Source organism: Pristiophorus japonicus, chromosome 6 (genome assembly GCF_044704955.1).
Source record: "Pristiophorus japonicus isolate sPriJap1 chromosome 6, sPriJap1.hap1, whole genome shotgun sequence".
NCBI classification, from domain to species: domain Eukaryota; kingdom Metazoa; phylum Chordata; class Chondrichthyes; family Pristiophoridae; genus Pristiophorus; species Pristiophorus japonicus.
This window is the reverse complement of record NC_091982.1, coordinates 229910124-229982212: the sequence shown is the minus strand read 5'-3', so window position 1 is coordinate 229982212 and position 72089 is coordinate 229910124. Positions and strand designations below refer to the sequence as shown.

Below are 72089 nucleotides of genomic sequence, written 5' to 3'. Positions count from 1 at the left end.
TAATGTTGGACCAGACAAAATTATAACATTATTTGTAACATAATGTGCTCTCTTATAAAAACTTGCAAACACTTCCAGATTGTTTGGAAGACATTTACAATTTCAAGGTAATCTAAAATATGTTAAAATCCAATTATTTTATTTTACTTTTACTATAATATGTGTTATCTTTTAAAAAGGTCAGTTATTTTGAAACGTCTTATCTTTGAAATTGAATCACAAGCAATTGCTTCTTCAATATTTGCCAGACAGCCAACATTTTTAAGTTAAATGTCGCTGGAACAGCACAGCATATAATTGTGAATCTTGCAATAGGCTGCTGGAGTCACAGGTTTAGGAACATCATCATCTTCAAAATTCTTGGTCTCCTTACTAGTTCCAGCTCAAGTTGGATCAAAGCTTTGATGGAGGCTTTGGTGCTCAAAGTGATAAAGTCAGACTGAGGAACATCAGCAGGGATCAGTCCAGCTTGCTCCACCTTTTCTTTGCTGACCATACACACAGTTTGCAATGTTGTGCTGAGTCACAAGATCCCAACACCTAGCAACTAAATTAGGGGCATCCAGCAGAATGATTGAGAATTCAGACTTGGCTTTGTAAGCAGCTAGTCTTTTTCTTGCCAGCAGCTTCCAATAGTGGCCATTGATATCTCCTGCCGTTCATCGGAGGATACTTAGAAGTGGTATTCTTTGAAAGACGGACAAGTTCCATATTCGACTGGCCAGAAATTTCAGGATGTGTAGGACAGTTATCCATAATGATTAACAAGTTTCTTAGCTGAAATTTTCTGTCCAAGGATTGAAGATTCTTTTCAAAAATCATAGAAGATCGTCGATTCAAATGATCAATAATGCCTCCAGGAAGTACCGGGCACTTTAACTCCTCAGATCTGTCCATATTGGCACCCAGAAGAAATCACATGCTCCTCGCTACATTTCCCACAGCACACTTCCTGTCACAAAAAGTGCAAGTTAAACATGGCAAAAGCTTTGAGAAAACTTTTACTTTATCGAGGTTGGATAAATCACATGGTCAGCCTATTTGAAGTATTGCAGGCAGAGCTAATGAAAGCCATTCTTTTGTCATTTCAGGGGTTATTTCATTGGCTTGTCTGACCATTTTCTTGTGCATTATATCATGAACGTTTTTCCATCTCGTGATCCATCCCATTGACTTTAGAGAGATCGCTATACCCGATTTCTTCTGCAATTTTGATGGATTTCGCCAATAAAATTTGTTCTGAAATTCTGGGGTAATTTCTATTGCACGCTGCCTTAAACCATTCAAGAAGTTCTGCACTAACATCATTGTCTTTAGAAGTTTCATGTCACTTCTGAAATTTCTGTTTCTGACCCATTTAAAGACAGAATCTCATTGTTCTTTGCAGTTTTTGCTGATGTCTGCCTGAGTGGCACCATGGGGGCGAAATTGGGTTCCTTTGTACCTCCTGTTAGCGCCTCTGGCAGGTGATAATGGAGCGCAAATGGTTTTGTGACCTGGCGCGGCAAGATCAGTGACACCCGCCATATTCGGCGAGAGTTTTGCAGCGGCACTACGGCGTTGTGCCCCAATCTCCTTTGCCCGGAGATCATGACATCATCACCATGCGCACCGCCCCGTTAGTGCTCCGGACCCGAAATTACGTTGTGCCCCCTGCAGCAGCACCGGGCGAAAACATCGACAGCTGCAGGAGGCATGCATCGGATGGGTAGCCGCTTCAGTAGTGATGATTAAAGTGAGGTGGCCGAGGTAAGTAAAAAAAATCTTACCTACTCTCTTCCAGCTTTTTTCGTGGGTTCTTGCCTGCGATCAATTAGCCCGGCACTCTGCTTGATTGCCGGGCTGATCATGTGGGATCGCAGCTGCCATCATGGAGAAGGTAAGCTGTTTTTCCTTTGCAGAGCCTGAAGCGATGGCCCTTCTCTTTAAGGGAGGGAAGGAGCCTTTCAACGCAGCAGCGCTGCATTGCCCAATGTGCAACACTGCTGAACTCACTGCCCCGCCTACTGCCGCTTGATTTAGCGCTCCACTTCCTTCTTGGAGCGCAAATAGTTTAAAGTTTGAAATAATTGGCGCCTGCCGCTAATTTTTCAAACTTTTAAAAGTTAACGCCCCAAACGGGGCGATATCCAATTTCACTCCCATATTCGTTTGATAATTCAGTCTGTAACGATGACATTTTCTCCAGAGGAGCGTTAACTTTGTACTTGTAGCTCAAATTCAGATCTGTGCTCTTTCATTTTTAGTTGATTCCATTTTAACTAAAATAACAACCAATAAAATACCATAGTGGAACAGCATCTCCTAATAGGAGATACCATAGGCAGTCCCTCGAACGAGGATGACTTGCTTCCACATGAGTTCACAGATGTTTCAATGAAGGAACCAATGTTCCAGTCCTGAAAAACAGTTGAGGGGGTGGGTGGAAGATGCCTGTGCGTGGATTTTTTTAACGTGTGGTGGTCGTTGCATACCAGCCACCACACAGGTTGACAGAGCTAGGTCTTTATCCAGTGGCAAGGATTAACCAGGACGACTGGAGACCAGCTCTGCTGCACGGACCTAGTGCGCACACATATTGCAGGTAGGTCCGTGCTGCCCCTGGGCCCTTGGCTCTTCTGGGCCCCATACCCTCATTCGCCGCACCTTCACCCACGATGTTACAGGACCCGGAGCTCCAGCTCTATTTATAGCCCCGACCTGTGGTAGTGTTCTCACACAGGTCGGGGCAGCCCACGATGTTCTGCTGTGTAGCGGGACAATGGAACGCATTGTGGCGTCGAGGAAGCCCCGCCCCTGTTGCTCCTTGCTCTCCGCGGTGGGTGGACCTGTGCTGCCCGAAGATGGCAGCCGAACTCCCCGCAATCCCCGACAGTAACGAAGGCCCTTCCACGCCCAAAGGTGCCCCCCAGCCGCCGCCGGCTTGGCAGCCAAATTTCGCCATCCGCAAGTGTCCGTGAGTAAGTGAGTCCACAGGGAGGCTAGGCGCGCTGCCCGGGCCGCTCCTCCCTCCTCCGCAGCGGCTCTAAAACGTCATCCATTCGCCGGTAATCTCCAAATAGGCTGGCCCCGCACTTGCGCACAACTCCGCACAACTCCATCGAGCTCAAAGGCCGCGAGCAGAGCCGGCCAACAAACCGCCAACTGCCTGCCTGCACGCCGCCACTCAGCCCGCAGCCAATGGCGAGGCGGTGCCGGGCACCAGCATAGGAAACCCAACCATTGAAAAATTGTAAATATGATAATAATCTAATCATATCAATCTATGGTCATTAAAATTTGCAAACTCAATGAAAATTTTGGAGGGTCACACATTAGAAGCATAGAAATCTTTAGCGCAGAAGGAGACCATTTTGACGCATCATGTCCGCGCCGACCGACAAAGAGCCACACGGCCCTCAGTCAGCAACCCTGAAGGTTATATGTAAACCTATGAACAATGAACAATTGCGGAAAGGTAAAGAGCATCCGGCCCAACCAGTCCGCGCCACACAACTGCGAAACCCCATGCATCACAACATTTTATACTCCACCCCAACCGGAGCCATGTGATATCCTGGGAGAGGCAAAAAAAAAGATAAACACCCAGGCCAATTGGGGGGAAAAAATCTGGGAAAATTCCTCCCCAACCATCCAGGTGATCAAAACTAGTCCAGGAGATCACCCTGGCAATATTTGATTCCCTGCTGTACTTACCATTGTATCTGTGCCAGCCAACAAGAGGTTATCCAGTCTAATCCCACTTACCAGCTCTCGGTCCGTAACCTTGCAGGTTACGGCACAAGTGCCCATACAAGCACCTTTTAAATATGGTGAGTGTTTCTGCCTCTACCACCCTTCCGGGCAGCGAGTTCCAAACCCCCACAACCCTTTGTGTGAAGAAGCTTCCCCTCAAATCCCCTCAAACCTTCCATCAACCACCTTAAAACTATGCCCCCTTGTAAATGACCCTTCCACCAAGGGAAATAGGCCCTTACTATTCACTACATCCAGGCCCCTCAAAATGTTATACACCTCAATGAGGTCTCCTATCAGCCTCCTCTGTTCCAAAGAGAATAAACCCAACCTATCCAATCTGTCCCCATAGTTAAGATTCTCCATTCCAGGCACCATCCTCGTAAATCTCCTCTGCACCCTCTCCAGTGCAATCACGTTCTTTCTATAATACGGCGACCAGAACTGCACGCAGTATTCCAGCTGTGGCCTAACCAGAGTATTATACCTTTTAAGCATAACCTCCCTTCTCTTGTATTCTATGCCTCAGCCAATGAAGACAAGCATTCAGTATGCCTTCTTAACCACTTTATCCACCTGGTCTTCTACTTTCAGCAATCTGTGGACAAGCCCCCCCAAAGGTCCCTTTGTTCATCTACACTACTAAGTGGCCTACCATTTAATGTGTATACCCTTTCCTTATTAGCCCAGCCCAAGTGCATTACCTCACACTTCTCCGAATTAAATTCCATTTGCCACTGCTCTACCCTTCTGGCCAGTAAATTGACATCCTCCTGCAGTCCATGATCTTATTAAATGGCGGAGCAGGCTCAAGGGGCCGTATGGCCTACTCCTGCTCCTATTTCTTATGTTCTTATGTTCTTATGACTTTCCTCTTCATTAGCAACAACACAGCCAATTTTAGTGTCATCTGCAAACTTCTTAATCATACCTCCTATATTCAAATCTAGATCTATGCTACAAAAATCAGGGGAACCAATACTGAGCCCTGCAGATCCCCACTGGAAACATCTTTCCAGTCACAAAAACATCCATCAACCATTACTCTTTGCTTCCTACTTCTAAGCCAATTTTGAATCCAACTTGCCACTTTGCCCTGGATCCCATGGGCTTTTACCTTCGTGACCAGTCTGCCATGTGGGTCCTTATCAAAAGCTTTGCTAAAGTCCTTATACACTACATCGTACATACTACCCTCATCAACCCTCCTGGTTACCTCCTCAAAAAATTCAATTAGGTTAGTCAAACACGATCTTCCCTTAACAAATCCATGCTGACTGCCCCTAATTAATCCTTGCCTTTCTAAATATAGATGTATCCTGTCCTTCAGGATTTTTTCTAATAATTTTCCCACCACTGAGGTTAGACTGACAGGCCTGTAATTACTCAGCCAATCCGTTTCTCCCTTCTTAAACAAGGGTACCACATTAGCAGTCCTCCAGTTGTCCGGCACCATGCCCAAATCCAAAGAGGACTGCAAAATGATGGCCAACGCCTCTGCTATTTCCTCCTTTACTTTGCTCAACAGCCTGGGATGCATTTCACCTGGGCCTGGGGACTTATCTACTTTCAAAGCTGCTAAACCCCTTAATGCATTGACACAGAGAGAGAACTATACACCAACTGAGAGATAAAGATAAACACCAAAGCGCCTTTACCAAATAAAGCTTCAGGAAATCAGAACAGACTGAACGCCCCGCAGCCAACAATTAATTGAAATCACTGAAATGATTTAACATCCCCTTATACACTGGAATATCATTGTTAAAAAACCCTGAAAAAGTGAAGCCTTGTTGAATGATGTGTCAACAAGAGCAGGCATCGACGACGAGATCCACCGCCTCCAGTGCACCAGTACAGCCTTTGGCAGCTTGAGTAAAAGAGTGTTTGAAGACCAAGCTCATGGTCTACAAGGCTGTAGTAATACCCGCCCTCCTGTATGGCTCAGAGACATGGACCATGTACATGGACCGTGTACACATCAAGTTGCCGCAAAAATATCACCAACGATGTCTCCGCAAGATCCTACAAATCCCCTGGGAGAACAGACGCACCAACATTAGCATCCTCGTCCAGGCTAACATCCCCAACATTGAAGCACTGACCACACTCGATCAGCTCCGCTGGGCAGGCCACATAGTTCGCATGCTAGACACGAGACTCCCAAAGCAAGTGCTCTACTCGGAGCTCCTTCAGGCAAATGAGCCAAAGGTGGGCATTGGAAACATTTCAAGGATACCCTCAAAGCCTCCCTGATAATGTGCAACATCCCCACCGACACTTGGGAGTACCTGGCCAAAGATCGCCCTCAGTGGAGGAAGTGAATTCGGGAGGGCACTGAGCACCTCAAGTCTCAACGCCGGGAGCATGTAGAAATCAAGTGCCGGCAGCGGAAAGAGCGTTCGGCAAACCAGTCCCACCCACCCCTTCCCTCAACGACTATCTGTCCCACCTGTGACAGGGACTGTGGTTCTCGTATTGGACTGTTCAGCCACCTAAGAACTCACTTCAGGAGTGGAAGCAAATCTTCCTCAATTCCGAGGGACTGCTTATGATGATGATGATGATGATGATACTGGGTTTCTAACAGCGTACTGAGTCAGAATTACTGCTGAACAATCATTCTAGCCTGAAATCTAATATTATATTTGTGGAATGTCAGATGTTTCTATTATGATAAAAATTCTGTGGTTTCCAATATATGTATGTATATATTTTTTATATTTGTTTATGATATTTCAGCTTCTACCTTAATCGCTTGTGTATGTCACAATCTTTATTTCACTCCCTGTAAAATGATTAAAAAGTGAAGGAAAATCATTGCATTTTACTTCCTGGTTGGCTGTCTGAGAATTCTTCAATGTGATTGGCTGCTTAGTCAGAATCAAATTAACATCAGGAGTGGTGAAACCCAAGCCACAGAGATCGCTACATCTTCGTAGGCAGCTTTCTTCGCTGCTGACCACAAAATCCAGGCCAATATTATAAGACTATAACAATATGCAAACTAAAATGTGTACAAAACATATGAAGCAGAGCCAGAAAAGGCTGATAGCATAACATTATGCGGATTATAAAATTAAGTGACTTAATATTATGCAAACTTGACTGTAGTTTATCATCCAACTATTTATTAATGAATTGCTGGAAGAATGATGCTCCCAAAAGAGAATGTGCCTACATAGATGATAATTATGATGAGTTTTTTTCCCAGTAGTGATTATCCAGTTCACACGACCACCAGTATTGAGCAGAAATGGCTTGATTATAATGGCCCTAAAATTGTGGTCTCCCTAATGGCGTACTCTCAGAGTATGCCATTGTAATCCATTTGAAAGGCCCTGCAACTTCCCGGTTTCCGCACGCACATCACAAAATCCGGAACTTGCGATCTGACAGATCATCCGAACCACATGGAAAATCAGTATTGCTGGTGCAAAGTTGGGTTATTTGTCCAACAACTGTCCAGCAATTGCCCACAAAACTCTTACAGCTGGTAAAAACAGGCCTAGGGCCTACTTTCATCAGTACAAGGGTTCATGTAAGCCTTAAATTAAACAATTAAAAATCCAAAGTAATGCACATACATGTTGAATTAATATATGCAAATATTGGTCCAGATTAAGATGTTAAAAATTATTTATCAAAAAAAATATTTTTTATTGTGGTTGGGGCAATGAAGGAACTTTTGAATAAAATTGTAATTCAGTACATTAATATTTATTAGAATTGTGTAAATTGTGTAATTATTTTGGGATTCCATTGCATATCATTGGGGAAATTCTCTTCATAAATGATTGCAATGGAATCCTCTTTTGTGATTGGAGGTCCAAACCCACATGATCCCAGGGACACTTCTGAACCGCCTGCATCCCTGGGATTTGTGAGCCTTTGCACTGATGTCCGCCTGGAGACCCGAGACTGGAACTCTCCGCAGCTTGGACACCTGGCGGTAGGTTTGGATTTTTTCGCAGTTCAGAGGCATACTCCGGAGGTATGCCTCCAACTGCAATTTCGACTCATTTATCATGTCATTATAGGCAGTCCCTCGAACGAGGGTGACTTGCTTCCACACCAAAAGGGATGAGTTCACTGATGTTTCAATGGAGGACGCAATATTCCAGTCCTAAACTCCAGGAGTGGAAGATATCTGTGCATGGATTTTTTTAACGTGTGGTGACCGTTGCACATCAGCCACCACATGGGCTTGACAGAGCTAGTCCTTTAGCCAGTGGCAAGGGTAAACCAGGACGACTGGAGACCTGCTCTGCTGCACGGATCTAGTGCGCACACATATCGCAGTGTGGGCAGGCCCATGCTGCCCCTGGGCCCTCGGCTCTTTTGGGCCCCACACCCTCATGTGCCGCACCTCCGCCACGAGTTGCTGTACATTCTATGCAACACCATGAACAGTCAAATCAAGGGAATCAACAGTCTTAAAGACTGAACAACAGGACAACAATTTATCCGGTCCATATTATCAGCAAGGTCCTGTGCAACACAACAGTGTGAACTCGCTGGTGTTCCTGCAGGTTATAGGACTTTTTAAAGCTCTTTCCACGGGCAGAACATTCAAACAGTCTCTTGTCGGTGTAGGCGCGCTGGTTTGTCCGCTGGACGGACGATTCACTGAATTGCTTGCCACACTCGGAGCAGGTGAATGATCTCTCACCGGTGTGAACTCGCTGGTGCCTCAGCAGGGTGGAGAACAGAACAAATCCCTTCCCGCACATGGGGCAGAGAAAAGGCCGAACTGCAGTGTGATAGCGCAGGTTGTCTGCGCTTTTAAAGCTCCTGCCACAGGAAGAACACCCAAACTGCCTGTCACCACAAGCAATAAACACCAAGCTGTGGTGCATTAAGTGGTTCCGGAAGATTGCACTTCTTTTAGTATTCAACATATTCATTCAATTGACTTCAGAAAGTCTCTACCAAATTTTAAATGGTCGTCTACTCCAATGGAAATTTGTTATCTCATATGAGCATGTCGTAGGCACATGCAAGTTGATATAAAAACCTTGGCTGTTACTTGTGGTTATTGTCACATATAACAGCCCTGCAAAATGGTCTGTCTCTTAATAAATAATTGTTGATGATGTCAACATTTATGGGAGTAGTGGTCCAGAATTAACATTGTTACCACCAGAATCACTCACACTGCACTTGCACCACTATATATCTGCCAATTAAAAATGTATAATTAAACAAAGGTGTGTGTATATATAAAAACCTAATTATTTGGCATTATAGACTGCAGATTTCCATAGTTTAAAACTAAACTCCATTCCGACTTTATTTATATTTTCTGAAAATTTTATTAGCTTTACTTACTTGTATTTTTTGATGCAGAACAAACTCTTTGTGACACCCTAAACTCCACCAATCCCACACACCACTCCCATCCCTATAGCTTCATAATGTCAGCCATTGTAGCTGATAAATACCTACCTAAAAATTGCATTTGTCAAATATTTGAGCTTGTTTAGATTCATCAATAAGTTATAAATGGGACATGCAATGACCATTATATTCTTCTTTAAAAATTCAGCTTTCCTTGATATAACCAGATACTGATATTTTAATCATTCTGTTGCTAAGTTTTGATTATTGTAAAATTATTCATATTGTAATACAATAATTATACATTTGCCATTATCAAATTGTGAAACAAACATACCACCTCAAGATAACTTAAGAGACATATACTTGACTTAACTTTGTCAACATCAATCAAGAGTAAGTTATCATTCAATTCCGGTATCACTTCCCCATCTTTTTTTTCCTCAAAACATAATGGAGCTGAAATTGTCCCTCTCCTTAAGGCCTGTTACCACCGCAAAGCGGAGGCTGCGCTACGGAGTGGACTGGCCGCAGACTTTTTGTGGAATGGCCGCTAATAGCCCAATTGCTCTTCCGAGTTTTCCCGGCAGTGCCCTGATCCCACCTCCCCTCCCCACCCCCACCCCCACCCCATCGCTCTGCTGTTGTCAATCCGTCTTAAGTGTGTCATCACCGTGTGCACCACCGATCTACCCCCCACCCCCCCGACGGCGACATTCCCCTCTGAAAATCTTCAATGGTGCCAAAACCTGTTTTTTTTCCCGGTGGTCTAGTGAGGCTGTGCCCTTCTGCAACAGCGGTGTGGCTTCCCTTAAAGGGGAATATGCACGACCGCTGCTGCCATTTTTTTTTTGTCCGGCTTAAATGTCGGCCCAACAATTATGCCCCCAGGCCTCCAGCAGATAGCCTGGCAGCCTCCCCCGCCCCGCCCCCCACCTCTTGGGTGTCAGGCTGCTGGCCTGGCCAAAACCCTCCCTGATGGCCCAGTGGACTGAAATTTTCAAATCGCAAAGGCTCTCCCCTTTAAGTGAAGGGGAGAGCCACGGTGACATGACGTCGTGATTACATCATCGCGGCGGTCACACCGCACCACCACCAATTTCCACCCCTCAGGTATTGCAACCGCCAAGTATCCGCCCCTCTCATGTAGTCACCACCCCCATTAAGAGCGACTTCCAGATCCGAATAAAAAAAACAAAGAGCAGAATTTCGCTCAAGAGGCAACTTGAACCACAGCTGCGGTAAAAACCATTGAAACGAGGTGCATGCGGCACGTTTTGGGTGGGGGGCAATTTCTACCCCAAAGTGTTCTAAATCTTTTCAATATGGTGCATACATTATGAAGCAGAAGTATAAACTGCTTTAAATTTGTTGTAGTGCTTATCTGAAGCTCCTTCATTTTCTCATTAACCTTGTTTTTAAATATACAATATTTTAAGGATGAATTATTTTGCTCATCAATTTGAAGAAATCAGGTGAATCAGGGAAATGCAGTAGGCATTATCTATTTGCATTTCAAGAAAGCTTTTGATGACGTGCCCCATGAGAGTCAGTGTGCTAAAATTAAGTCCCATGGTATGAAGTGTGATATGGAAAAGAAAATTGTTTTACACGTCGGCAGCAAGTTGAAAACCTGCACCATAGAGTATAACATGAGTTAAAGGTGACAGGAAGGGAGAACTAATTGACCGCTCTCTAAAGGTTTAATTGCCCAATTTCAGGAGGCTGCAGCCAAAGTAAACAGGATTTCGAGCTATACTGCCGGTACTATTCAATACTATTCATACAAGAGCCATGATAATACGGTTGTACAGGCTTTGATGAGGCCTGATTTGGAGTACTGTGTACAATTTTCGCTCCCCATCCCTCAGCCCCATCCCCCCACTTCATAAAGGATGTTGTGACTCTATAGAATGTACAGAAATGGGCAACAAGGATAATCCCCACCCTAAATGCATTTAGCTATGAAGATACACTTCATGCCTTGGGTTTGGATTTGCTGGAGCAGTGTATACTTCAAGGGGATCTGATTCAAACATTTAAAATGATTAAAGTGCCTTGATAACATGCAAGTAGTTACAGTATAGTGTTTGAGATAATGAAGCCTGGTCAAATTATTAACCATCCATTTAAGATAGGAAAGCAGGGAGTGAGGTTCAGTGTTTGGAAGTTTTATTTTTCTAAGAGTGATACGGGATTCTGGTGATGGTAGTTGTCATGTATGTAACCTTCATGTAACTGCAACCTTCGTAACAACATTGCATACTGTATACACCTAAGAAATGCACACCTTGACCACAGAGGATGAACTTGTGGGAGACACTCCTCACCTGGTCATCCAGGTATATAAAGGGAGGTCCCATGCAGGGTCATCACTTCTTGGTCCTGTGAATAAAGGTTCAGGTCACAGAGTGACCTTGTCTGCAGAATATGCCTCGTGTGAATTTATAGTAGTGTGTAAGGAAACTACATTTGGCGACGAGAAACGGGAATCAACAACTTACAAGAATAGCCACCAGTAGCACAGAGGAACGGTACTGTGTTGGTGAGGACTGGGACGATTTCGTTGAGAGGCTCCAGAAGAGCTTTGTCACGAAGGATTGGCTGGGAGCGGCAGCGGCTGACAAGCGAAGGGCGCATCTACTGACCAGCTGTGGACCTAAGACATACGCGCTGATGAAAGACCTGCTCGCACCCGAGAAGCCGGCGGACAAGACCTTTGAAGAGCTCAGCAAACTGATCGGTGAGCACCTCAAACCGGCGAGCAGTATATACATGGCCCAACACCAATTCTATACACACCGACGTCGAGAAGGACAGAGCATACCGGACTTCGTTGCAGACCTTCGGCACTTGGCCAGCCTCTGTAAGTTCACAGACTGCAGGGGGGAGATGTTAAGGGATTTCTTTATTGAGGGCATTAGTCATACTGGGATTTTCAGAAAGCTAATTGAGACCAAGGACTTGACCTTGGAAGCGGTGGCATTGATGGCTCAGACCTTCATGGCGGAGGAGGAGGAAACCAAGATAATATACGCGCGCAACTCTGCTTCCAACGTGGCGATGGATCAGGGAGTTAACATTGTAAACGCGACTCAGAATCCTGCAGGCAGGCAAGGGCAATTCGACACCACCCAGGCAGCAACAGACTCTAGAGTGGGTCCTCAACAGAGACAATGGCAGGTTGAACGGACATTTACACCTTCACGGTGGACAATGCGTCCCGGGATGGGGCCATTGACACCCATTAACAGAGTGCTCAAGAGTAATCAAAGAGACAATCAGAGAGGAATGCCTGGTAATAGCCCTTTTGTTCACAACGATCTCAGCTCATGCTGGAGGTGTGGGGGCAGACTTGCTGCAAAAACCTGTAGGTTTCAACAATTTATCTGTAGAAATTGTAACTTCAGTGGACATTTAGCCAGAATGTGCAGGAAGCCCGCAGCGAGGCTAATTTACGAGGCAGATGAACCAGAAGAGGGGTCTGCAAGGCAGGTTGATGCTTGGGACAAAGCAATAGACGTTAAAGTTCAGCGGGTTCATGTGGCAAACATCCACAGCTCATATACCAAAACGCCACCTATGATGATGAAAGTCCTATTAAACGGCATCCCGGTATGCATGGAGCTGGACACAGGGGCCATCCAGTCACTTATGAGTGTCCAACAATTCGAGAAACTATGGCCACTCAGAGCTAGCAGACCCAAACTAGAATGCATTGACACGCAACTACCGACTCACACCAAAGAGATCAGCCCAGTGCTAGGCAGTGCAATGTTGGTGGTCACACATAATGGATCAGAGAACCGGCTGCCACTCTAGATTGTCCCGGGAAATGGTTCCGCGCTTTTAGGGAGGAGCTGGCTTGCCGAGATGAACTGGAAATGGGGGGATGTGCACGCCATTTCATCTGTGGAGCGAAGTTCATGCTCACAGGTCCTACAAAAGTTTGAGTCACTATTTCAACTTGGTGTCGGGACTTTCAAAGGTACCAAAGTAGTGATACGCATCACCCCGGACACCAGACCAGTGCACCACAAAGCCAGAGCTGTGCCGATTGTGATGCGGGAGAAAATTGAGAGTGATTTGGACAGGTTGCTAAAAGAGGGCATAATTTCGCCCGTTGAATTCAGCGACTGGGCAAGCCCCATCATCCCTGTCCTAAAAATGGATGGCTCGGTCAGGATCTGTGGCGACTACAAGGCCACTATCAACCAAGTGTCACTACAAGACTAATAACTGCTTCCGAGAGCGGAGGATCTTTTTACCACGCTGGCAGGCGGCAAGCTGTTCATAAAGTTGGACCTCACTTCAGCCTACGTGACCCAGGAACTGGTTGAAGAATCCAAGCCACTGACCACCATCACCACGCACAAGGGGCTGTTTGTCTACAACAGGTGTCCATTTGGCATTCGATCAGCGCCGCTATCTTTCAAAGGAACATGGAAAGTCTGCTCAAATCCATCCCTGGAACAATTGTATTTCAGGACGACATCCTTATCACGGGTCAAGACACCGAGGTACACCTCCACAACCTGGAGGAGGTGCTACGCCGACTGGACCGGGTACGCCTGCAACTAAAGAAGTCCAAGTGTGTGTTTTTGGCCCCAGAGGTTGAGTTTTTGGGCAGGAGGGTTGCCACAGACAGGACCCGGCCTATCGAATCCAAAACGGAGGCGATTCATCGTGCGCCCAGGCCCGGCAACACATCGGAGTTGCGTTAATTTCTGGGACTCTTGAACTATTTCGGGAACTTTCTGCCGAACTTAAGCACATTGTGGAGCCACTACATGTGCTCCTGCGTAAGAGTTGCGATTGGTTTTGGGGGAGGGCTGTCAGGAATGGCTTTCAATTGGGCGCAGAACCTGCTTTGTTCTAATAAGCTGTTGACTCTGTACAACCCCTGTAAGAAATTGGTTTTGACATGTGATGCATCATCCTATGGGGTTGGGTGCGTGTTGCAGCAGAGTAATGATGAGGGCCAACTCCAACCTGTGGATATGCCTCCAGGTCACTCTCCCAAGCAGAACGGAGATATGGGATGTTTGAAAAGGAGGCACTTGCATGTGTCTACGGGGTGAAAAAGATGCACCAGTACCTTTTTGGCAGAAGGTTCGAGTTAGAAACGGACCACAAGCCGTTAACATCCCTGTTGTCCGACAGCAAAGCTGTCAATGCCAATGCGTCAGCTTGCATACAGCGATGGGCTCTCACGCTGGCTGCATATGACTACATCATACGGCACCGGCCAGGCACTGAAAATTGTGCAGATGCGCTCAGCAGGCTTCCACTGGCCACCACTGACGGGACAGCGGAGCAAAGCGCTGACATGGTCATGGCCCTTGAAGCTTTTGACAGCACAGGCTCCTCCATCACAGCCTGCCAGATCAAAATCGGGACCAACAGAGATCCCCTCCTATCCTTGATTAAGAAATGTGTCCTGACTAGGGATTGGGCGCCCGCACACGGAGCATGCCCCGAGGACGTCAGACCGTTTCACAGATGGATGGATGAGCTCTCCATCCAAGCTGACTGCCTACTATGGGGCAGCCGGGTAGTCATGCCTCAGAAGGGAAGGGAAGCATTCATCAGGGAACTCCACAGCGAGCACCCAGGCATCGTGCTAATGAAGGCAATTGTCCGGTCACATGTATGGTGGCCGGGAATTGACTCAGACCTGGAACACTGTGTTCGCAGGTGCACGACGTGTGCCCAGCTGGGCAACGCCCCCAGGGAGGCCCCACTTAGCCCGTGGCCCTGGCCCACCAGGCCATGGTCACGTATTCACGTAGACTACGCGGGCCCGTTCATGGGAAAAATGTTCCTCATTGTTGTTGATGCGTACTTGAAATGGATCGAGTGCATCATTTTGAATTCATGCACGACATCCACCACTGTGGAGAGTCTGCGTGCGGTCTTTGCGACCCACGGCTGCCGGACATCCTGGTTAGTGACAACGGCCCGTGTTTCACTAGCTATGAATTCCAGGAGTTCATTTCGGGTAATGGCATCAAACATGTCAGGACGGCACTGTTCAAGCCGGCCTCCAATGGCCAGGCGGAACATGCGGTCCAAATCATAAAACAGGGCATGCTCCGGATTCAAGGACCCTCCTTTCAATGCTGCCTATCGTGATAGGTCCCGACCGCATTCGCTCATGGGAGTGCCGCCCGCGGAACTACTCATGAAACGTGCACATAAAACTCAGCTGTCACTCATTCATCCTGTCCTGTCAGACATTGTTGAGGGCAAGTGCCAGTCCCAAAATGAGTGCCATGACCATAACTCAAAGGGGAGATGTATAGAAATCGATGACGCTGCATTTGTTCGTAATAACGCTTTGGGGCCCAAGTGGCTTGAGGGTACTGTAATTGGCAAAGAGGGGAATAGGGTCATAGTGGTCAGACTTAACAATGGACAGATATGCCGCCAGTATCTGGAACAAGTAAAAAAAAGGTTCAGCATGGACACTGAGGAACCTGAGGAAGATCATGAGATGTTGTCCACACCACCGCCAGTGAACGAGTGACAAGAACATTCAGCAGCATGCACAGTCACTGCGGCCAGCCCGGACAAGCTGGAATCACCACAGGTGACAGAGATGCATGCCAAAGCTCAACAACCAGAGCCCCAACGGTGGCGCTCCACGAGAGAGCGTCGATCTCCTGAAAGACTTAATCTTTGACCCCATAAGACGTTGGGGGGGGGGGGGGGGAAGGGAGGTGATGTCATGTATGTAACCTTCATAACAACACTGCATACTGTATACACCTAAGAAATGCACACCTTGACCACAGGGAGCGAACTTGTGGGAGACACTCCTCACCTGGTCATCCAGGTATATAAAGGGAGGTCCCACGCAGGGTCATCAATTCTTGGTCCTGTGAATAAAGGTTCAGGTCACAGAGTGACCTTGTCTGCAGAATGTTCCTCGTGTGAATTTATCATAGTGTGTAAGGACACTACAGTAGTGAAGCATGATTCCATTCAGTCCTTCAAGAAGGCATTAGACATGTTTTTGACAAGATCATGGCAGAAGGAAGATAAGTCTAATTATTCTGGGAAATACCTAACATGTCTGTTTTTTTGCCCCTTCCAAGCAGTAGAAGAGTGTAAAGATAGGTCATGGGTGTTGTAAAGCATGCACTCCCATGTTCCTCCACGACGGAGCTCATCCCCTGAAGTCCCAAGGGATCCCAGCATCCCTTGGGAGCACTGTATATAAGCCGGCCCCTAAGGCCTGTTCCTCACTCAGGAGTGTCTTATTAAAGACTGACGTCACTGTTACTTTAACCTCGCTGTGTGCAGCCTCATCTGTGTTCGGAACACAATAACTGGCGATGAGAATATGAATCCAATGCAAAGATGCAGCAAACTGTGGACATCCTGTAGAAGTTCTCGGAGGGTGAGGACTGGGAAGCCTATGTTGAACGGCTAGACCAGTACTTTGTAGCTAACGAGCTGGATGGAAAAGGAAGCACTACAAAAAGGAGAGCGGTTCTCCTCACAGTCTGCAGGGCACTGACCTACAGCCTCATGAAGAATCTTCTGGCTCCGGTGAAACCCACAGATAAGTCGTATGAGGAGCTGTGTACACTGGTTTGGGAGCATCTTAACCCGAGGGAGATTGTGCTGATGGCGAGGTATCGGTTCTACACTTGCCAGCGATCTGAAGGTCAGGAAGTGACGAGCTACGTCGCCGAGCTAAGGCAACTTGCAGGACAATGTGAGTTTGATGGCTACCTGCAGCAAATGCTCAGAGACTTTTTTGTACTGGGCACTGGCCACAAGACCATCCTACGAAAACGTTTGACTGTAGAGACACCGACCCTCAGTAAGGCCATTGCAATAGCACAGGTGTTTATGTCCACCAGTGATAATACCAAACAAATCTCTCAGCACACAAGTGCTACCAATGTTCATAAATTAACGGGAACTGTGTTTGCGAATAGAAATGTATAGGGCAGAAAGCATGAGTCTAGAACTGCCAGCAGGCCTCAGGTGACCCAGATGACTCAGAGTCTGCAACAAAGGATGAATGCGAGGCAATTCACACCTTGTTGGCATTGTGGAGGCTTCCATGCCGCTTCAAAGGGTATGTTTGCAAGAGCTGTGGGACAATGGGGCACCTCCAAAGAGCTTGCAAACGAGCTGCAAGCTCTGCAAAACCTGATAACCACCACGTGGCAGAGGAAGATCGGATCAAAGCAATTTCGAGCCTCAGAGAGAGGAAGTAGACACTGAAGTATACAGGATGCACACATTATTGATGAAATGTCCACCTATAATGCTAAATGTAAAATTGAATGGCTTCCCGTAGCCATGGAACTGGACACTGATGCTAACCAATCCATCATGAGTAAAAATATGTTTGAGAGACTGTGATGCAACAAGGCATTCAGACCAGCCCTGAGCCCCATCCACAGGAAACTGAGAACGTACACCAAAGAGCTTATCACTGTCCTGGGCAGCGCCATGGTCAAGGTCACCTACGAGGGCATGGTGCATGAACTGCCACTCTGGATTGTCCCGGGCGATGGAAGGAGCTGGCTGGGCAAAATCCGCTGGGATGACATCCGAGTGCTATCACATGTCGATGAGGCCTCATGTACCCAGGTTCTGAACAAATTTCCTTCCCTTTTTGAGCCAGGCACTGGAAACTTTTCTGGGGCGAAGGTGCAGATCCACTTGGTCCCAGAGGCATGACCCATTCACCACAAGGCACGAGCGGTACCTCACATGATGAGGGAGAGAGTGGAAATCGAGCTGGACAGTGTGCAATGCGAGGGCATCATCTCCCCAGTGGAATTCAGCAAGTGGGCCAGTACTCAAAAGTGATAGCACAGTCAGGATTTGTGGCGATTATAATGTAACTATTAATCATTTCTCGCTACAGGGCCAATACCCGCTACCTAAGGCAGACAACCTATTTGCGACGCTGGCAGGAGGCAAGACGTTCACCAAGCTCGACCTGACTTCAGCCTACATGATGCAGGAGCTGGAGGAGTCTTCAAAGGGCCTCACCTGCATCAACACGCACAAGGGACTGTTCATCTACAACAGATGCCCGTTTGGAATTCGGTCGGCTGCAGCGATCTTCCAGAGAAACATGCAGAGCCTACTCAAGTCGGTACCACACACGGTGGTCTTTCAGGATGAAATATTGGTCACGGGTTGGGACACCGCCGAGCATCTACAAAACCTGGAGGAGGTCCTCCAGTGACTGGATCGCGTAGGGCTGTGGCTGAAGAGGTCGAAATGCATCTTCATGGCAACAGAAGTGGAGTTTTTGGTGAGAAAGATCACGGCAGACGGCATTCGGCCCACAGACACCAGGACAGAGGCTATCAGGAACGCGCCTAGGCCACAGAACGTCAAGGAGCTGCGGTCGTTCCTGGGACTCCTCAACTATTTTGGAAACTTCCTACCGGGGTTAAGCACCCTCTTAGAGCCCCTACATGTGTTATTGCGTAAAGGTGAGAAAGGTATGGGGAAAAAAATGAAGTAATTGCTTTTGAGAAAGCCAGAAACATTTTATGCTCCAACCATCTGCTTGTATTGTATAACCTATGTAAAAGACTTGTGTTAGCATGTAACGCATCGTCGTACGGAGTCGGGTGTGTATTACAACAAGCTAACATTGCAGGGAAGTTGCAACCTGTCGCCTATGCTTCCAGGAGCTTGTCTAAGGCCGAGAGGGCCGACAGCATGATTGAGAAAGAGGCATTAGCGTGTGTGTTCGGGGTGAAGAAAATGTATCAGTACCTGTTTGGCCTCAAATTTGAGCTGGAAACCGATCACAAGCCCCTCACATCCCTGTTCGCTGAAAACAAGGGGATAAATAGTAATGCCTCAGCCCACATACAAAGATGGGCACTCGCACTATCAGCATATAACTATACCATCCACCACAGGCCAGGCACCAAGAACTGTGCGGATGTTCTCAGTCGGCTACCATTGCCCACCACGGGGGTGGAAATGGCGCAGCCTGCAAACTTGTTGATGGTGGCGCAGCCCGCAGACTTGTTGATGGTCATGGAAGCGTTTGAAAATGATAAATCACCTGTCACGGCCCACCAGATTAGGACTTGGACCAGCCAAGATCCTCTGCTGTCCCTAGTAAAAAAAACTGTGTACTGCATGGCAGCTGGGCCAGCATCCTCTTTGAAAGGCAAGAGCCAATCAAGCCGTTCCAGCGGTGAAAGGACGAGCTGTCCATTCAGGCAGACTGCCTGTTGTGGGGTAACCACGTAGTGCTACCAATAAAGGGCAGGGAGACGTTCATCTCAGATCTCCATAGCACACATCCGGGTATAGTAATGATGAAAGCGATAGCCAGATCCCACGTGTGGTGGCCCGGTATCGACTCTGACTTAGAGTCCTGTGTACGGCAATGCAGCGAACGTGCTCAATTGAGCAATGCGCCCAGAAAGGCACCACTAAGTTTGTGGTCCTGGCCCTCCAGATCATGGTCGAGGATCCATGTCAACTATGCGGGCCCGTTTCTCGGTAAGATGTTCCTGGTGCTGGTGGATGCTTTTTCAAAATGGATTGAATGTGAAATAATGTCGGGAAGCACCGCCACTGCCACCATTTAAAGCCTGAGGGCCATGTTTGCCACCCACGGCCTGCCAGACATACTAGTCAGTGACAATGGGCCATGTTTCACCAGTGCCAAATTTAAAGAGTTCATGACCTGCAATGGGATCAAACATGTCACCTCGGCCCTGTTTAAACCAGCCTCCAATGGGCAGGCAGAGTGGGCAGTACAAACCATCAAACAGAGCCTTAAACAAGTTACAGAAGGCTCACTCCAAAAACGCCTGTCCCGAGTACTGCTCAGCTACCGCACAACACCCCACTTGCTCACAGGGGTGCCCCCAGCTGAGCCACTCATGAAAAGGACACTTAAAACCAAACTCTCGCATGTTCACCCCAACCTGCAGGTAGAGAGCAGGCGGCAGCAACAAATTGTAAACGATGGTCGCGCCACTGCGTCACGGGAAATTGATCTGAATGACCCTGTGTATGTGCTAAACTATGGACATGGTCCCAAGTGGATTGCTGGTGAGGTGATAGCTCAAGAAGGGAATAGGCTCAAAACATTTTTGCCCACAAAGTTTTTGAAAGTGCAAGCTGATAATGGCACAACGAGGGAAACAGGGCATCTGGGACCAGAGCGAACAGGGCAACCAGCGATGTATCGCTTAACCAATCAGATCTGACACATTCTTTATAACTATAGCCCAGATCTTGCAGTAGAATTCATAGTTCAAGATCCCAGAGTGAGAACTGTCTTTTTCTTATTCTGCATTCATCCTGCTGAATTCAGTATCAAAACATATTAAACCAGACCCATTCTTTGAATGTAATGAGAATTATAATTAATATATTACAAGTAACGTTCACGCCACACAAGTGCAAGGCAATAATGACCATCTCCAAAAAGAGAAAGTCTAACCACCTCCCCTTGACATTCAATGGCATTACCTTCATTGAACTCCCCCACCATCAACATCCTGGGGGTCAACATTAATCAAAAACTTAACTGGACTAGCCACATAGACACTGTGGCTACAAGAGCAGATCAGAGGTTGGGTATTCTGCAGCGAGTGACCAATTTTCTCCTAATTTTTTTTGCCGGGGGGTGCGCAGTCCATTCAAAATTCCGCACATGCATGGTTTTTCTATTCAAAGCCAGCTCACCGGCTGTACAGGATCTGCAGAGAGCTGCATGGCATGGGAACATTGCTGCTGACTCCCCAAAGTGTTTCCACCATCTACGAGGCACAAGTCAGGATTGTGATGCAATACTCTCCACTTGCCTGGATGAGCTCAGCACCAACAACACTCAAGAAGCTCAATACCATCCAGGAAAAAGCAGCCCGCTTGACTGGCATCCCATCCACCACCTTAAACATTCACTCCCTCCACCACCGGCGCACCATGGCTGCAGTGTGTACCATCTATAAGATGCACTGCAGAAACTCGCTAAAGCTTCGGCAGCACCTCCCAAACCCACAATCTCTACCAGCTGGAAGGACAAGGGCAGCAGACGCATGGGAACACCACCAACTCCAAGTTCCCCTCCAAGTCACACACCATCCTGATTTGGAAATATATCGCCGTTCCTTCATCATCGCTGGGTCAAATTCATGAAACTCGCTCCCTAACAGCTCACCACCACCTTCTCAAGGGCAATTAGGGATGGGCAATAAATGTTGGCCTTGCCAGTGATGCCCACATCCTGTGAATGAATGTTAAAACATTTATTACACATTTTAATTTTTCACTCCACTTCTATTTTCTCCTTATTCTTCTTGCTTTATTTTAGGATCACCTTTTTATCTCCAACCCTATGATGTTTGCTGGATGAGAAGATGGGCAAGCAAGTTGCTGCCACTAACGCAAACAGTTACATATTTTATTAAATACGACACAACCCGTTGGAAATCAAACACAAGATCATGTAATCAAAATAAAATGAATGCCATGCTTTGGTGATTTTAATGGCATACCAAACATTAATCTGAATTAGATGTTTTGACTGTGTGTCTATTGTACCATAATGAATCACTGGTGACCATCAGATCTGCCTTAACGTGCTGTGGCTGTCATGGCAAAACAACTTTCACAAGATAAACACACAAAATAAATCACTTACAGGTGAGTGCAGCAATCAAAATAATTATAATAAATGTATTTCTGATTATACTTCTGTAGTTCTTTAAAGCAGTGGTTCTCAAACTTTTTTGGTTGAAGGACCCTTTCCAAATGGATTAGTAATCACGGACACCCTATCTAAATTATACTATATAGCACTCATAATATGAAAGTGCTGCAGGAAAAGAGTGTTGCAATAATGCTTTTAAGAAAACAGGTATTTACTTACAGGTATCAGTGACAATGGTGCGCCTGTTTCTCACTGCAAAGTATGTCTATCTTTGGTGTGATGTTTGACAGTAACACTATTATTGACGGTTGCTTTATCCAATCAACACTCTCCAATGATTGGTCTCTCACCAATCAGAAAAAAGGGCATGGTCATTTTATGGATTATTTAAAAACCTATATTAATGATTTATATATATGTGTGTGTGTGTCTGAGTTTGTATATTACAATAATTTAAAATTAATTATAGATAGATGCACTCCATAATTGATTCCATTGGTTAAAAGCCAAGCCTAGTTTTTAAAGTATGATTCTATCTATTCCTCACCACAAACCAGATGTTAGCGTGTCGTATAATTGACGCATCAAAGAACCAATAAATGGTGACTCTCTGTTCCTATCTGGAGCTTTCCAACCAATCAGTTCACAAAGAGGTGATGCTTAGCGAATTTGATGGGTAGAGGAAAGTTATTATTAGTGTTAATAACGTTTAATTTATCGTTAATAAAGTGGTCTCTGGTTAGAAACCTTTTTATTTCAATATGCTTCATATGAAACTTATGAAGGAGGCGGTTTAGTTCACATATTCTTTGGAAAGTCTCTAAAGACCTCCAGGGGTCTGCGAACCTCAGTTTAAGAACCACTGCTTTAAAGCACAGCATTTTTTATAGAGCAGACACAAGGCTGCCAGCTGTGAAATAAAATATTATACCATAACTAAACCTGACCACAAGCTGTAAGGCTCTATGTTCTGTTTACACTAAGGCTCTGTCTTTCAATGTTTTTGTGGGTCAAAAAATTCATCCATGGTATTTGATTTCCATGTCTCCACAAACCAAAACTATGTTTTAAGATAGCAATAAACTTATCAATCCCCAAGTATCCTTTGCAAAAAATAATTTCTCTCCAATATTAAACACGTCTTGTGCATATGCTTTTCTCAGTGCACAAAAGCTATTTATTTCCATATATGTTCCGTGACTCTTATATTGGAAGAGTTTTCAGAAACTTAGAAGCAATATAGGATACACATCAGAGATGAGTGTTAACATAAAACAGACCTAGTAGCTTTGACCATATAATTCACAAGTACTGCAGACACAAGTGATTTATTTTCTACCAACCACAACTACTAACCTGCACTGTATACAATACATTTTATATTTTAAAAGCATTCTTTTACAGAGATTTGTTGAATTCATTTTGTTGGTTGATATTGCAGTATAAGGATGCAGTGTGGCACACCTGATGACATTTTGTTATGTGATTTAAAATCTGGGAAAAAAAGTTTAAAAGGCAAAAAAATTAAAAAGATAAAATATAAATTCTGTAAAAAAAACTAATAAAAAGCCTTTGAAATGAACATGCAATCAAAATGGGAGATTTCTCAACAATTTAACAAAACTGTTCATGCATTGATTTTATAGAAGCATATACAACTATGTGTGAGCAGTTGGTATCTCTCAAACACATATTGTATAAATCTCTGTAAACTGTGCATGTTAGAAGATGTAGATTAAGTTATTTACAATGCTATACCTCAGGCATTAAACGTTTATGGCTAGTTGCGTGTGTGTCATCACAGCTCCACTAATTTTCACTATCATTGACAACTTGACCTTTGTAGCTATTCATTGTAAATGTTTTGTGAATTTTTTTTTTGTTTCTCCGCAGCGGTATCGGCCTCGTACTAAAGTTAGCGAGGATCGCGGTTTTCACTGTGAATTCTCGTGCAATGCCGATTTTTACCGCTGCGCAAATTAAGGCCTGAATATTGGGGCTGATAACGATAGCAAAACGATAACGGTAATTTTGGCAAAAAAATACCGTTTTCGCTGAGAACTGAATTTCTAGCCCTGAAGGTTTTTGAGAGTTAATAATAAGAAACTGTTCCCATTGGCAGGAGGGTCGCTCACCAGAGGACACGGATTTAAGGTAATTCACAAAATAACCAGAGGGAGATGAGGAAATTGTTTTTATGCAGTGAGTTTTTATGATCTGAAATATACTACCTTAAAGGGTGGTGGAAGCAGATTCAATAGTACCTTTCAAAAATGAATTGGATATATACTTGAAAAGGAAAAATCTGCAGGGTGACTGGAAAAGAGCGGGGAGTAGAACTAATTTGATAGCTTTTTCAAAGTACCGGCACAGGCATGAAGGGGTGAATGTCTTCCTTCTGTGTTGTATGATTCTATGAAAGAATTATATATTACGTAAAATAAGGAATGGTCAAGGGATAGATCAATTATGTATGAAGTTCTCATTGATCCAGAGCTTATATGTACAGAAAATATGATGTTTTATCTGTAAATCACCCCATTCTAAATATTCAGTTAACAATGACGAACAAAATGAGTGCAAATTACAAAATGACTTAGAGTTATCTTCTCTTATCCAAATATTCACCGTGTCATTTTTTCCTTAACAGGATTTATAAATGTTCTTAGAAAATATAGATAAATCCATTTTATATTAAGTGGAATCAACAAATGGGCTTCTGAATCATTTATATAATGTTGTTGTATTACTGCGGGTACCAGTTTGACACCGCTATCTGATGTATCATTAACACTACTGCAGCGCAAGGCAATAGTACTGAATAATACGACCAGTTTGGCACTATATGACACCAAGGGAGAGCTGGGCACATGTCTGAATGTGTACATACACATGGTCTGTCAACCAGTATCCAAACGCTGGTGGCATTTTTAAAAGTTAGCAAAGAGCCAACAGTTCAGAAGCTTTTTTTCTAATTTTACAAAGTTAAATGCTATCAACAAAAAATGTTAAACTTTAAAATTGATTTTGTTTAAGTTCATGTGCACCATTTGCAGTTATATTGCAGCCAATGTGATGCTGTGAGACTATCTTCTCCCAAAACACAAATCAATACTGAAGATGTTGCCTTAATTTATACTACATATTTTGCATTGCTGCAAAGGTGAAATCCCTTCTCAGCAATAGATTTCAATATTTAAAGCGTTTTGGGTCATCATGACGTCATGAAGGACACTATATAAATGCAAGTTCTTTCTTTATCCATAATCGAATCAGTAACTTGAATCCCAAGCCAATGAGCATCTGACACAACTTCAGTTCCATGCAAAAGTAGTGTTATAAGGGTGATGTTATTTCTGTTGGTTCCATGTTGCTTTCATCTAGCAACAGAGGAGCACTGCCAATGGATGCAACCACTGACCAGCTAGTTAAAATGTAATGTTCAAAGAGACGAGGCTGCCCCCTAAATTAAATACAGACAAATTTAAGTGTAAAAATATCTAGCTGTGAATTGTTTTTAATGTGATTTTGCACAGTACTGCAGCATTCCATTGTGTGATACTGTACAGACCATCAGTCCAGTCAGATGCCAGAGTTACACTACTACTTCATTTTACATCAATGCCCATCAACACACATCGGAATGCTCTTTACATTAACTGCACTTATACTACTTTCCTGGTCTGAGACCAGTAGCAGGATCCATTTACCCATGGCTGCAAATTCAGCTCATGCATGTGTGCAAAAATTGGTAGAGCTCCAGTACCCCAGGTGAAAATAATTAATCTTTTGCAAATGTGAAGAAGTGTCTGTTTCCTCAAAACATTAGAAAAATACTCTACAGTAAATATATAAAGTGAATAGAAACACCAATTACATAGATTGTACAGCACAGAAATAAGCCATTCAGTCCAACTGGTCCATGCGAGTGTTTATGCTACACACAAGCCTCCTGCCACCCACTTTATTTAACCCTATCAACATAATCTTCCATTTGTTTCTCACTCGTGTGATTATCTAGCTTCCCCTTAAATGCAATCAACCACCATCCATATTTTAAGCCAGGCTTCGTATTGCAATGAATATAAGAAAATAAGAAATAGAAGCTGGAGAAGGGCATATGGCCCCTCGAGCCTGCTCTGCCATTCAATAAGATCATGGCTGATCTTCAACCTGAATTCCGCGTTCCCTCCAGATCCCCATATCTTTTGATTCCCTTAGTGCCCAAAAATCTAGCGATCTCTGTCTTGAATATACTCAATGACTGAGGCAAAGAATTCCAAAGAAATTCCAAAGAATTCCTCCGGGCAAAGAAATTTATCTTCCTCTCCGTCCTAAATGGCTGATAAATACAAACTAAATGGAATTTATATGCCACCAACCACTAAGGGCAATTAGGGATGGGCAATCAATGTTAGCCATGCCAGCGACGCCCACATCCCACAACAAATAATAAAAAAATAATTTTAAAAAACATGTTGCCTACCCCAAGTTGTGTGAGAAGTCTTCCAGTAGGGGCATCTCACCTTGCTGGACTTCAGTGCAGAGGCAGGTGAGGACCTGTCTTTGGTTTAATGCAGCCACTTTCCACATTGCACATGGGCGCAGAAAAGGTGTAAGTGCACCCACTGAGGCGGTGATTGCTCCAATAAACGCTGCAAGAGATGTGTGAGAGAAAGAATCTGGGTCCAGTTACAAAAAAACAATTTAAACCTTGTAATTGCTCCAATAAAAGCTGCAAGAGTTGCGTGAGGGAATGAATCTGGGTCCAACTATCAATTATATATTTTTTTAAACAGGTAATTGCTCCAATAAACGCTGCAAGAGGTGTGTGGGGAGAAAGGAATGTGAGTTCAGCTATAAAATTAAATTTTTAACAGAAAAAAAACCCAACGTGTAGACGTCGATCTGAAGGGCGCTGTCTGCGGCCCAATTTGCCCCCCGCTGCCTGCTCCAAGCTCGGCGCTTGGCACACGGGCGTGGAGTTTAAAAAGGCGGGAATGTGCCTCGTGAGGAAATCGGGGCGCGCCGCGGCGGGGGGGGGGGGGGGAGTGGGACGCCATGCGATTGGATAGTGCAGCACGTGCGCGCGCGCGGGCTGGGGAGGGGGCGGGGCCTGGGCACGCGGCTGCAGGTTGCCCCGCCCCTCTGTCCCAGGAGGGTTGGGAGCACGAGCTGGATCCTGGACCAGGTGACAAGATGGCAGCCTCGCGTGCTGCTGCCTGCAGCTTGCTCCTGGTCAAGCAACACTACAAACTCACCCATCCGCTGCCTGCAGCTTGCTGCTGGTGAAGCAACACTGCAAACCCACCCATCCGCTGCCTGCAGCTTGCTGCTGGTGAAGCAACACTGCAAACCAACTCATCCGCTGCCTGCAGCTTGCTCCTGGTCAAATAACACTGCAAACCCACCCATCTGCCGCTTGCTGCTGCTAAATGTGGCACAATGCATGCAACTGCGCCGAAACCTTTAACCCAATAATTAATTTAGTATTTGCACGTCATTTTACTTTTCATTCCACTATTTAATCCGGATTCTTATTCTGCACCCCCTGCAAATTTACCACCACCACCCAAAGAATATCTGCGCGTATAATGCAAGGAAACGAGAGAAAGCTCGCGGTAAAGTTTGCTTCAGAATCGAGCAAAAAAAGAGAAGTGGGGTGGAGGTGGGCGTGTGAATTGAAGAAAAGCGTACGTCGGGAATGGGAGAGGGAATTATTAGGAGTAACTTCTCACCCGGAATCAGTGCCAGAGAGAAGCATCAGCGACTGTGAATAAACACACAGCAAGAAAACAAAATTACAACCAACAACACCAAGAATCCACACAACTTGCTCCCAACCAGCGCCAAGTGGGCACAGCCCCTTCATATTGCATCGCCTGATATTACTTGTACTTGTTCTTTATCACAGATTGCCATATTACACAAATGTTGATATCTATAACTGCAATAGTCCTTAACATTCCAGGCTCATTCTTAGTCACGAAACACATATTTATAATTTTGTATGTGAACGTTCAATGAAACTCTGCGTTCCATACGTAAAAGTTCCTAAGAAATCACAGAGAAATTGTTTTATGCTTGATAAATGTATTATTTGTGTCGTAATTATTTTGATGATTATTAATAACTATCGCCACAATAATCATTTAAGTTGTAAACTGACGCAATACTATTACGGTCTACACATATACCATTGTTGGACTTACTTCAAAGTGATCCTGACAAGAACCTTCCTCAGCAACGAGGCCAGGCTCTGAGCATTTTCTCAAACACTGGACCCCGCAGAATGAAAAAAGCATTTACTGAGTGCTTCAAAGTTCCGCACAGTAGAATTGTAAATTGTAGCTGATAACAAAGCATGACTATGCATGTCATGTACAGTTTAAAATGTGTGTAAATGACAATGCAACATACAATGAACAATATGCAAATGCAGTATACAAATAAACGATATAATTACGACACTTTTCGAAGTAATGTAGTGGGATCATGTTGAAATGCACACTTCCCTTTTGCGTTCAACTCGTCGCTTGCCAATCAGATAACCGTCACACAAAATCTTCCTTGATGCTTCGCAATCTCTCCTTAGTCTCGTAGTGTTACTGATTCTCCAATTGGTGTTTGATGGCAGTTTCTAAAATAATGTAGTGATGTTTTTTGTTTACCTTCGGTTCCTGCGGAGGAAATAATCTGGAAAAATGACAACATACCTAAAGAGGTAATATTTGAAACGCACACAGACAGAGAATAAACGACAAAGAAACCAGGTTCTTCGTGACAGGTCTAGTACTTGTTGGTAAACATTTGCAGGACTGTAATGTATTATGTTACTTTTCGAAATGAAGCATTGGCTGGACGCCTACACAAAGACATTAAAATAAATTAAAGCATTAGTTATCAAACATACAATCCTCGTGCATTATAAAACATGCATTAGTTTTAACTACCATTGTTGAACTTATGTACGTTGTCCATACATCACATCACACGTGTATCTACCGATTGCCCCGTCCTTACGATAGAAAGATAACCGACATTTTAATAAATCTTTTAAGCACCAAGATCAAATCTGTATAGAAAAACTGAGAATGTTACGGTGTTTCAATAAACGTGGCATGTATCGTTATTTTTTTTAAGTTTACTATTTATAGTTTAAATTAGGACACTATATCACCATCAACAATTAAACCATAGACGCCAGACAGTAAAAGCAATATTCATGTTTTTAATGTTATACCCGTCTATTGCTTTTTACAATCCGCATGCATAAGATATTGTCACAATTATTATCATGTTAAAGTTTGTGTAACACATGCGGCGAAATATAATATTGCTTTGTTGAGTAATGGGTGTTTTTGAATCGAAATTAGCAGCTAAAAAATAAAGACAAAAATATACTTCACAGCGGCAACACTGGCATGTGAAAGAGAGCATGCAGTTTTACCTCCAGTATTGGAAATACTGCCCAAGCAAACCGGCGGAACATTCTACATTGAGCAACCAAAACCCTTGCTTGCATAGTATGCACTAATATTGTTACCATTATGATGGGCATGCATCGTTAGTACTCGGTAATAGCTGTTTATATTACATTTTAGTGACCACGACAAACCAAACTTTTCCATGCGACCTGCAAATCCTAGAGTATTTAATAATCCCAAGGTTAAAATAATACAGAAAAGAGATACACAATATTATGGTAATGTGCATAAGGCAGTGGTTAATGCAAAGATTTTACTTTTATCGCTGTCTATTCAGAGCCTAAGATAGATTTAGCGAGGAATAAAATCAACAAAACCATTCACAGATTGTGCGCTCTTATTGTTTATGTTGTATTAGTTTTCACTACAGGTGTTTATTTCGCGTTGGAGCTGCTACATTATGCGCACCTTTACCTATGGTTGTTGCGACGCGTATATTTTGTGACATAATTCAACGATTAACAATATTTGACTCAGCCGAAATGTGTACTGTACTTAAAATTGGAGAGTTTATAAACAGCAACAATAAACTGGGCAGGAATGGAAATATATTACCAATATATGTTAGACTTACTAAATAACTATTATGAAAGTGAATCTAAGTTGACTCGTATTGTTTAAAGTGGACATTGTACATTGTCAAATTGAATAGACCGCGAGATTAATTTATTATTCTGGCGTACGATTACCAATCTTACTTTCGTGAAGTCCTAAATATAATTATATATATATTATGGACATCAGCAATGCAAATGAAAGATACTAGTGTGAACTGTATATATATATATATATATATATAAATGAAAAGGATATAATACAATGTCATTTTGTTTTTCCCGCGATAACAGCAGTCAGTATCCACATAGAGAACATTCATCCAACATAATTCTACTTTAAAGATGCAATCCGCGCAACGGTGGTTTACACCGGTAATATATTTTCTGAAACCCTGATAAAGTAATTTTCCACAGACAATACGGAAAAGTGCTGCTTTAACGTGAATATTATCCCGCCGTAGAAAAATATGACTTTTAAATCATGGGTTGGTGCATTTTAATAACTTGGTCATATGGGAACTGATATTAAAAATGACTCCACCGTATTACTTACACACACTAGCTGAAAATCGTTTTAAAAAGTACTTATATCAATAAGTTTAACGTTTTAATTTAGGTAAATAACTATATCGCAAATTTATAGCTCAAGGAAGCTGCAAAGTAATTTAACATTTTGATTCTGGTTGTGTATTTACTGTAAGTATAAATATGTATGCGAAGACATTTAAAACATTATAATTTATACAGATTTAATTATTGTGGTCTCACATTAGCGTGTCTTAAAAGCTGCCGTAAGTGACTGGTAACTAATTTGTCCTGCTCGGTGCCAGTGGACAGCCTTTACTATAAGGTCAGTAGATGGTGATTGTAATAAATATTCACCAGCACGTGTAGCACTGTTGGCCACATTTCCACTCAGTACACTGCGCATGTACCGCGACTGGCTGCACCACAACCCACTGTGACTCCGCCAAAGTGAAGTTCCGCAAATGTTTCACCCGAACAGAAATCTCTCTGTGGTCTAAAATTCATTTGGGAAGAGGATTGTTTTTAAATAACCGTAAACAGTATTCATTTTCCTTTTCCGATTGCCTCGGTTGAAACTGTTCATATTTGAACCTCTGAGAGAAATTCTAACGCGAAATGTAGCATGCTTTTTATGCTAATTCTCCTTAAACCTTTTTTTGTGTAAAGTGCGTCATCTGGTAACTCCGTGCTATTTTGCGCTATCATTCTAACGCTGGAATAAATGTTACAAATTGATGACAGCTTCCAGCTGCAGGTTAAAAATAGCAGTGATGTTCCACAGGCTGATCGTGTTTCTTTAGTTAGTGAATTGCATCGCTCTCAAGAGCCCATGGGCAGTCAGCTTGCTTTCTGTAGGTAAACAGGGAGAAATTGTAAAGACACAAAGATCGAAACCGCATCGTTTAAAAGCTCGGTTTAATTTAATTTACAATTCATTGTCTAGTACGTGAGCTTAAAAACAAAAATGCGCGGTGATATGCTTTTGTAACGCACATACATTTCTATAACCCTATTTCATTGAATTGATTCTAGTTACAAATATTGAAACGGTCGTTTTCTGTGAGTGGAACTGTTTGGCAGAAATGCGTACTCTTTTCTAAAATAGGAACAACTCGTTGCACCGAACGTGACAGATCAGAGTGAAGAATTCATAAAGTGCGACCCCCATCCTCCCACCCGAAAACTATACAGGCCAATCAATGCGTGTAGATAAGGCACTTATTATTGTTGGATACGTTCAGTTATTTTGGCCCGCCTAATAAGGACAGGAATCGTCAGTTGTAAACATCAAGGTATTCGCTGCTTTAAGAGCGGTCTTGTGCAAGCAGATACTGTATAGAGACGGAGATTTTTTTTAAATAAGTATTTTACTGTCTCCTTTGTTTGTCTCCAATGTTGCATTTATAAGTAAACAAGGTTCGTGTTTGGAGAACCAGTGATATAAACAGCACCAACCTGCTCTCATGTTATCAGTACGTGCCTGTTTTTAAAAAATATATCGTCATGTTCAGCACCAAATAGGAAAATCCACTGAGTGTGTTCTGCTTTTGGCATTCCATACAGTACTACATTATATTTTCCAGTTAAACAGTGCATAAATCAAAAATAGGTCTGAAAGCATTTTCTCTGAAGCAAGCCATTGACAACGTGGTCTTCGGTTTCTGCTAAATAGTGTTGAACAGTCCAATCTATCGCTAACCCTCGTGGGTTTCAAAAATCAATAAACCATGAAGCAAATAGCAATAAAATAAAATGTATATTTTTTAGAAATTTAGCAAGAAATAAAATCCACTTGGCCAATAACGTTGCTCGTGTACTTCCAGGTCCGTTTGAGGTATGCCAAAAAAGTCAAAAATCTTCCGCTGTTCGGGATTCTTTGGGTTTTGGTCGCAATGATTCGAATCGTTGTGTTAGAATTTGAAACAATTTTTCGTTTGTGTTTAATTTCCATTTATTAAAGTTATAAATGCTAAACTTGTGCTTCCATCGATCGCCAAGTACTCCTAATGCTCGGCAAATCACCGATAGGTTTCGAACCGAGAGGTAAATAAAGATAAAATTTTCGTATTTTCTATCAATAAAATGAAAGCAAGTAAATTTCAGAATGTCTAAAGCCTGTGGTCAGGGTGTTTGACAGCCACTTTCCACAATCTCAAGGAATGGGAAGCCCAGGTTCGTGTCCGTGCAGTTTCGCAACCTGCAGACCAGGTTCAAAACACAATGCGCCTTTCACGCAAACATCTTGTCAATAATGGGCCAGTTACTGTTGCATTTTCACACAGGTACCAAAAACTAAATCCTGCATATTTATTTTATTTACTGACGTATCAGGGCAAAAGTTCCAATATGTACTGACAATGTTGTGCCTATTAAACAGTACTAGAACCGATTTACTGTTTTTGTTTACAAACAGTACGCTCTCCTGCACGGCATTGCTGTCTGTGATTTGGGGACTTAGAGTGATGTGCATTTACGTAACTCTTATAATGCTAAATATTTTCACTGAATGGTTTAAACTGGGTTAAATATTTATTTCAAGTGTTTTATTTCGACTTTAATGGTTCTGTTCCTAAGATTCACAAATGGGCAAATAAATAAAAAAATATATCAAAGTATTTAGGCATATGCAGCATAAAATCTCTGCAAATGACCTTTTTTATGTTGTTGCTCAGTGAGGCTCCATCACACTCGCAGCTCAGCCTGCCTTCAGAATCCTCACAATCCTTCCTTCTGCAAGGTGGCGCTCTATGATTTGATTTTACTCTCAACACTGCCATGGCTGACTCTTACCGGCTGCTGAAAAGCGTAATTTCAAAAGTGCCATTATTCACGAACATACATAAGGCACTTGTTTGTTTTTTTTTAAACTATACAAGCTAATGAATTACTAAATGAAGTATATCTTCACTGGGCAGAATCAGCATCCTGCACACTGCCTGTTAGTCAGTTAAAACTATTTCAATCCGATGTTATAAAACACAAACATTACGTTTCAGAGTATGATTACTGAACTAATATTTACGAATGTAATTGTATTTGGTGCTACATTGCGCTTTCTAGACCGGGTGAACTTATATTTTTCTCTAAACCGCCTGCTACCACATAGCACTGGCCTTGCTAACCCTAATCTTTGAATAAGCAGTTAAACTATCAATCTCATCTCCCGGAAGGTCAGTTTCTGTTATGTACTCTATGGACATCACAAGCATTCGTAACTTTAGCTAGCATCATGATTTGTGTTGTCTGTTGATATGTTGTCTGCTTAATGGGGCGGTCATGCAAGCTACAATGGAGAACAAAGCCCAAGAGTTCCAACAAGCGTAGCTAAGTTAGTGGAAGTAGTATAGCCCGCAAATCTATCAAAGTAAATAGCAAAGGAGACAATCTGATTTAGTGAAACAGGCGTTCGGCTATAGTCATTAAGCATAAGTAATTTAGAGTTTTATTTTTTCCTCATTTAGTAATTTGCTATCAGAACATCATCGAATGGAACGGATTTTTTTAAGTGAATGGGAATTAAATAAGTAAGGCGCATAAAGAAAATCAGATTACATAAAATAAATTGTGTTCTTGTAGATTTAATTTCGCACTAAGTGGTTGGGTTTAGAACCATTGGTTATAATTCACAGTAAAGAACATAAATTAAAAATGATTTCAATTAATGTCAGCTAATAACGATTATAATTGCAAAGATATGAAAGCACGAAGGTCTCAGCTAATTGTAAAAACGCACACATGCATTTTTTGCCCCTCCCATGAAAAAAAGTTTGAGAAATCTGTCAGAATTGAATCTTTAAAAAGTGTTTGCAATAATACATAATTATATTGATATGTTTTAAATTCTATGCCTTTCAAAAAAATCGTAATGTTGATGGCAATATTTACCAGCGCACTTCCATAAGCAAATGTGTCCAAAAAGGAGACATTATTCTTTCGCTAACTTCCTGTGAAGTGAGGCGGGTATCTTTGCACGACGCATCAATTAAATGCCCAGCGTTAATATTTATATCGGAAGAGTAATCTTTTTTCTCTCTCTAATATTTTATGGCTGCTATTGCAAGCTCTGCAAAGTTAATTTAACATATTATTATATAGTGATCCAAAATTTTGGTTTCATAAATTTAGGTATGAATACTAATTACGCACTAAGCTAATATCAGCAGGGATGCTTTCATCCATCATTTTTATATCTCCAAAGGCACTTTTCTGATGGTTTAATAGAGACAATTCCAGCAAAGTAAAAATATGTATATATATTTTCACTCCCTGTTTCCTTGGTTATTTTATTCTGTGACGTGCAATAGTTTGCCGTTATGAATAAAAATACTGAATGCAACGCACTGGATTTTGGAATCTTTAATATTGTAGGAAATGTTATGGAACAGTTTGTAAACTAGGCTTTACATACGAATGCATCTTTCATAAATATCGAATATCTGTAACACGTAATACCGGTAATTTACGTACATGCGGATAAATATGGAGATTGGGAATATATACATAAATTTATCGCAACTGCGAAGGCAATGAACAGATAAATTTCTTATTTTGCTTTAATATCAAGTCTTACATAAAACAAAGTTACATTTTAACACGGAGTTCCAAGCTTGCACTACGATTTTTTTGACATAACAAGCAACACTTTGAACACTTCACTACTCCGACTGGACTTTGGGACGAAAGGTTTGCACTGGATACAAAAAGCACATTAATAACAATAGTATCTGCTAGCTTTCTGACGCTCAGTTGAGACTGAAATACAAAGTAATTCACATTTTGGTACACATCGACTATAGTAACTTTTTTTTGCCATCCATAAACAAATAATTGCATTTTTTTCCAACCGTCGCCCAGATATGCAAATACCACGTTGACAAATCCCCTGTGATATGTCTATGTACAGGATTCAAACATTAGACTCTTAAACTAGTAATTCTATATTTACAAAAAGGAAAGAAAAAAGGCCGCTGCCATAGAACACATGCAATTTCAGAGCTTTGTCAGTTCTTTCTTTAAACCTAGCACTTGGCAATGGCTAGAGAAATAGCATCGTCCTACATGCATTTTAAGATTCGCTACTACGCAACCTTTCAAAGGTTTTGGTTTCTTCCTTTCTTATTATTCCTTTCGGCGTCTATTGGCAGCATTTTTTTGTCTTTGATTCCTCGCGATCGTAACTTTGGAGTCTTTTTTGAAAAGTTTTTTGTTTTTTTTTGTATTTTTTGATGTATGTTTACTTAAACGTACCATTCGTTAAAGTTCGATGAAAGCGTGCTGTGGTTGGATGTGTGGTGGATTGCAGAAGATGTTGGGGACATTGAACTGTTGGTCTGGTTTTCTGTGGAGGGCGACACGATGGTGGGGGGTGTTGAGGACTCGTAGCCAGAACTTGCCGCAGGAGAAGGCTGTGACCCTTGAGAGGATGCTTCGTGGACCTACAAAAACCATCCACCATATAAAAAACAGCCTTAAAGACAACTAGAGCGCGGGTGTAAGGCTTTGTAATAAATTTGTAAAATATATATTTACACAATATACCGCTTAAAATAATAAGGCCTTTTTAAAAATTATATCTAGGTTTTAAAAAATCTGTTGTGATATTCCAAATTTTAAAGTAAACAAAGGTAGCAGAAATTGCCCGATATAATTTTTCATTGAGATGAAAGCTGTCAGAACTGTAAACGATGTTTAGATTTGACCTATGATAGAATAAAATATATTGACCATACAAGGCTATAAAAGGGATACTAGCTCTTTAATTTAATGTGCACAGCGTTGAGCTGTCAGCTATTCAAGATGACCATTCTCTTTCCTTATGCCCTATCAAAACACATTTGTATTTATTAACTGCAACTATAAATGCTTCGGAATCCAAATTGTAATTTTTTTATTTACCTTCATGTGTTTCCGTAGCGAGCTGGGATGGGTATAGGACTTGTCACACATTTTGCAGAGGTACGGCTTGTCAGAAGTGTGCACGTGCATGTGCTTTTTGCGATCGCTGCTGTTAGCAAAACGCCTGTCGCACCCTTCGAACTCACACTTGAACGGCTTCTCGCCTATCAACGATGACAATTTTTTATTAATACAATTTTTAGCTCTTTTCAAATTCACTATTTATATAAAACCCTAAAATTACGATAAAAAACGAAGCAAATCAGCCATCATGAAAACAAACACTTATTTTGAATCACCCTTCCTCGCCAATCTACAACCATGCCTCGCAAATCGCAGAGAACTGCGGAATTTTCTAAATATATGCCCATGCACATAGTTCGGAATATTATGAAGAATGAATAAGACTAATTAATAAATGTTGATTCTTTGCTTAATTTATGATATCGACAGAGACTGGTTACACGATGTTGCAGCTGCCGTAGCGGCCTTACTTGCATATATAAATGTTTACTACCCTTTTAAAATTGCAGTGGTAGGTTGAATAAAGTTTAAAATATGTACCAGAACAGTTTTAGGTTTCTATTTCTTATTTATAATATTGTCCCTCTCTGATACAAGCAGTGCTTTCATGATAGATCAATGTAATAGCCCCTTGTAACGCAATCGCTGAAATAGCATTTTAAGAAAGACAACGGAAATGATTATTTGCTAATTCTATTTACATTTTCGCTTTAATTAAACCGTTTCCAATTCTGTTTATTTAAAGTAGGAGTTAGTGGACATCTCATGCAGTGAAGTGAATTGTTGCTAAGTGCCCCTGGAGGTTTTATAGTCGAGAAAGTGTTAAATCTCGACTTTGCAAAATTTTTACAACTACCTAACCATTATCTGTCATTAACATCGACATTGTTGGCGAGTGTTATTTTTTTCACAAACGCCTATTGTGAACCAAGTTTTAAAAGGTTGTGAGCTCTGGGGAGTCCAAAATATATGTCTTAAGGCATACACACATATAAATACATATATTCACACACATATATATTTACATGTATACAACGTTTGTGTATACGAAAGTTGATTTGGCAGTTATTTATATAGACGCACTTATATATATAGAAAGATAGACATAAATATGCAAGCATAGAATGAGGCAGAGAAGAGGAAGCGAGGAACAAGAATTTTCTCTATTTGTTGGTTTTGAATTTCTAACGAAACTAGGCAAACCAGCAACAGTGAGTATTTTCCTCTTTAGATAAAATTAAGCTTAATGATAATTTAATTGAAAATAAACTATTACAATATATTTGTAGGTTAACTATTTTTCCATCAATATTGTAATAATTATGTATATTGTCGTACAACCGCACAAAATGTAATATATTTCTATATATATATTTAAAACAGCGCGCCCACAACATCAATATACAGAGCACAGAGAGTTAAGCAAAATCAAAATACTAAACATGTTAATTTTATTCTGATATAAATATTTATCTGCACATGCATCTACAACACGTTTACTAAATAAATACGTGGAGTATCCCATTTATTTAAAAATGAAAGTAAGATAGAAACGGCTATAAAGTCTTTGTAATATTTCATTTTCTCCTTTACTCTTTAGAATACATTCACCATACCTGTGTGAGTTCTTTTGTGGATCTTGAGATTTTCTGATCTGGCAAAGACTTTGCCGCAGCCAGGGAATGGACAGGGGAATGGTTTCTCGCCAGTGTGGACTCTGATGTGATTTACAAGTTTATATTTGGCTTTGAAAGGCTTTCCCTCTCTTGGACACTCTTCCCAGAAGCAGATATGGTTGGACTGCTCTGGTCCCCCAACGTGTTCCACTGTTACGTGAGTAACCAGTTCGTGCATCGTGCTAAAAGTTTTGTTGCAGGATTTTTTAGGATTCGTCAACTGTTCGGGCTCTACCCATTTACATATGAGTTCTTGCTTAATAGGCTGCCTCATATAACGAAAGAAGGCCCCGGCCCCATGGTGGGCCGCCATGTTCATGTTCATGGGGCCATAGCTGTGTAGCTGGGTCGAGGCGTAGTGGTCCGATCTGGGACTAGTGACCTGGCTGTATTGATCTGCTCTGCCGTACATGTCCCCAGAAAAGCCTAGGCGCATTTGGCCGTTCATTACATGTGCATTGGGAGAAGCGTGGGTCGTCGCCTGCTCGTGAAGCCCCGGGAAGAGTAGGTGCCCCGCAGCGTCAGTATGTCCATGGGGTCCCGCAAAACTGCCCGCAGCCGCCGCCGAAGCGAACAGGCTGTGCCCGGCGCTGGCTGCTGCCGCTTCCCCAAAGCCCCGATTGCGAAACAAAAAGTCCCGGGTCGAGTTGAACGCCGCGCTACTGTACGAACTCACATGGCTGGGATGGTGACCCAGAGCCGCGGCGTAGCCTGGAGCCTGCGACGTGAAGGCAGTTTGACCCGATGCGAGATCGTGAGTGCTGGGGCTGATTTTAAAAGCACCCATCCCGTCAGCGAAAGGATTTATCCCCAGCCCCACTTCTCGGTCGTTGACATCGCCTGTTGAGTGATGTCGGGATGATCCGAAGGTAGTCACTCCTAGAGTAGGATACTGAGGTCCAGCGTCCAGAAGCATCGTCTGGCGATGGGGGGAGAGAAGGAATAACGATAGAAAATAAAGAAAAGCGAACAACAAAGAATTCACAACGAAACTTGCTTAATATAAAACAGTCTCTGAGTCTGTTTGCAGGACTTGCAAAAACTCCTTATTTTTCTTTCTCCCTCTTCGCTCTTCGGCGTGTGGGAATTTGCTGGAGATATTTTCCTCCTCTGCAAACGCAAATCATGCAATATTGTCTTTTGCGGTTTATCTTCCTGGGGAGAAAGTTTCACCTCATCAGCCGGGCGGTGAGCTCGAGAATGATAGCGGCAATCATTCCTGCAGATAAATGAATTGAGAAGACAACACCATCCCCTTGATGAATGGGAGTTGGGGGAGGAGTCACGTGGCGCTCGACGTCTATGCCCATTGGCCAGCCCCGTGCTGCCCCGTTGCGCCCTGCCGCCAATCAACGGCCCGCGGCGCTCGTCCCGCCTCCTGATTGGCCCGCTCGCCTCATCAATCCCAGGTATTGTGCGCGCCTGACAGTCGCTCCTGATAAATTATTGTCGAGTCCAGATTTTCTTTCTTTTACTCTCTTTTTTTTTATATAATATGGAAAGAGGAGGGGGGGCTGGGGGGTGGTGGGGGAGGGGGGGGGTGGTGGTGGGAGAGAACTGAAGAAAAACTCTTGTCTTCTTCGACTTCACAATTCAGTCACCCCTTGTCAGACTGTTTGAAATTCGTTAATGTGCCACAACTCCAGACGAGAAAAAAAGCGGGCGGCTTCCTTTGTTGTTCAGTAGCTTTTTGATCGCCGGTGAAAATTCACTTACCCAGATGACTGAGCAAAAAGAGAAAGAACACTCTTTTGAATTGGGTTAGGAAAATGCATATGTTTGGATTCAGTACAAACATACAACACTTGGTTGTTTTCGAGACGAAACCCTTGATTAACCTGTCTTTCCCCATGTAAAAGGCGATTGAAAACATCTTGCTTGGGCCTTTTTTTCCATGGTGACAATGAATTACTCTATACATATCTATAGGTTCTCAAACAATTGCAGAGTAGCTGCAAGTAAGGATTTCCCTCATTTTTTTTAAAAGGGTTTGGTGTTCTTTTCTTTGATTACGAACAAAGAAAGAGAAAATGGTTTATGAATACTGTCAGTTAAGAAAAATGTATCTCCTTCCCACATCATGTTTTAGTTTATACCTTGCCATTCACAACCCCAAATATGTTAAAGTCCATCTTCTGTGTTTCTGTAAAGTAATTTATTTATTTACGTGAGGCCAACAGTTTGCATATTCATTAACTCTAATTATATTCTAGTAATAGAAACGTAAAAAGCCAACAAAGAATCGGAATCGTTCAATTTACCTTTTGTTAACCACTTCAATGAGCTTCCTTGAAGCTAAATCTGTGTGTTAAAGTCTTATTTTATAACAAAGAAGCCTTACCGCATCCTTTAATAATTATCTCCGTTAGTAAACCATCACTTTGGAAGGACACTGATTGAAATAGTTGTCTTATTTCCTCCCCCCACCCCCACCCCCACCCCCTCTCCCACCCCGTCCCCTTCCAATTCAGCTTTTTCTTATGGAACAACATATTTACACGAAGACTTGTGCTTGCTTACTTTTTTTTAACTCATATTTTTTAAAGGTTTTCACATAACGGTACAACAGGTTAACTTCGAAAAAGATTGTTCGCGCGAAGGTATTGGCGTAAGTGAAAGCCCCGGCGGTTTAAATGACTGCCTTCCGACGCTCTACGGCAGCCAAGTTCCAGTTATATTTAACAGCAGCGCTTTTGTTCAAGGAAACAAGTTTATCATTAAATGTTAGGAAGCTGAGGGACAAGGCTCACGCGAGGACCTTGTAGCTCCAAATAATTTAAACCCGGTGCCTCTGGAGTGCGTATTCCCAGTCCACGACAATTTGAGGCTGTACGCTTACTTTGCCGAAAGAATACGAGGCGGTGTGGATGTTTAATAGAGAATTACAAATGAAGATTTTAGGTGCTTTAATGATCTCGAATTGTCTTATGCGAGGGTATCTGTTATAGTTAAACTGACTTTTCCGATGCAATAGATCCCACGCTTGTTGTGCGCATAATGAAATGTTATTTTTTTGCTTTAGTCATGTACTCTGCTGCCTAAGAATTAAATGGAACGTGATATTGTCTTGCTGAGTGATTACAATAGCTACCATCATAGCATTACTTTAAATGATGCAATATACTGAAAACATGGATATTAAAATCACAGCAGTCTAGTAGCAGAAGCTGGAGTAATTTGATTCAAAAAGATTTACTGCTCATTGAAAGAGTGTGCAAATTCTAAAGGGACACTTTAAGAGTATGAAAGTAAATGTTTCCCATAGCATTATCTTTAGGCTACATCTCCAAATATACAAAGAAGGCTGATTTTAAAAGTTGTGGGATGGTAGAAGTTATCAAGTGGGATTTGCGGCGCTCTCCGCAGGAAACGCAGGCTGCTTGAGTTCAAAGCCACATGCACCGACGTGACATATAAGACATTAAAATATCATCCTGACGGCTCATTTCTGCTCCATCATACATTCTCTAACTGCTTCCAGAAATCTTGAAAAGGCGAAATGAAGAATGACTACCTATTCAGAGCTACAAAGTAGATTTTTTTTTACTTCGAAGTTACCTGAATTAAAAGATCGAAGACATCTTCCTCAACAGGTGGAGGACGGTAAGAGAGGCACGTGTATTCAAGTGACTTTTACTAAACGACTCCTGACCCCTGGATTTCCATCATCTTTCATGTAAATGCAATTGACTAAAAAGAGAATAGAGATATCAGTCAGATTTTTGTTTCCTCAGAATAGCCCTTGTCAGGGGCCATCATGTTCTAATAAAAGCAAAACTAGGTGCGAATGACTGTGAATTATGCATTTCCATTCGAATGCACTTGTGTGTACCGATATTATCCCTCGGATTGTTTTCAGTCGATGGATAGCAAAGCATTTAGTTGTTCTGTGAAGGGAGGGTGTGGGGAGGATATTTGCCTCGGGGTTGAAGTGTTAGTTTACAAAAGAAATTGTTTTTACTTGATTTAAAATTCTGACTATTTTCATTGAGCCTAATTTAAAATTTAAATTTGATTTATAACTTGAAACGAAGTTAATCTTTCAATCGTTTATTTGCGACTAATATGTATGATCTGTTGTTCTCGTTAAAATGCAGTTTTACTTGTATGTACACTTGCACCTAGGATTGTTTTAATGCGCGAATGTATGTTTGAGTACAGTGGAAGCTCTTCAAAAAGTGCGCTGAGCAACGCGTGTCCTTTATCCGCGTTCTCCTGTTAAGCAATGCTTTAGAATATTGAGGTAATGAATTGGTGTTTGCATCCACGTTCCCTTTAAACACATATTCCCATTAATGGAATGCCATTTAAGTGAATTCAATTGTAATGCAAAAGTTATCTTGCAAATTTGTTCCTGATGACTGACCCCAGCACCGCATATTTAATTGGCACCTTTTTTAGACATGATCTTATGCATTATTTGAAGTGCCCTGATACTAAATGTCAGAGTATAGTTAGGATTCTTGGTATACCGTTTCAGTGTCTTAGATACCGTTTCGTTTATTATACTTATCCCTATTAAAACTGATTCGAATGAAGTTAGTCAGTTGGCTTTTGCGCGCAAGGATAGCTCTGAAGTCGCCGACTTTTGAAATACCATATCGTTTGACCCCTGACCCGTGACCGACCACATGTGCCAGAACCACACAATGCCACATAATGCATACCTTAGAAAATATCAGCTTTGCTCAAAGTAAAAAGTCAGCGACTACAGTTGAAAACAATGGTTCAAAATATAAGTGCTCTTTATTTTGACCAGCAAACGGATGCATTTTTTTCCTATTATCACGTTGGTATAAAGCTGTCCTATAGTTATATCCACAATAGTAGATACGACGGGATTCCAGTGGTGGGTGCTTCATGGTTTGTTTCTTTTTTGTGTTTTTTAAAACTTCCTTTTCTTATTATTCATGCAACCGAGATTAAGTATGATTTGTACACTTGCACTGAAAAAACCCTCAACAAAGCAATCCCAATTTCAGATCGTATTCCAGCGATGTCTGGGCAAACTCAAATATCAGCTCCGCTCAAACCGTTAGTTAAAATAGTACCCAACGCCTTGCATTATACATCCGATTAAGCAGACATTCGTATTTCTAGTATTTTATTTCAAGCAGCCCACGACTTTAAATTAAATTTCCAACTGCCAAATGTTTGTCTTAGAAACTTTAGGGGATGGGGAAGTTTTGAAGGTCACCCTTGCCTTACCTATTATCCGCCTGCCCGCCTTGCGATCAGTGCATCACATCACTGTTACAGATGTGATTGGTATTTGGGACGATTTGTTCATACAGAGCTATTTCCATTTTCTGAAATTATTTCCAATATATATATAAAGTAATACTCCTATGTGAATTTCGCGTTACAATCTTTACAGATCTTTTACCCAACGTATCGAGGTGTCCCCTCTGACACTAATTGTTTTATCTTTTTACTGAATTTATTCTATGGCTAGAGATGGTTTAAAGATTACGCGAAAAGTTAACACTTCGAGATTTCCAAATTTTGGGAAAGACAAACGTTGTATCCTTGTGTTTGCCGCCCGCCCCCCCCCCCCCCCCCACCCCCTTCGGACAACTGTGGAAGAGTAACCATGACAGGGCCTATGATGACTTTGGAAATACGCGTGTTTTGTTGAAATGTTTACTTTCGATTTTTTTTAAACAAGCTACCGTAAAAGATGTCAGCACACAAATGCTTTCACATTGCATCTGAAAATTCACCAGATTTGGGGGTCTGGGAGGGCTGTGGGGGAACGAGTTCGTGAGGACTATCCAGCGCCTCACTATCAGCAGCAGTAGTTAAGTTTAAAGTTAAGGACACAAAGTTACAGAAAGAACTGAAATGTCACAAATATATTCTGCAAATAATATGGTATTGGGCCAAATAAAATTCGAGAAAAAAACACGTAAAAAAACATAGGAAAAAATAGGAGGCCATGCCTACTCTGGTGGTTTATGGATCAATAATGTATTCTTGAAAATATTGCCTTCACACAGTAAACGTTTTTTTTTGTATTATTGGATGCATTTTACACACAAGTAGCCTTTCAATTGTTCAACAGGACAAAGGGTTGCCCCATTGGATTTGGCCAGGTATCCACTGCACGCTATGCGTCCGATCTTGTAGCATAAAAACCTGACTTGAAGACATTGAAACTAAAAATATAAGCCAACCGTGTCATTTTGTCAATCGTATTATTTATTAAAAGAACATTTGTATCGTTAAAGTACACGCCGAACAACTTTCAACTTTGCTTCATTGCAGTCGTTTAGTCTATCTAGTTGTCTCGCTATTTCGTTATCTGGCTACTTATTTATCTGCAACATTGTACCAAAGAAAGTTACTACGACTGCACTTTTTTTTAGGTTGTCAAACATCCCATGGTGTTCCTGGCGCTGTCTGAGGTATGTGTAATTTAATGGAATGGACGAATCTCGGAATAAAGTGCATACTCTTACAAAATTACACTCATCGTGAAAGATGACGCTGCAGTGGCTATTTTGCAGGTCTGTGTATTTTTTTAAATTGCTGCAGATGCACCCACACACATACACATATATAGACGCACATAGATACCACATACATGCAAACACAGACACACACACATATATACACCCACATACGCTCATATACATGCACAAAATCATGCTTCGTCACAGTTTTTGGGGGGATTTCTTTCCATTGACCTAATTTAAACTGCCAATCCCTGGATTATTTTCCGACTTGTCTGATACGTTGTACAAGTTTAAAATATAGGCATCGCCTGTTCCAATACAGGTGCGACGCCTAATTTCGTCGAATTATTAAGTTGCTGCTAAATGCGAAATAGAAATTGCACTCACTGAAATGCAAACTTGCATGTGACAGAATCAATTGTTCATAATATTCGAATTCCCACAACTATCTTTGAAACCACTTTTTATAATAAACTAATGTAATGGCAATTTTAGGTCTTACCATGATATGCCAAGGAACTAAAAGTTGTAATTTGCTCATTTGGTAAGTTATTGGCACAAAGGGTTATATTATCTTCTGAATAAATATGAACACGGTGAATCTGTAACCGCAATCGTTGCCTAGCGAGACTATCGGTATAAAAAAACACTTACCTATGGAATTAGGATCAAACATAAACATTTAAAAAGGCACTGGGACCTCTCTTAACTCATGGTTTTCAACCTCCAGTCTGTATAGTTGTCACTTACAGTGTTTTATGTGGTCGCATACTGTACAAATTAGTGACAGTACATCCCACAAGCAGCTGTTTGCGTGGCAGTACTAGAATTAATATTTGACGACCATCGCATTGTAACAACAACCTTCGACCCAGTGTGCTTGGACTGCCACATTATTCTATGACACTTACATTCTTTAATTCGTTTACGGACGATTTGAGTGTAATGCATGTTGGAAGCGTATTTGGATCAATTTAAGACTGAGGCTTTGATCTCTTTCATGGGTTTCTCCCCTCTTATAAATATCGGGGTTACAGGTATCAACATTGCAGTGTTTATTCAAAGCCACATCCATTCGGACCGCATCAGAAAATGTTTCCAAAATTACAATCTGTTTAACGATAGAGAGGTAATGTACAGAAGTTAGCAGAAATACATTTATCGGTTTATTGTCGCCAAAATTAGTTGCTTGTGACAAACTGCCAGGAAGATAACCACAACTTTGAAAGTGTAGATATTTTCCTCACAATTGTTCTGTATTTACACAGTGAGAAAACAGCCGCACAACTTGTGGACCCACTTAAAACTAAAGCCATCAGAGCATTAATATTTTCTGGTAATACCAATAAGGATATCGCTCAAATTTGTAGACTTCACAAGTATTTTTTTTGTAAATTGGTTTGTTATTGTAAAATATTTAAAATATTCACAAATAGACTGCTTTGCATTAGTTACATAAATACAATGTCGCGTTTAAACGAGCTCCTTGTTAGTGTAACCATTCTGCATTGATACAATCGTGTGCATATTATATAGAATGAATAGTGCAAGATGTCTTGTTTCTAGTTTCTTTCTCTAGCTTTTTAGAGAGCTGCAGCCATACATTGGTTCTAGGGAACATAGACCACGATGACTATCTCCGCGATCAGCACAGCAGGTAAATTAACTAGTCATATGGTGTCCGTTTCTGAAATGGAATTGTGTTTGAAATCTCGCAATATCCTATACTATTGAGGTTCTATATGCAGTATGTTTACATTGCGGCGATATTAAAGGTGTAACTCGTGACCTCAAATGAACTATAACTAGAGGTGTATATAGGGTTCCCAGTTTTCTCCGCCATGGTGATAACTTGTTATCACACCTTAACTTCCTTCGATGGTAAAAGCATCGTGAAACAAATGCTTCCTTCCTTCTAGTACCTCATGCCTGTAGAATACGACTATACTGCCTCGATACAGGTTTCATAGCCTTTTATTACTTCAATTGTTATTACTAATGTATAATAGCATGTTTTTATTTTAAAACATTTGCACTATTACATGTGTGCAAAGCAGGTATGATGTCGTACCTGGAACATTGTCCAGGCAAAACCAAACAATGCAATCAATAGGTGCTGCTTGAAGAATACTTTCAACAATGTCATTAACCAACCAACAGTCTAACGGTTATTGGTACATAAAATTAACATCGTCAGTTACTAGAGGGAGGGGTTTCTATGCGGCATCCTATATAGGGCAAATGCAGAATAAATATATTTTTAAAGGAATAAATCGGCAATAAAGTAAAGGTAACGCGTAACCCTGCTTTCAGTTCTTTAACTTGCACCACATTGATGATACTAATTAACCGCAGTGTATCATTCAGTATTTTATAGTTACTACGTTTTTTTAATCTGGGTTAGTAGTCTTCTTTAATTCTTGTTTCTTAACAGGAACTGTTTGCACACTTTGCACATAAACATGCTACACGACTTTTTCTTAGTCAAAATTCTTTAACTAAACATTTACAAATGCATCTCGATGAAGGCAGAATGCACCGAATTCTAGCAACATATATGATTACGAACGTAAATCATACACAGCTTAGCTTGTGTGTGTGGAATCAATCCGAGCAATTCGTAAACTATCCCATTCTATTTTGCATTTTTTTAAAATTTTGCAGCAGTTCATGTTTCTCAATGTTATTTATTTTTTGGATGATTTAATGGGGAAATCATTGCCCTTCCCCAGAAACCGTGCGATTTAAACTGCAAACATGCACAAATCCATACACATACAACCACGCCAAATTAATCTGTAGTAAAAATGAAGTATTTCCTTGTTCATTACGCTAAACGTTTGGTGGGAGGGTTGAAAGGTACAAGTATAACGCATGGAATCTTGGGAATCTAAATTACGAGGCTTCTAGCTGTTTTTCAAATCGAGTTTGTGATTAAAAAGGGCTTATGAAAATATTGCATTAAAACAACGTCAGAGCTCAGCTTCAGTAAAAAAGAGAGGGTTTTCCCTAATTTGCTTCATCTCAACGGTTTCTCGAAAACAAATTTCGCGAAAAAATACTTTAATTTGGAATTTACACTACTCAGTTGTAATTTAACCAAAGTGAATACCACGCCTATTTGTTGCATTTCTAATAGTTTTTTTTTCCACTGGGCTTCACTCTGCACTAAGGTTTAATCAAGGTTCCTTAGCATCTCTGTTGGACTTCTTTCGTGTTGATCCTGCAGTCTGCAAACCTGGAATTCTGCAATAATTTCCTGTTTATAATGGGGTACAGGAAGCTGTGAACTGCCCGCCATAAGAGGGGTATAACGTCTGCATCGTGTTATTCTGTGACATCTTAATCACATAGAGAAATATCCTGTCGATAACAAAAGTAGTAGTAACACACTCATTTCTGGAACATTTTGTTTGGGGCACAATATAAACCATATTTAGAGGGGGGGAAACGTTCTACACTTTATCAACGTTTACAATCTTTGCAAATAAATTAAACAATAGGTTGGAAAGATCAATTACGTAAAGTGAAAAGGTAAACCGAAAAATCTTCACCTTATCTGTATATTTATATATGAGTGCAGCCATTGTGGTACGGTACACATTCTATAGTTAACTTATAGTACAAAACACCGCATCGGGTTAAAATACGTTTACGATGAAGAATCAACAACGTGTTCGCAATATATATTTCAAATTAAGAGTATTGTTTTCTCAAAAGTCAGTTGTAATGAAATAGTATTCCTTTCTAAGTCTTATATTTCAACATTAAATAATATAGTTCTATGTAACGTTATGTATAATAAACGTAGACTTGTATAGTATATTGCACTCAATCACAAGCTGTAAGTTGGTTATTTTACAATACGTTTACTTAGGAGTTTTTATTACACTATGTTTACGTTTTAGGAAACATTTATATATTGGAACGTGCGTAAGCATTGAGTCCTTTTCTAGGGACACTCATTTGCGACTGAGAAATTGCTCGAAAGACAACGGACAAACTGACAGCAAGGTGGGGGCTTGACCAGGTAATGCAGCAGCACATGTGCAACTCCCAGTCTAAGCCTGCAGTGTGAAGCCCTGGAGGTTGAAATACAAGTGTGTCAACACTCACAGATCCACATTACATTCTTCTCTATTATACGTTAGAGCTGTGCGTGAAAAAATTAACTCCAAATCGTGCTGGCTTTTAACTCAGTTTGTGATTCCGGGTGATGATCTGAGACAAGGATTCAACATTATGGCCGATGTAAATAATATGGAAGAGGGGTGGGGGCAATAGCGTGAACAGAGGGGGAAAAGGCAGAAATTGAAACACTTATTGTAGATAATGAGAAAAATACATAGCCTTATGCAACTTTAATCTAGCCTTCCTGATGTAGCATTAAAATATTCTAAAGCCTTTACTACCCACGTTTGAAATGACTACTAAATAGTGAATATGAGTTATTTACATTTTTTGCATTATCTGAACGGCGTGTCTTCAGCTAATTTACGTTTTCGGGTTTAGTGTTTACAAATTCAGCGAACCATTCATTATATTTAACACACTTGCTTACGACTGCATAGAATTGTTTTGAACAACTGTGTGATCTTTTTTTCCCACCGCTATGCCCTTACCCCTCCCCCCACGTGTTCTCATCTGATCATACTTTTTTTAACCATTTTTCTTTCTTGTTCGGAGTGTTTGCCTGTCTCGGGATATGTTCCTCGCACGTATAGCACTGCTTACGTCTTTCTGCTTCTTATTTCTCTCCCACCTTAAATTTGCTATTTCTCTTCTCTCCCCCCACCCCCCACCCCCACCCCATAAATTTCTGCCCACGCTATTGCTCCCACCCCTCTTTCAAAAACCTACCTTTTCTCTCTCTTGTATTGTAGGTCTGCTGTGTGCTAGACTGCAGGCTTCAAGCCCTGTCGCAGATCAGTTTAGGACGGCGGCCTAAATCCACGGATATCGCAGCACCAGGTTTCCGCTCCCCTTTAGCACTCTTGTTGAACAATCTAAAGGGCTACAACGTACAGATTTGAGTTAGTAGCCCGTTTTGTCACTCTCCTGCTCCCTGAAAAATAAAGTCTAAACTACTTTTTACGTACACGGCGCGATGGTTAGAGAGACGTGTGTGCTCAGATCGAGTTAAGCGGACGATATGCACGAAGGACAAGTTACAGTGGGGGAGGGATTGTGGCTAGCATTACGTTCTGGTATTAGAAGAAAAATATGAAAAGGTGAGGCTGATATAACGAGCGGAGTTCGGTGTAAAACGCCTCTCACTCGTGTGTACGGAGACGGATACAAGCCACAGGCAATCTATCATTGCGCTATCTTTCTCTATGCCTCCCGATGGTGCACTACAGTTTACTTTTTTGTCCCTTAGCGATGCGAGTTTCCTATTCGCAGATTACACAGCGTTTATAGACTCTCGAAGCACGGTGGCGGTTCGCCTTCACAAATTGTGTCTTGGAATTGGAAACACGTTTTTTTTTAACTGCAATGCACGTTTGCATCCATGTGATGCAAGCGGTAATTCAAATCTCTTGACAATCTGTCGAAACACAGTATTGAAACAAAAAAAATTGCCAGGCCTAAGAAAATAAAAATGCCCCCCCCCCCCCCCCCCAACGCCCCCACCCACATCCCTCCACCAGAACCACAACTTCCCCGGATTTTGACTTACAGAATTACCAACCCGGGACTGTAGTATTTTGCATTTGTATCAGTAAGTTCGGTCATGCTGAGCAAAGTTTCAGGCTCAGTCTCGGGGAGAGAAAAAAAGTTAACAGATGCCACTGACTGGGATCGCTTTGATCGTCTGAGCTGCTAAGGACAACCAGCCGTCTGATTTTGTCAAAAAAACATAACACGCCTGGAAGTCGGCTGGTGTCAGCAGAGATAAAAATCACCAACTAATTTCAGCCTGAGCGTAACAGGCCGTAACCTCATTTGCAGTTCAGTGCTGCCTGTACCTTCCTTCGTGCCCACAAAAAAATTAAATTCTTGCATTAGCCGCAGGAGCTGGTGTGGATAAATAAAGAGGTGTGCGGGACACGGTGCGAGATATTGTTAAGTAGATGGTGGTATTTGACCGGTTTGATGGAAGGATAAACTTTCCAACGCTTCTAACTGTATATTTGTTCGTGAAACAAACACCAGTATAACACCTCATAAATTATCAAACCCTGATGCAATACACTTTTTCTCTGTCCTCTTTAGTCTGATAGACGGTTGCATTTCAACCCCATCATAAAAGTGCGAGTAGATATCTATTAATAAGCAGCGGATCTAATTTAATTTTATAATTTAAGGAAACTTAAATAATATATAAATATAGCTTAATAATTAAGGAGTAACCTTTAACCAGGGCCGTTAAATCCTGACCCAATCCATTGTTGCTTGATGGATCTTATTTGTCTTCCCCCTCCCCTGAATACTCCCAAAAAGGAATTACAACATGATCAAGAGTTTAACATAGATGGTAAAAAAAACACTAAACAGTCACACTTTGCGGTTAAAAAATTCCCGCTCAGATCAACTTTTAAAGATCTGCATTGTTGTTATTGAAGCAAAAAGTGGCGTTCAGTAACAGAAAATCTGTGAAAACGAGCTTACAAAACAGTTGCAAGGATTTGCTAATAAAATTAGTATGTTGCAAGAAACTAACAAAACAAAACCCACATCCTGCAGCCAAAAAGACTTTTCCATGTTCTCTTCAACACCCCTCTCCCTCAGTGCAATACGCATGTGCCTGACTGGGGTCCGTAACTGGCGCTGTCAATCATCGAAAACTGACCAATGAGATTGCGTGTTGCTCGCGGAGCTCGACGGGCTGCAAAGCTGTTCATGAATCTCAATTCAGTTTCTCAATGCGTCCTGCTGCTGCTATCCGTCTGCACTCTCTACACCGAATGGCTATCCACGTTGGCAAAGAGCGAGTTTCTAAAGTTCGGTAACTTTAAAAAAAAGTTTCTTTTATTATTTTCCTGCTGTCAGGCATTATGAGCATGGATGCTTTGGGGAGTCCGATGATGGACCCATCATTCGCCAAAAGAAACCCAGCGCTGAGATTAGTAGATTTGGCAGGAGCTCACCACCATCATCACCACCATCCCCCTCAGAGCATGACAGGCTTCCCGGGGCTCAGCGGCCATCCCCACTCAATGGCACACACGCACCCTGGGGAGAGTGCTGGAGAACCCCGCCTGGGGCCGAGTCCATTCGGGCCTGAACACATGGGGCACCCTGCAGCCGCTGCTGCGCTTAAACTCAGCCCAACCCATCCCCACCACCATCACCACCATCATCACCATCATATGGCAGGCCACGCTGAGATTGTCTCCAATCCAACGGCAGCTTTTGGCCCAGCGCAGGCGGCAGCAGCAGTCAGTTACTCGGTCTCGCACTCCCACGCCAGCTATACTGCCCAGGCTATCTCGGCAGGTAGAGACTTCCTCATCCGCAGAGATCTGACATCCTCCGTCATGCCAGGGCTCACTGATCAATATCCTGGCACAAGTTCTCACCACGGAATGTTTGTATCAACAACAGGTAGCTACCCCGGACACCATGGCCACCCCGAGGCTGGAAGTCACTCTTTATTCCCTGGACTCCATGATCAGGCTCCCCATGCAGCCCCAACTGGACACCATCTGAACGGACAGTTAAGACTGGGGCTACCTGGAGACATGTACGCCAGGTCTGAGCACTACAGCCAAGTGGCAAGTTCCAGGAGTGATCCCTTTGCCTCTTCCCCTCTACATGGGTACGGTGGCATGAATATTAACATGAACTTAACTGCCCACCACGGTCCAGGTGCTTTCTTTCGCTACATGAGACAACCCATCAAGCAGGAACTGATCTGCAAGTGGACTGAACCGGACCCTGTCACTAAAAAGCCATGCTCAAAAACTTTTAGCACGATGCACGAACTGGTTACTCACGTAACAGTGGAACACGTTGGAGGACCAGAGCAGTCCAACCATATCTGCTTCTGGGAAGAGTGTCCAAGAGAGGGAAAGGCTTTCAAAGCCAAATATAAACTTGTAAATCACATCAGAGTCCACACTGGCGAGAAACCATTCCCCTGTCCATTCCCTGGCTGCGGCAAAGTCTTTGCCAGATCAGAAAATCTCAAGATCCACAAAAGAACTCACACAGGTCAGTATTTTCAAAGGATCATTAATCTATTATTATTTCATTTTCGGTATACAAAAGTTAATAAAATAATGTTCCCGGGTTATTACCGGTGGGAATTCAATACAATGCTCAGCGAAGCTGGGCTTTATGTGGCTTGGAAAATAGCCTAAATATAACAGCATTTCTATAAATCACACAGCTCCGAGAACTTTGTAATGTTGTGGATAATAAATAATTAATATTTTTTCGCTGTAAACGGTCTTCTGGTTGCAGATAATAAAGCTGCCCTGATTCAATTTCTACTGAAATGAAAAGTCACTTGGTTTCTCCCTTTCAGCTGCAGTTAAAGTTTGTTACAAAACATGACACTCGGATCTCTATGAACACTCTTTTGACGTTAAATAGATTTCAGTGAAAGCTTTTGTAGATGATTTAGAATTATTAAACAGTAGAATGCATTGTCTATTTTTTCCGGTTTTTTTGCTAGGATTCACACACATAAATGTATTAATTTCAATCATTATATGTTGCATCTGTGCTCAAGTGTGTATGCGCTTAGGGTAATCTACTGACATTAATATTAAAACAAATCTAAACATGTTATAGATCTAAGACTAATGAAAACAAATGTGCAGGCCTACCTTCCGAAAAATGTCATTTGCAGAATCATTTGTGAAACTGGGACATGTGTCAAAAACATCTGCTGGCTCTACTTAGCAGCAAGTAAATTGAGTAGATCGAAGCTTATTCAAAGCTACATTTGAACTTCCCAAGACAGAGTAATCTATAAGTAATGAAACCGCACTTATAACATTTTCACACTCCCTGGAACAGCCTCTATTAATTGGTTTTACAGCAGCGGTTCGATACTCGCTCTCTGTATTGTAGTCTGCCTTGCGCGCGGCCTTGCTCGGCTACAACACATTTCAGGGAAATGTAGATCTGAGAAATTTACCCCCGAGTTTCTCCTTAAACGTTGAACATTTTTCAATGTTATGATTCATTCTGTGTTAGCAAAACCTTGGTTAGTTCCCTTTACATCTCGATTATAGTTGGCGGAGTGGAGGATGGAGATTGCGGTGGAGGGGGGGGGGGGGAAGATTCTCCGTGAAATCAGTAGTCACAATTTAACCCGAGGCACTGTGCTGCACTGAAACTTGTAAACTCTTCTCAAACTGTCCGCTCGCCTTCTTTGCTTCTTTCTGCCTCAATTATCTCCTATATTTATTCTCTCCATAATTGTGAAATGTTGGTTGGCTTTTTATTAGAATCGAAGTGCATTTTCAATATAAATCGGATCAAGAGGTGGTTTGTAGGCCTTTTTATAGGTATAATCCTGCATACATGTTAAATTCAAAACATATTTTTCCCTGTACAGTATAAAGTAAACATCGCTGATGGCGCCAATAAATGGCAGCATATGGATAAAACAATAATATGCATAGAGCATTGTTGAGCAGAGATAAAAATGTATATTTAAAAATACATCACGTAATGATGACATTACGTTTAGTGCTTTTAAATAGTCTAAAGTATAATACACTTAAATGCATGTTGTGTTGTGGGTGCAGAATAGCCACACTGACTGAGTATCTGACACTTGATAGCATTGTATTGTGCTTGCCTAAACAAACTTTCCCAGCACTTCATCGACTTCAGCTCAGCAATTTAGAGTGCTGAGCACTTAATTTACAAGAGCAATTCATTCGACCGGTCGTATTTCTATTTATTTAAAAATAATATAGTAACCAATAAAGGAGCTGTGTATTTAGTAGCGTCGAATGCTTACACATTCCCATATTTCAGTTAAATGGCGATCTCCATATGCTGCAATTAATCATTGTAATTGTGATAAATATTGCATTTCTCTTTCAGTTTAAAATTGCGAACACTAATGTTACTAAATTCTTAAATAAAAAATAGCAAGTATAGTAATTCTATTAACAAAGTAATTATCTTGTAAAATATTCATGCCGTTTGATTGGCTTCAGTCCTTTATAGGCAAGTTTTATTGAATTGAAATCCCGTCCCTTTTACATTATTTATTTCAACAAGCATGAAAAGATCGCCTCTGGGTAAACAGAGGCTTCAGTAGTTTTGTCACCTCACTTATAAAATATTACCGTATAAAGTCTAAATCTAGAATTAAACATGGATATTAAAAAGATTGATTAGAACGTGCAAACAGCTTGTAGAGTTTATCACCAGGTAGCCATTTTTTTCTAAGTTATCCAATGCAAAGTTTAAATTCAATTTCAAGGAGGCTTTTTCGACTTATTTATTTTAGCCAGGACTAAGCTAACTGGTGAGATGACGCTTAACAAGGATTGGTCGCAGTTAATCTTACATTACTCACTCCTTTATACACAGCATTAATAGTAAAGAAGGAAAAATGTGTAGCCAGGAGGAGTTTAGAGCTCTCGGGAATTGACAGAGCAGACTTCATGCTCGTAGTGTCGGACGCTCCAGACACGGCACAATAACAGTGTTTATGAGTCTGGGCTCCCCCATGGGTCCACTAACTTACTACTAGCTTGTACTACACTAATATCGTTGATTGGTCGTCTCAACCTAGCAAGTGAAGGTCAAATTATTCTAACGGCTTTCTGAACGTTTGGCTAATTACGGTGTAATATTAAATCGACATTTTGAAAGTTCGGTGAAGGGTCTCTATTGTAAAGCACGTAGCTTTGCACTGTAGCCGCATTATTCTACATTTACCACAGATAGTTTTTAAAAAAATCTTACTTTTAATGATGTTGTAATGTTTTATTAGAATAATCATAATTAAAGTTTTTTTTTAAAGAAAAGTTTGTTATTCCCCATCCCTGCTGTTTCAGAAATTCATTGTAAGCCACTATGAGCAAGTGACTGCTGCTTAGGCCTCGGCGTTAAACCTTGCTTTAACTTTACTAACACGGATAAAGTACGACTGCACACCTTATCTGCAAGAACGTGCCTGCAACACATCACTGCAATATGAATTCGTCAATTAGCTAATTTAATATTTTACTGAAACGTGTGTTAGAGGTTACGCTGTTGTTTTAATAGTGGAGCATAATATCTTAATGTTAATAATGAATGATAATACCTTAACGTTTGTGACTCATCACTCTGCCCCTTGTGGTTTTCTTTTAGGAGAAAAACCCTTCAAATGCGAGTTTGAAGGCTGTGACAGACGTTTTGCTAACAGCAGCGACAGGAAAAAGCACTCTCATGTGCATACAAGTGACAAGCCCTATAACTGCAAAATAAGAGGCTGTGATAAATCGTACACGCACCCCAGTTCCCTTCGTAAGCACATGAAGGTCCACTGCAAATCTCCTCCTCCCAGCTCGGGCTACGAATCCTCCACCCCTTCGCTGGTATCTCCTTCTTCGGACTCAGGTCGGGACCCCCCGGCTTCAGCCTCCCAGCTTGACCCCATCACATCTTCCCACGCAGCTAACCTGAGCGAATGGTATGTGTGTCAGAGCACAGGAGCAAGTGGTATCCCAACACCTCCAAGCAATTCGTCATCGCCTGGACCAGGAGAGCACTCTTACAGAAACTCTGATCACAGAACTATCCACTAACCAGGAATCGAAGGCCACTTGGACATGCATCCATAATAAGAAATATTGACTACGTTTTTGTTCATATGATGTTTGCAATGCCATACTCTCTGCAGTATTTGACTTGAGGAACTATTTGAGTTTCTGGAGGCCGAGCGCCTAGGAAACGTGAAAATAATGTCATGCACTGGCATACAAAAAAAATATAAAGACATGTATTAAAGAGAAAGTATCCCTAAGTGTAATCTTACACAAGTTGCAGTTAATAGTCAAAAACTGCGCATCTTGAACAACACAACATCTCCGTTCACATACAAGTGCTCCCCACCATATAATATTGTTTTCATAAAATGTTGCATAAAGAAAATCGTTGTTCGATTTCTCGTTATTATTTTTCCCTCTTGTGGAAAAAATACACCGCTATATCGATTTGTTAAGAAAGTATATTGCATTTCTTTTTGAAAGCCAGAAGGATGTTAGAAGATATTCTGTACACCTGATGTGAATAGTAATGAACAAAGGCCTTTGTAGGCCAAAACAAAATGGATACTGTCTCTTTAAAAGCCTGCCTAGCCTTTGACTTTGTTGAAACATTTCTGCAAACTACATTTTCCTGTTAGACATTTTTGCAGAATAAGCCTGTAAAAACATATAAATCTTGGTATTGACATATACAGCGTACGCCTGTGTTAAATAATTCCTTTCTTTTTTTTTCTGGTTTGTTTTCCTTGAAATAATTTATTTAAAATGTTACAATAAAACACATTTTGTATAAATGAACCAAAGTGTTTTATTACAAGGCGATTAGACAGTGTACATTTTTTTGGAATATTTTAAATAATTAGCGTGTGTTCTGTAAATTATAGTGTTTTATAAATGGAGGTTTTGACCATGTAGGATAATTTTCTTTCTGTAATTTTGATCCTGTTTTGATATACATGGGTACTGGTTTGTAATAAATTGATAATAATAGGAATACTGTTTAAAAACTTTTAGAAATTGATTCATTTGTTGTTAATATGTATAGTAAAGCATTGGTTCTGTCTTATCTCTGTGACATATATTTAACCACCACTACAGAGCAAGCTCTAACTCATTGACTTGGTCTAATTCCTTTTTTTTGTAGTCAGGAGCAACACACATTTTGGTACTTTTGTTTTACGCTACAAGCACGATTTAAAAAAAAACGCATTCTCGTTAAAATGTAACATCGGCGAAGCACGTTTTTCCTTTTGTGGAACCCTTAAAAATAGTTGGTGAAAGAGTTGTAAGACCGAAGTATTGTTACGGTGAAATCCTACTGTTTAAGCAGAAATCGTTGGAATGTGTACTGAAACCACTTTGTATCTTGCCAATGTACGAATGAACTGTGCATAGTTTATAATTGTATTGTCAAAAACTCACAAGTAAATGCGTCTTGTAAAAAAATAAATTTTGTAAAATAATTTTTTTAAATGGCTGTTTGTTACACTTACAATGAAAAGGTGAGATTACGCAGAAGACTATTACACATTATGTATAGAGAGATGATAGTAGATAGATAGAGAGATAGATAGATTGGTAGATATATACATAGAAATTTGGTTGATAACCAGAAAAAATACATCACTTTTTAAAAAATTTAATTAAAACATCGCACAAAACATTTAATCAACATAAAAAAACATTAATAAACCACTACCGTCACAAATTAATTTGGTATCAGTTTAGTGCAAATATCCCCTTACGCATGAATCAAAGATCTGTATTTGACAAAAATAGTTATCCTTTGGGAATCACATGAACTGGAAAATAAACGTGTTTTACTCAAATCCAAACAACGAATTATAATTGAAATATGAACTACCTTTCTCTCGCCCTTCCTCATACACACATACAAAGACTTAACTAGGGAGTTTAGGGTTTGCCATGAGCAGTTTCGTAGCTTAGCCGTTTTCACGTTTTTCTGCTATAGGGCCTAGCAAATGGGGATATAACGTGTTGCACAGTAAGGGGACTAGGTTGCTATGCAAGATAAATAAAATGGGGTTAATATATTCGTTTCTCCCTCAGAGAAAGCCTAATCTACTATATATTCCAGTAAATTCTGGACAGCTGTGAAAAGATATTAATAATCCAATCATCTTTTCCTCAGTTTGCTCTGTTGCACCGCCAGTGACTAAGGCTGCCTGACTTCCTTCACAGCTTATTGAATAAGTTAGTTTGCTTTCATTCCTTAATTATGTTTTCCGTGAGATCTGGCGCAGAAACCATTGCCGATCAAAAATAAAAGTAACTATAAGAAGAAAATTTAAATAGAGGACAAACATCTTCAGAAAGACGTGACATTCATTTCTTACAATATCCAAATTCACGTGAAAGACACGGAGAGCAACCGAAACTTTTTTCGATGAGCAGTTGAGCCAGAAGATGAGACCACGGAAGAGTAATACTAAAGTCCATAAAAGTTGAGTAATAGTATGGATAGTAAAGCTTTTATTTATTGTAATCTACTTTAGATCAGATTATATTGGCGTGTGATATATTCGCTAGAAAACGATAAAACTAATGACATGGACGTTTAGACAATATTTCAAAGTTTTGGAGTCGTAGATGGTATAAAAAAGTAATTTTATACCCAAGTTTATAAATGGAATTCATTGAGATGGGTAGTTATTCATCTTTAATTTTTCATTTATTTGTTGCAGATGTCCACCCAGTTGCTATAGGTAATCCAGGCAAAAGCCTGAATATCCTCGTGGAGACATCAAAGCAGAGAAATCTACAAAGAAGTATTTCTTCGCAACGGTGAATCTTCATGGTGAGTTAGGATTTCTATGGCAATAGACAAGTCATACTTAAATACTGAAAGCCAAGTCTGGAGCTGGTCCAGTCTTTTCATTAAGGACGGAATGTTTACGTCTTAAGAACCATATGTAAGCAGGTTTGTGTGTGTGCATCTATATATGCGTGTGTGTGTATATATAGAAATATATGTTTTGCGCTGTGCAGCTCATTGTAATGTAACTTTAAATCTCAAAGAAAGTCTCACGCGAAGCATGACTTGTACCAAATTCAACTAAAACATCAAATATAACCCCTCAACTTCCCCGCCAAAAATAAAGAGAAGGCTTGAGTTAGAGTGCCAATTAACTTGTTTCCTGTTTCTATCTTATATAGTTAATCAGAGAGCGAGTTAAACTTTCTGTAAACTTTTTAAAAGGACTAGGAGATTTTTTTTTCCTCTCCAAAGAACGAGAGAGAAAATAAAAGAAGGCTTCTAATCAGACTCGGGCTGTTCAAAGAGCTGGATTTTAGAATTCCAAAGTGTGAGTTTTATGGTACATCAGCACCGCACGGTAGGATCGCTATGGTAATGAACGCAGCAATGGCAAACTGGCTTCAAAGGAGGCACACTCGATTCGAGACACTCTATTAAGATACATTTGCGTTGACCTTTGGTTTCATGCTAGGTTAGTACAGTCAATCTTCACTTCATCATAATCTTTAATATTTTGGTGTTGGGACGAATTCTCAGGCGGATTAGGGTTGGCCTGAATCGAGCTGGCTTGGCTCCTCGGAGAGGGAGCCCAGCGGGTTCGATTTGGGCTCTGCGAACAGATAAGTTGGGAATTCGTCTTTTAGTAATTGTCTTGTTGTTTATTTTATACAAGTACCTAGTGAATGGCGAAAAATAAACACGGTGAAAAATAACCAAACAGTCGAGTCCTCTTTAGTGAAAACCCTTGTGGCTGAATAAAAAGGATGGTACAATCTCTATTCAGGGCAGAAGTCTTTGAAGTGGGAGTTATTATCTAAGGGATTCTTCCTCGTCGTCTTAACGACGCTGATGAAACGGAAAGCGTTCTTTGTCAGCGATTTGTTCTCCTCTCTGTCAAGCGTTTTCTGTCCGTTAGTTCTGAACCGTTTCTAAAGAGATAAAAGATGGAAAGACTTGTATTACTACCTTGAGCAGACAGGACAGTGTTAGAACTGTTGCTACATTTTAGATTGAACGACAATTGTATCGATGTTTCTGCCGTACCTGTTCAAATCCATGTTCAAACATTAGTGCAGTCCCGAAACTTCTAAATGTGTATAACTGTTAAAATAACTATTATAGAAACAGAACGATGACATAAAGCGTTACTATCTTTGAGTGATGTGAAAAGGGTAATTATTTATGAGTTTTCCTGCCATTTAAACATACATAAAATGAAAACTTCCTGCATTAAAATCGACCATTTTATTTTCTTACAGCAATGTAACATCAACGTTGAGAATCATTCATTAACAAATCTCGGGTTTTGTATTTCAAACTCCTGCACGGTCGCCATTTTGTTCAATGCAATTTACTCCAGGATTGCATTAAGCTTTAGTTGCAGGAATCTCTATTACTCAAAGGCATTACATTTGCTCTTCCCGTTTTAGTCCTTTCCTTCCTCTCAATTCTATTAGCAAAATCAGCTTCTGCTATTTTTCTTTTATTCGTTTTAAATTGGAGACTGAAAAAAAACTTTAGTGAACAAAGTGTATTAAAAACAGTAAATCCAATCGGCGCAATAATATGGCCTGCGTTGAATATGAAATAAAATAACTCATTACACATCATCATTTTAGTTTGCAACTCACTTACAGAATCATTTTGCACAGAGGAGTAAAATCAGAACAATAAATACGTATTTCTTTCCCTTGCTGTTTACTAGCCCTGAACAGATTTAGGGCCGAGTTCTCCTTAGTAAATGTACTTTCCCCCGCTCTACAATCGCGTGAAATGTCTGCATCTTTTGTTTGCTGTTCACTTTTTGATGATGTAGTTTTTTTTCTCCAACAACACGGCAAACCGGCACTATACAAGAAGTGCTGGGCATTACATTGCGCCTGACACCACTAAAAAAGGAATCTGTTAAAGAGCATTCAACCTGAAACAGATTCTTTCAGACGTTTTTTTCACAAAACCTTGTTTAACAATATAAGCTAGTTTTAATTAAACTATTGATAGCTCTATCCCTGTCGCCTTTAAAACTGGCCACAATTCCGTCCTGTTAGGTTCCATGTTAAAGTCCACGCGAGGTTAGGCCTGAAGAAACAATGGATATCTAACTTTTAATCATGAATTCTTTCAGGTGGGATTATTATAGCATCGCGTCGCAAATCAATCGTTTCAAAATTTGTGTAAATTGTCAGTGAAATAAGTTAGCAGTCTACTTGTTTCATAAATAGATGGTTCTCGACGTGACAGACAAGTTGCAATTTGCAGGAAAGCAATTTTCTAATGAATTCATTACCATGATTACTGAATTTCGTCCAGTAGAACCCTCCCCCAAATCCTAGAAGCATTTTCTTATTTTGCATTGAAGTTTAGGGGCCTTAAATTGAAACCTGGGTCTCGGACAAATAATTAATTATTGTCAATCAAGTCGGAAGGAATTATTGGCAACTGCATTAAGTACATTGTGGTTCTTAATAAAATATCATAATGGATACAGAAAATCACATCGAATTACTGTCAAAAATGTGAGATATTTATTTTAATCGACCTTACACACTCTTAATGCATACTGATTATTCTTAAGGTTATCAAGTTTTTACAATAGTTACTCAGACAAAATGCTGGCAGCAAGTCTCTTAATGTAGATGTTAAATGACTGGGGGAGGTATTTCCTCATATCACCATATCTGAAACAAAAATTGCATTATATTATTTTTGTATGAATTGCAACACGTAGCTGACAACTTCAAGATGTAGTCTTACTCTATTAAAATATTGTTTGATTACATCGTTTAACTCAAATTGGTTTGAGTCATGTGCTATCACGTCGAGTGAGCTGCTTGCCCTAATCAATAAATAGAAAACTAATGGAGCTTTTACAGGCATATCTTATAAAAGTGTTGTATGTACAAATTTTCTTTTAGCTGGGAGCAGTCACAAACAGTGAAATAAATGACATAAGATGTACCCAGACGATGGCAAGGCAATCAGCAACACGATTTTGTTAACAGTCGGTTTTGTATCAGTCGAATGGTTCTGTTTTGATCGACATATTTTAAAACATAAACGTAGCAGCAACACTAAGTAAAACAATTTGAGTTGATTTGAGTCCCCTGATTAACATTTAAAAAAAATCACAAGTCGACTCTATAACTCCGTTAAAACACCTTGAAATCTAAAGCTACACGCATGCGCTCTGTTTTACGATATGGTTGATGGTGAAGTGAGCAAGCAATTTTTCCGGTGACTTAACAATTTTTGTGTCGTCTCTAATTTATGAACCTTTATGGACCATGTGAATTCTTAAGTTATCAATACGTCGAAAATCGAAATTTAATCGCACATTCGCTATATCGTCACACACTTGTTTACTTTGATATTTGTCCAAAATGGTGGCCAGAAAAAAATGAAGAGGTGACAACACTTACTAATTAATCCACACGGTGAAAGGCTATAATGCTTGACTGAGGATATGCAGTTATTACACTTGACTATAGTCAACAAGAGATGGAAAGGCACGTTGGACAACATGGTGAGAGACGTGTGGCCATCATTAGTGGTTCTTTTATTGACACTGGCTTTTCTTTCTCATCATTGACAAACCATTTTGGAGGGATTCATCCCCTGTTGCTTCCTATCATCTACCCCATCCAAGCTTCTGGAGAGCATTAATTAACGTCCATTCACTGATAAGTCCTGACAACAAAGCAATGCATGTATAAGGACTAGCACCCCGAAACAATACGGAGACCAGAATACAAAACTATGAAGTGGGCAAAAAGTAATCAACTCATATTTATCCCGCATCCTGATTTTCTAAGTAATCCTTTTGCTATTGCAGATTTTCGATTTTGCACGTGAATCCAGAAACACTGTGTCTTGCGTCTAATGACTATTCTGCATAAAACGTGACGTCAGAATTTATAAGCTAAACAGAATTTCAGCAACCGATCGGTTAAGTCACAATAACCTCACACTCGGTAACCTTCTGAGCCAATATCCTCACAATAAGCATACCGTGCCCTGTCTCCTTCACTGCAATACATTTGTACGAATTAGATGAAAGTGATATGTGATCGATAATGATTATGGCATTGCATAAACAGCGATTTTAATTTTGTTTTCCCTCCTTAAGTTTGTTAATTTTGTAAAATGATTTTAACAGTTTCTTGCGGTGTCCTTGTATAATATTTAGTTTAAGGCGTGCATCCGCAATGTGAACAGTTGAAACAAATCTAATGCTAGATTCACAGCCGTATCTGGTACAGATAATAAAAGCACCTCAACTGTGGCTTAGAATGGATTTCCCAGGGAAAGGCCCACCTCTACTTAAGGCATATAATGTTAATGCAGGAAGAGTCTCCTTGGGAATGATAGGCATCTATGTAATTTTATTCAATGCTAGTCTACAGATATCAGATTGCAAGACAAGCAAATTATTGGTCCAACAATTCATGTTCAATGTGCTCCAACTCAACTCTGTTTGATCCTGTCACGTTCAGTATCTTATTTTTTTTATCTTCCTTTATTTATGGAACAAGATGTGCCTTGCAATTTTGTTAAGAAAAAGCCGCAACAATATAATTTGAGTAATATTGCACAATAACTCTTGGTTATAGTCAAACTAATAAGAACTAGAATAACGGAAGATCGCTTCTCAGAAATAATATTTGTCCGAAGCAATCACCCCTGGTAGAGATTCTGACGTCGTCAATGTCACCCACATGACTTGTTAAGACCGTATAGCTTCGGTAAACCTTTGAAGCTGTGGACCATATGTTGATTTATACAGATCATAATAAACCATGGTAACATCAGATATTAAGTGGTAAATGCGGTTCCTAAATACGAGAGCTAAAAGCGCGCTGGCGAGTAAGGACAAAACAAGGCAGTTTAACTGACTAGTAAACATTGAACTGAGACTCCATAGAATCCAAATGATAGTTAAAATTTATTTACTCTCCCAAACAGGCAATAACCATTTCAAAATCTTTTAAATAGTTTTTAATTTTACGGCCATTCCAAAAACCTAATTAAACACTTACATTAAGACCGCTTTTCAGTTTTATTTATATGTAACCTATTTTTATAATAATGTATGAAAATAGGTAAATCTCAAAGATATCGTGAAATTTACTTTTCTTTTCTTACTTCTGGTGGAATCATTCTTAAGAAAACGCACCAACAATAGAATGGGCCTTGACATCTGTAAGTCTGTAATCTTGACGTTTTTAATATTTAAAGGGATTACATTTGCAATGCATTTAACAAAATATCCAAGCAGAAACACTCTGTTTGTGGCGTTGATAAACAATAATAATGATATTTTATGTTTTTAGATATTAACATAAAAGATGCATGCTGTTAGAATAGGATAGTACTCATACAGCTTACATACACTGCCACATATACATTGCATGCATATTCTATACATACTAGGATTTCGTGTTACATGATAAACATTAAAGCTAATCTTGTTGATTTTTACCAGCTGTATCAAGTACAGACCCGATTAAAATCATATTTACAGACCTATTTCTAACAAAACATTGAAACGGACTTTTAAATCATGTTCACCGCGACAAATATTTCAGTGGCGCAATTATGAAATGGCACAGTACAGTTTAAAATACCCAACATTTCCATTTGGCGTGTGAAACACAGGAAGTCGATGAAGACATGGTATAAATTCTAATAAATCAACTACAAGCAAGGTGGCATTCGCCAAAATTATCTCGGCAAATGAATCCAGCGTGATTTTCTTTTTAACATAATATAAACGCAGATATAAATATCTTCTGCATTATATTTTCTTGAACTATTGTCAACATATATTGTGGAAAAGATATCTGGATTAGCAAGTTAGGATAATTGAGGTGGGGCATTTCTTAAAGGTTCATCCAATGACACTAATAATGTAATTCAACATTTTTGTTTGTTTAATTAAGAAAACAAATAACATTTCTGCACTGATATAGATTTTAGAAAAGTACTGTTGTTTTGAAAAACGACATTTAACTTCTTATTGCAGATAGACCCAAAATATAGACCTTTAATGTTAAAAAAAACACTGATTACGAATTAGCTGAAATTATCATCAGTTGCATTATGATGCATGTTTATAGGTTTTTAATTAATAAATATAGTACAGTTATGAGCGTCAGATGTTTTGCCCTAGTTATAATGGTCCAATATAGTTATTTTGAAAACTTGGTATGCCTCAAAAATATCAAACGACTTTGAAGTCCTTATTTGGGGTATAGAAACACAACTGCCATTCAGGTAATGCAAGGGTCGGACGATGTACATATGGTGATGTTCATTTTCTAAAGTTGAGATTAATAACATGTAGTGGTGTTTTCATACGCTCCAGTATTTCTCTTATCCCTGCATCTGGCGCTGTTCTAGATACATCAATCAAGCTTGCAAACTTCAGCTTTGCAGAAATGACAAATACAGCCAGTCTGGTGTTTATGCAGCATGTCTTAATCACGAATATATGTCAATATGATTCGTGGTATAATATTACTGTTATGTTATATCTTGTTTGTGTATGGGGAAGTGAAAAAACACATTGCATTCACCGATATTTGTAGGTGTATACTTTGATGTGTATATCGGATGTGTGTGACATTACACGTATATATTTCATAGGAAGTATTTGGAAACAACCAAAGCTATATACATATATAATTGTAAATATACCAGCTGTAAGGAAATAAATTGGAGCATAACCCCATTTTAATAAAATTTGAATGAGTTACAATATTTTTTCTGGACATGGAATCATATTTGTTGGAACATAATTTTAAATTGTTTAATTGTCGTTTTGCCTTTTTCCTTGTTTGTGTTCTTTGGGTAACATAATTGCATTCCAAGAGTTTCAAGCTTACACTTCTACCTCCATTATGTTGCTGTGAACTTGTATATACTGATTTATATATGTTTTCTTAAATACACGTTTATCAGCATAACTTTGATAAAAGTATAAGATGATTGGAAAATTGAAGTAATAATAAGTCGTGGTTTAGTGGCTGAGTAGGAAAGTTCAAATTTATATTTCAATATATGCAGTCAAATAGTGAAATACCACATTAGCAAAGGGGGAAAAAAGCCTCGTTTCTTCATTGCATTTTTAATTACGACTGCGGGTAAGGAGATTATTGTCATCCTGTGTTCATAAAAGAATCAAGCTCCCCTTTAGATTTCTAATTTCTGGAAAATAGAGGCTGACCTTTCAGAAGCTGTTATAGAAATACAGAGGTTCATTTGAGTGTGAAATATCATTTCATTGAAAAATAATGGAGTCGGTAATCCCACTTCCGGAAACTGTCCTGAATTATTTAACAAGACTCCTTTAATAGGGGATTAGTAGGAGCCTTAGAAAAAAATCTTTGCGTTCTATTCAATGTCTTATTTTATGTTATAATTACTAGATATAAAGATGTACAGATTAGTATGCAGAAATCGTCCTGACAACACGCAGGTGCTATTCTAATCATTCAGCTTTCTTAATTAACGAATCATGTAAGAAAATAGAATAATAAAAACATTTCCGTGAAAGCTGAGGAGGTTTTGTTAGAGACTGTGTGAATGATGCCTTTAACAAGGAACTGAAGGGTCAGACAGCAATGGACTGACTTACGACCTTTTATGTGGAAACAATCTCCTTTAAGTTTTAACTTGCAGCTTGTATATTAAGGAGACTCTACTTTTTTAGTAAATTGTATCTCTTCTAGATTCAGCATAACTTAGTCGCCTTCAGTCCGTCGACAAATGCAAGTTACTTTCTGCTGTCAATGCATTGAAATTGTACAACCCCACTGGGGTGTGTTGCAAGTCTAGATATCTAAAACCCCAGTCTTCAGTAAACATTGCACCTCTAGCAAAGTTCAGTATAATTGCCGGAAAATTTTATACATTGCCTTTTCTCACGCTCTCGCTAAAAATATGGACGCTAAACATTCATATATTTGCCTTCGCTATAAAAAGAGACTGTTAATATTTCCTCTTGACAAGGTTTTGCACGTGACGTGAAATTTTGAGGTGGACACGAGGTATATTTTAGTTATATGCCGATTATATGTACATGAGATGAATGGAAAATGTGAGAAATAATGTTTAAACCCGTAACATTAACATTAATAATATATTTATTCATTTGTATATTTAGTCTGTTTGTTTATTTATCTCATTTTATTTTGATCTTAGTGAGCAACAATTTTATAACATTTTAAACCGAGAACACTTGAAGTTTATTTGCGTTACGTTCAGTCCAGTACTGGTCGTTCTTTATTTACTTGAACATATGTGCGTATATATGATATTAGATATATATTATATCTATATGTATGTGTAATAGTTTAAATTATAATACAACTTCATTGTGGTACTATTTGAATGATTAATAACATTACCTCAAAAATGCCCCTGAGCAAGCTGTGATCCCTAAATGGTCACATGACTCACATACACTCAAGAATGAGAGGATCCATATTTTCCCAATAATTTTGGAACCAATTACAACGAGCAGTTTACTAACTAAAATAACCAACCGACACACAAGTAAGCAAGTAACGGTCCGATTAAGTAGGATTTATATAATCTCCCTGTTTATTTTTAATTGTTTTTTTTAAACAAACTTGTCTGGCTCCTGCGATCACTCATGTGTTTTTATATTCCTTTTTTCCCATTTGTGCCACTTACCTCGTTCATCCTGACCACTCCCTCCCGTTTCCTTCCTCTTTCTCCCCTGTCTCTTACACACATACGCGCACACACACACACACACACACACACAGTGTCAATACTCATTTCTAAGATTAGTGCAGCGGGTGTAAATGATAGGTTTCTAAAGAAGCGATGCAAAGTACTCCAGCAGTTTTGGAACACAATAAAAGTATTAGGATATCAGCCGCACTCCAAATGATCACGCGTTAAATTATTTTGCTTTCACGGATGAAGAGGTTTTCTACAATGTAAATCAAGCGCCTTCGTTATTAAGTCTGAACACTAATCTCTAACAACCTTTACATAATGTGGCAGAATGTGCCACACTATTTCGCACCTGCACTATGAATAGAAACGTCTTTTGAATATAAGACACGCTTGTTGCCCTTCTGTTCCAAAGCAGTTGTCTGAATAAGTCAAGCGTCCTGAATGCCCATACTTGCTTTTCTGTTCCCCCTTTGATCACAGAAAATTTCTTCTAATTTGTCCTTTTCTTTGTAACAACGTTTCCAAATCTTTTTTTTAAATCACTTTCCAAAACGCATTTTGTAAAAAGAACATAAATCGGCAGGAAAACAAAAGTCCTTGGGAAACATTTAAAGTCATTCAGGGTTTTGCAATGCTGTAGAATGTAAGAAAGATTGTTGCATGTTACTTGATTGAAAGTGATGTTTAAATGATCATAACCTTGAATACCAGCGGCGGGCAGTTCGCGGGGAGAACATTTTCACAAATATCAAACATTGTTTGGTCAAAGCTGACTCATCCCGTTGTGTTTAATTAATCGCGCGGATTAAAACGGGAGGGTTACAGGAACCATTATCAGTACACACCAAAGATTTCGGGGCTACAGCAGACTTCGCACAACATTATTCGACAATTTGTTTTAAAATGAAACGTCTTGGTGGACTTTTCTCTTGGACTCTGAAGGATCCACTGGAATATGAAGCAAAATCGCAGCTCACAATCCATTGTTTCCTTAAACTTGACAGCACATACCCAGAACGTTTTCAAAACTGCCTGCAGTTATATTCTCCCAGTACCATAATCGGCATCTGACATTTCATTGTACTATACACACAGGGAAATGCTAAAGGGTTTGTTGCATGTTTGATTTGAAACATAGATTATTATCTGGTTATTTCAGAACATTTAATTTCATGCCAATAAATGTACATACATTTTGTTTTCGGAGGTTGGAGGGGGTGCTTTTTATAAGTAGACCAACTAGCAGTTCACAAAGGAAGTCTCCCCCACCCCCACCCCCCTCCCCGCGGAAAGTGTGGCTGTGAAAATCCCTTCAGGATCAGCTATAATGGAGTGTCCTGGAACTAAACAGCAAAGGTAACAAGCTGAGTGACCCTGGGTTGTTGGAGGTCAAACGAAAGACCAACTGGAATGCAACAAAAATCCTATTCTAAGTCATGAATAGAAAATATAGAATTACTTACACTATCAATAATTATGATGTAGTAGACAACGTTTCCATATTGTAATAACCGGCTGTATGTAAATACGTGTACATGTAATGGAAAGAAACCCAAAGATTTGTGATTAATGCAATTCTCACCACTTTGTGGTTCGATTTAAAGCACATATTTAAAATGTTATATTTAAACAAATCTGTGATAGTCTGATTGTCCAGGCAGAATAATATACATGGACAGAAAGCAGTTAACAAGAAGAGACCGATTACCTACTTCTCTCTCCAAGTGCTGCACGGGTTAATGCATTTGAAAAATAGTCTACCGGTAATTTGCTCTGTTTATACGCTTAGTTTTTGTTTATTTATTTTTTCCTTTAGTCCCAACCCTCCGGCAATAATATATGCATTTCAATCTTTTGGAAGTCTAGCATCACTACCAGGAAGTAAACCTATAGAGCAAAATTCAATATTTGTTTTTTTTGTGCATCAGGTGTTCAGTTGTCTCTGGAAATATATCGCAACTTACTTTCTCAGTTCTGTGTGCAACAACCACGGGGGTCTAATACAATCCAAATAAGGGTGATTGCAGTGGAAACAACTCCCTAAATTAGTGCCACGTCAGTGTATCTCTCGACTTCATTAATATGTAACAGGGTTGCCTGTTAATCTCCTAAACCTGTGTTCCCCCTCTAAAATGGCACTCTGGGACAAATTGTACATTAGATCAATCACGCCTAATGCAGCAAGGTTTACTGAAGAAAAAAGCTATTTACACCTTCAAATGGAAGCTTTTCAGATTTAAGAGAAGGGGTCATATATCACCAAGAACAAATGATTATGAATTGGTAAACGCGCCCTCCAGCGATTAGCTCTTCGACGCTATTTATCATTTTTTTTGTCTTTTAAAATCATCTGGCAGTCTCGCAGGAAGCATGACGATCAGAGAAGAAACTAACACTGCAGGAAAGTTTGTTTTATGTATGTACTATAAGTCATCAAAACCCTCCCGTCAAAAACAAAACGAGTGCCACTCTGTCCCAGCGCAGACAAAAGTATCCCTCAGCTTTTCTCTGTTATCTGAACATAATGTTGGTACACAAGAATTTCCATGTCACACTTGTTTGGCAATTTAAAAAAAACGTAGGTCTACGCTTTACACAACAAACAAATAACAAATACGATGTAACAGATAAGTGCGCTACATCCATTCGATTGTGTTTAATAGGCTGGTAACATAAACTGGCATGTCACAACCCAATATCTACTGTAACCACCATTGTTGTTTCAATGAATGCTGTTGCACCAGGCAAAATGTCACTGAGATGAGGAAGTATAAGAGTTTAAGTAAATTATAATTCGAAGATGTGCGGAGCAGGATATGAAAGATGGTGGGGATTGAGGATAGGTGAACTGCATTAGACGTGTTAAAACGATCACATTCAAATGGCCAACCTATGGTGTTGAGGAACACAGGGAGCAAGGGTCGTTTGTTATATAACCCAGTCTGCAGCACAGTCCAAAAGGTCTGTCAGCAACAAGTTTCATGTAACTCCTCAGGGTTTACGCCGAGAAATAATGGAAGTAAGCAACACCGAGGCCGTCTCTGCATTTCAAAATAAATGTACATCACCAGAAATAGATAACAAGTGTTTAGTTACACTATGATTCTCACCTTAGACTCAAAATGGATAAGGTGATGATAAAACGGTTTGGTGAGATGCTTCACCTTATACATTAATTGAACAAGATTAAGTTAGACCATTGAAATCTGATTTAAGTCGTGCTGCCCTTTAACTTTATACATCATACGCCAGTATAGGTTACCCTTTTATAAGGTATGCAAAGAATAAAGCGATATCATGAGTTGGGTGTAATACTATATGTGTTCACAAACACTGGGACAATCCGAGGGGCCTCTCCCCCGCTGTTTAAATACATCAAAATTCTGTTCCTTCTGCATCTTGATATGACCTTCGTTCTCATCTGTCCAAAAGAAAAATCATTAGTTAATCGTTACATAGACGTGGCCGTTGTATAAATAATTAAACCAGCTCGTTGATACCCTTTTATTAAGCAAAGTTGGTCCTCTGACAAAGAATTAACTACACAGAACTTTGGATTTTCTCATCTCTTGAAGAGCCCCGCCCGCAAAGTACAGAATATTTGATACAGGTAATAACTGCATTCGAAACATTTAAGGGCTTAATTTTGTTTCTGATAAATCGTTTTTAAAAATAACAATTCAGTGCAGGTGATACATATGATCAGCAGTACCCCAGAGCCGACAATTTCAGAATCTGTAGTCAAATGTTTCATATTGTTGTGCCATAAATCGGCTTTCAATAGTGTGACAAGTACGTATTTTCTTGAAGTATCAAATTTAATATGTCTGGTGAACATGGATGGTGGCTATAACTCTCTCAGTAGGAAGTCTTCTCTTTTAGGTCGCCGTGGTGTAAACTTTTAACAACAGGAACATTGAAATATTCACGAGATTACTCAATGAGGTAACTTCCTCCTGAAGCGTGTTTATCAGCGGCTGGGGGTGAGGGGCTACACCTTTAGATATACTAATGGGAATTTTCAACGTATGACGTAGATATTTTCCTGCACTTCTGCTTAAAAAACTCTGAAGTTTTTATTTTTAAAAAACGCAACGGTTTTGACCATATAGGCAAAGTTTTAGTCCAAATATTTGAACAAACGAGTAAATAACGAAATAATTCGTTTGTGCTCGTTAAAGACGCTGCGAAATTGTTAATCAAACAAAACTTCTGTCTCACCAGTTCGCATTTATAATTCAGAATAAAACTATTGCAGGACTTTGCAGGTAAGTAGGTTTTGTTAAGGTGATAACTCCAGATAATCTCTACAATGATACTGTAAATATCCAGATTTA

General features: G+C 40.5%; 2 protein-coding genes across 2 annotated transcripts; one reads left to right on the top strand and one right to left on the bottom strand.

Annotated features, from left to right (window-relative positions):
* Positions 1-34690: 34690 nt before the first annotated feature.
* On the bottom strand, positions 34691-41544 carry zic1 (zic family member 1 (odd-paired homolog, Drosophila)). The gene is made up of 4 exons (XM_070882391.1): positions 41474-41544; positions 37856-39639; positions 36216-36379; positions 34691-35755 (listed from the first exon to the last, which is right to left on the bottom strand). The coding sequence occupies exons 2-4, from the start codon at positions 38829-38831 to the stop codon at positions 35558-35560; spliced, it is 1338 nt and encodes a 445-aa protein (XP_070738492.1). The 5' UTR covers positions 38832-39639; positions 41474-41544; the 3' UTR covers positions 34691-35557.
* A 9827-nt stretch (positions 41545-51371) lies between these two features.
* zic4 (zic family member 4) lies at positions 51372-56084 on the top strand. The gene is made up of 2 exons (XM_070884096.1): positions 51372-52530; positions 55648-56084. Exons 1-2 carry the CDS (start codon positions 51372-51374, stop codon positions 56082-56084), a joined length of 1596 nt encoding a protein of 531 aa, XP_070740197.1.
* Positions 56085-72089: the final 16005 nt, after the last annotated feature.

Excerpts from the sequence above, each read along its gene's own strand:
- zic1 (XM_070882391.1), bottom strand. The coding sequence starts at position 38,831 with ATGCTTCTGGACGCTGGACCTCAGTATCCTACTCTAGGAGTGACTACC. Across the intron at positions 36,380-37,855 it reads CCACAAAAGAACTCACACAG|GCGAGAAGCCGTTCAAGTGT; the intron begins GTATGGTGAATG and ends CATCGTTGATAG. Across the intron at positions 35,756-36,215 it reads CGCTACGGAAACACATGAAG|GTCCACGAAGCATCCTCTCA; the intron begins GTAAATAAAAAA and ends TGGTTTTTGTAG.
- zic4 (XM_070884096.1), top strand. The coding sequence starts at position 51,372 with ATGAGCATGGATGCTTTGGGGAGTCCGATGATGGACCCATCATTCGCC. Across the intron at positions 52,531-55,647 it reads CCACAAAAGAACTCACACAG|GAGAAAAACCCTTCAAATGC; the intron begins GTCAGTATTTTC and ends GTTTTCTTTTAG.